The sequence below is a fragment of the Dendrobates tinctorius genome, unplaced genomic scaffold (assembly GCF_039654945.1).
Source record: "Dendrobates tinctorius isolate UK_male_01 unplaced genomic scaffold, ASM3965494v1 ptg000032l, whole genome shotgun sequence".
Lineage (NCBI taxonomy): Eukaryota > Metazoa > Chordata > Amphibia > Anura > Dendrobatidae > Dendrobates > Dendrobates tinctorius.
The window spans coordinates 40654739-40726827 of record NW_027361700.1 but is presented as its reverse complement, the minus strand read 5'-3'; the positions used below and the strand labels follow the sequence as shown (position 1 = coordinate 40726827).

The following is a 72089-nucleotide window of genomic DNA, read 5'->3' as shown; positions in this document are numbered from 1 at the left end:
TATCTCTTCAAGAGCCTCAGGGTCTTCTCCTGCATCTGGTAGGTTAGGCATCCTGGACAGCGCATCAGCATTGGCATTCTTGTGCCCTGCCCAGTACTTGATGGTAAACTCATAATTAGATAGCCGAGCCATCCATCGCTGTTCCAGTGCACCTAGTTTTGCAGTGTCCAAGTGAGTCAACGGATTGTTGTCTGTGAAGATAGTAAACTTGGCGGAGGCTAGGTAATGTTTGAATCTTTCGGTGACAGCCCAGACTATGGCAAGGAACTCCAGCTTGAAAGAACTATACTTAGGGTTCCTTTCAGTGGGGCGCAGCTTCCTGCTGGCGTAGGAGATCACTCTTTCTTTCCCATTCTGTACCTGCGACAGTACTGCTCCTAGTCCCACGTTGCTGGCATCACTGTACACCACAAAGGGTTTGTCATAATCTGGGTAGGCCAGAACTTCATCTCCTGTGAGAGTCATCTTCAATCTGGTGAAGGACCTTTCCAACTCTTCAGTCCATTCAAAGGTGGAATTTTTCTGTTTGGTCTTCTTGGACTGCCCCACCAGAAGGTTTTGCATAGGGGTGGCTATTTCGGTAAAGCCTTTGATGAATCTTCGGTAGTAGCCTACCAGTCCAAGGAATTGGCGTACTTCCTGAAGGTTGCTGGGCTTCGGCCAGTCTCGGATGACTGTGACCTTGTCAGGATCTGTTGCCACACCTTCTGCACTGACCACATGACCGAGGTACTGTACCTTGGGCTTCAGGAGGTGGCATTTGGAAGGCTTCACCTTCAGGCCGAAATTGGACAAAGCTTCAAACACTTCAGCCAGGTGTTCCAGATGATCTTCATAGGTTTTGGAGAAAACAATGACATCATCCAGGTACAACAGGACCGTCTCAAAGTTCATGTGTCCCAGGCAGCACTCCATCAGCCGTTGAAATGTTCCTGGAGCAGTGGAGAGCCCAAATGGCATATAATTGAACTCACAGAGACCCATTGGAGTGGTAAATGCTGCTTTCTCCTTGTCTGCCTCTGCCACGGGAACCTGCCAATACCCACTATTGAGATCCAAGGTGGAAAAGTAGTTAGCAGTTTTAAGTGCAGCTAATGCTTCCTCAATTCTAGGTAGTGGGTAGGCGTCCTTATGTGTAATGCTGTTAATTTTCCTGTAATCAACACACATTCTCATGGTACCATCCTTTTTCTTTACAAACACTATTGGAGCTGCCCAGGGGCTACAACTGTCTCTGATCACCCCTGCCTCCTTCATCTCCCTCAACATACTCTTAGCACATTGGTATTGTGTTCGGGGTATAGGTCTGTACCTCTCCTTTATGGGTGGATGGTCTCCCATGGGGATATGATGTTGAACCCCTTTTGCCTGCCCAAAATCTAGTGGGTGTTTGCTGAAAGCCCGCTCATACTCTTGTGTCACTCTGTAAACCCCATTTTTCTGGTATGAAGGTGTAGAGGCAGTCCCCACCTGCAGTTGCTGGCACGACTCCTCCGGCTGCTTCACAGAGCCATTGTCCTCCACCTGATCGGATGAGACCAAGGGCTCTGCTGCCTGCAAAGAGTTGTTATTGACAGTGAGCAGCTTGGCAACTGTGGCGTACCTAGGTATCGTGGCCTCCTCTTCCCCACAATTCAAAAGGCGTACAGGTACTCTCCCCTTTCGTACATCAACCACCCCTCTGGCTGCCAGGACAGTGGGCCTGCTATCGGAGTATACTGGTTCTACCAATGCCTGGTAATTTCTCCCTCTAAGACCTCTAGCTGCCCGACACCAAACCAACATTCCACATCGGGGGGGTATTGCAGTGGGGAAGGGATCACTCACTCTGACACTGCCAATTTCTCCGCCAGAGAGTTCTACCTGTTGTCTTTGCATCAGGGCTCTGATCTCCTTCTGCAGGACTCGTTGTTCACTGGAACCAGCAGTCTCAACCACCTGTTGCAACAAGACAATAACCTCGGACAGACAGTTTTCAATTTCATTTATACCAAGAGTCATCATGGGATTACATTCACGTCGATCAATATCAACAACTATTAGACCTTGAGACTTTAGCTCTACCCGCCCCACTTTAACAGTAATCTCTTTACATCCAATCTGCGGCAAAGACTGACCATTACTGACAACTACTGTCAGTTCATCAGTTGGGCCACGGGTAAGTTCTGAATCAGCCCAATACCGCTTGTACAGAATGTACGGCATAGTGGTCACCTGGGAGCCAGTGTCCAGCAAAGCGTTCATGGGGATGCCGTCAATCACCATTGGAAGGATCGGTCTCCCTCCAACATACTTGGCTCGCCAGTTCCTTGGGCCTGGGGATCCTGTTCCTGGGGGTTGGCCCTCTGCCCCAGGGGTTGCTCGTTTAAAGGACAAAATCTTGCAAGATGATCTGCCTTGTAGCAGCGACGACAGATGGGACGTCCGTCCTGGTCATAGCGATCGTTGTTCCTTCCTCGAAGTGGCGGGGTTCTCCTCCTCCGGAGCCACGGGACATCCTCTGGACTAGAAGCAAGCTGGATCTTTTCTTTGGAGGACACTTGCAGGGACTGCACGGTTTTCGTAAGTGCAGCCATCCCTTTGGTCAACTCCTGGACCCGAAGACGCAGCTCCTCAGTTGGATCTTTATCCAGAGTCTGTGCATCAGCCTCCACAGGGATGGAATGAAAAGATGTTGCTTCCTGATGGTAGGTGATCGCTGGGCGCCTAGGGGGCGCTGGACAGCTGTCAGTGGATTCCTGCAGTACCCGAATAGCCCTGTCCTTAAAATCAGCAAAGTCCAGATCAGGGTTTTGCAGGGTTATGATACGCAACTGTCCTCTGTGGGTACTAGATAGGAGTCCTTCAATGAACTGCTCCTTTAACAGTTTATCTTCCTCCTTCACACTGTCAGGATCAACTTGCTTAACTGCTCGCAGCGCCTCCTGCAGGTTGAGAGCATAGTCCCTGATACTGTCCTGCGCCTTCTGTTTACAGCCAAAGAACCTCATCTTGATTTCAGTGGCAGTGCAGGTGTCAAAGGTGCTTCTCAGCTTGGCCAGGATCTTTGCAACAGTCTCTTTATCAGTATCCTGCCAGGCCTTCACTTCTCTCTGCGCTGCACCCGTTAGCTGTCCAATCAGGATATTCACTTTCTGGCTTTCAGACAGAGGGTATACTTTAAACAAACTGAACAGTCTCTCTTTAAATTCACTCAGGGTATGCGACTCACCCTAGTATTGTGATAGCCAGGCCACTCCCGGTATGTAGGGTATGGACAGTGGCATTATGGAGACCGCTGCGGCGGGCGCTCCTCCTTGCGGTGCTGCGGGGTTGGCAACGGCGCCTGCCGCTGCATTGCCGTCTGGCGCGGACATCCTCTTCCCCCCCTACTTAACGTTAGCCAGGGCCGGGGGTTATGTGAGCTCACCGGCGGCCGCTTCACAGGCCCGACGCTCCGGGCTGTAGGCCTCAGCTCCTCCTCTCGCGCTGTCCTCTCTTCCCGCGCGGCACTTCACTTCTTCGCGCTCTGTGGCAGGCTCTGCCCACGAAGGCCTGCCCCTTCTTCCCGCGTGCGCCAATCAGCGCGGTAATGGCGGCTATTGGCGCCAATTTCACAAACACAGTCTATGGCACACAGGACCCGGGGGGTACCGGGCTCCGTAATCCTGTTCGTGACGCCAAGTTGGGTCGCCCTCCCAGGGCTGTGGGGTACTCGGTACTGGGCCGGTGTCAGGGGAATGTGTCACAGCAGCGGTGACCCGGTCCGTGGCCCTGGGCGCCCAAGTAATGGGGGAATGTAGTTAATGGAATGGAATAGTTCGTGACGCCACCTGTGGTGCTCGGCAAGGGAGGTGTTAAGCCGACGCTGCATGCAGATCCGCTGGGACTGATGGTAGGGTGCAGCAAGGATGTAAAAGCTCCCCACAGGTGAAGCTATAGTCCCAGGGCAGTGTAGAGGTGGTTGGCACGGGGATGTAGCAGTGCCGTAAGGGTAGGAAGCAGACAAGACACAGCGGGGTGCAATTTCTGTACCGTTACTTGATAACTGCAGTCCAGGGTCCTGACTACAGATGGTAACGGAGCAGGCCAGCCTGGAAGCAACTCAGGGATTCTCTCTCAGCAGATGGGCTGTGCAGTCTCCTTCCTAGTGCTCGTTTGAATGAAGTACTCCAAGTACTGAGTTACTCTGGAGTTCCTCCTGTCAGATGTTCCCAAGAACCTTACTTGCACGGCAGACAGCTGTAGCCTATCTCGGGGGCTCCTTTCTCCTGAGTCCCAGCTCTCTATCCAAGCTGCTGTTGTGCCTCAAGTCTTAGATGGGAGTAGGGCATTTACAGCCTCCTACTCCTCTGGTATCTGCTGTAGGACCGTTAGTATCCGTACAACCGTGGAGACCAGGCTCCAGTTCATGCGCTCACTGTGAGGGAGCTCTCCTTTCCCAGCTCAACCTCCAGCTTCTCTCTACACATCTGCACACTTCACCCTCCGCAGACTAACTAACCACTCCTTCCTCTTGGCCCTCAGAGAGCATTCCTCCCCTTAATCCTGGTTCAGAGTTCCCCCTGCTGGCCTGTGTTGCATGCATGGATTGACTGCGAGAGAGACCCATCATTGCCTCCAAGACTGGCATTACCCTCCCCTGGAGGAAGGCAAAGCCACTGTGGCGGCTATGCTCCTGGGGGCGCCACACGTACGCAAAGCAATCTTGCTTCGCGCACGCGCTGTATGCTTTACCCGACTGCGGGCAAAGCCGAAAATCATTACTGCGCATGCGCCGGTACACTATGTCCCGGAAGTATTTTGCTGTGTTCCGGGACATAGTGTACCAGCACATGCGCAGTAATGATTTTCGGCTTTGCCCGCAGTTGGGCAAAGCATACTGCGCGTGCGCGAAGCAAGATTATTTTGCGCACGCGCAAACTATGGAGTTGAACTTCTCTAATTCAGGCAAAGATCACGGACGGGGGCCACGGATGGGGTGGAGAAAGAAGAAGAAACACCGCCCATCGGACCAGACACAGGCCCTTTACATAGGCCTCCAACTTCTTCCAGTGACAGATTCCCTTTAAAAGAAGTGACATAAGACATAACATGTGCTTGGCAATGTGATTTTTACCTTGCTATGCATTATGCCCACCTAGGCCTCTTTTTCGGAATCCCTCTGAAAATGATGCTGTCTTCTCTTAAAATACCCTAAAAGATAGAGCATGTCTGCTTTTTTTCTGCAGTTTTCAAAGCCTCGTTGTTAATAAAAAAGATTTTGGCGAAGGATGTGGATTTTGGAGCATATCAGCTTTAAAATTTTCATAAAAAAGCTCATTGTGAACACAGCAAAACTAAACTAAAGGAGCGCATGCAGGTAAGAGTTAACTTGGGAGCCGGCGCAGACGTGACATTGCAGGTACTGCGGCCGTGTTTCTATGGGAAGCTGAGCCAGACACAGATCATGAGGTTGTATTACAATTTCAATTGAATCTTTGCTCCCAGAGGCCCCTATGTACACGGCAAACTCATTCTGCATTCAAAAGAGTGGTCTCAAAGCACAGCAGACGCCCCCTGGGTATTTTTGGAACTAATTAAGAGAGAAAGAGAAATTAAAAAAACAAACCAGAAGCAGAAACGCTTTCTCAGCCATCAAACTACACTGCCAAATATTAGAGAACCGGCGAGAGAAAAAGGAGGTAATAGGTACGAGGCGACTCACCTTAATGACTCCTTCTCAGATAAGCTGAATTGACACAACAAGGTGCATTTCTAAAATAAAGTGTCATTTCGACAATATTTTTTTCTTGTTGGCTGCTTGGTGCAATTTGTATGTGACATAAGGACAAATTCACCCAAAATATTGCACAATTGTAGCGTCCTTCATGGGCAAATGTCAGGGACTGGTAGGGCCATGGTGTCCTGGGTAGACACTGCACAAGTTAGGAGGTGTTCACACGAGTGTATGTGTAAGCGAAACACACGGAGAGCTGGGGGATACGGATATCCCCCGCCGTCACCAATCTGTGATGGAGCTTACACAGTCACTGCGCCCCCCTTACCATCAGGTCAGTCAGGGAACTGCACCTAGGATAATTAGTCGCCGGAGAGGCTGCCCTGTCACGTTCTGGTTATTGGGGCACTCTGCAGTGAGGGTGGCATATATATCACCAATCCTAGGCTGGGAATATATATATATAAACCTCCGACCCTTCACTGCCAGGATCCCCCAATAACACCAGAACGGTAAGCTGCCACCAGTTCCTCGTTAGATGTAAGCCCGGTCCATTAACAAGCTTATATTGGGTCAGACACCAACCCCAGGCAGCGTATAAGTACTAGCCGAACTCACAGACGTGGGAAATCGGGTTTCGAGATGAAAGAGCAGCCCAAAATTAATTGATATTTTAATTGCCGAAAGGCGCACTAAATACTACAAATACATACAGAGTAATATACAGAGGTTACAGCCAGAAGTACAGATAAAAGTAGGGTACAGGTTGGGGATAGCAGTTAGCTGGATGTGTCACGTTACCATTCCATATAACTTGTGGATGAAGGGAAGCTCTCATATCCACAGGCACCTTCTTAGTTTCTGGTCCATCCATGTTTGTTTTTTATGTCGGCATGCCATCCGCGTGTCCGTTTTTTATGTCCTCATGCCATCTGCGTGTCCATTTTTCATGTCCGCATGCTATCCGCATGTCCGTTTTTTATATCCGCATGCCATCCGTGTGTTCGTTTTTATGTCCGGATGCCATCTGCATGTCAGTTTTTTATGTCCACATGTCATCCGTGTGTTCGTTTTTATGTCCGGATGCCATCTGCATGTCAGTTTTTTATGTCCGCGTGTTTTTTATGTCCGCATGCCATCTGCGAGTCCATTTTTTATGTCTTCATGCCATTCACATGTCCTTTTTTTATGTCCTTATGCCATCTGCGTGTCCGTTTTTTTTTTACTTCAATAAATTTTTATTGCATATTTTCGAAAAAGAAAACATATAAGCAACAACACCCACAACGTAGGTGTTTAAACAAGGGAAACATAAGCATAAATGCGCGTACTCATAGATTGACCTAATGTATAAAACAGAAAACATCGACACTTGCATAAAAAATCATATGAAAAGACATATCTTCAATGCAAAGGGGCAGACCTCAGACTAAGTAACCATGGTTCTCATATTCGATCAACCTTTTTCTTGGTAACTGACAAGTGCGCCAGAGTTTGTTCATATTGACAATGTATATTAAGTTTGTCCACCACTTCTCTCATGGTGGGAAGAGACATCCCCTTCCATTTAGCAACAAAGGTGAGCCTAGCCGCAATCAGAATATGTGACACTATACCCATGATATCTAAAGGAAAATCAGTTGTCCCTATATGCAACAGTCCCATTGATCAGGGCCGGCGTCAGCACCCGGCGTACCCGGGCAAGTGTCGGGGCCCTGGCGAGACGGGGGAGCCCACTCGGCACCTGAGCAAGTTTTTTTTTTATTTATAAGTCCGGGGTCGGTCCCCTGCTCGCCGCCCTCTGCCCTCCGCTCTCCATCCTCCTCTCTCTGCCCTCCGCCCAACATCATACTGGCCACCATCTTTTTTCTTGTGAGCGCGCGGTCCACATGTTATCGCTCCTTAAGGTCATGAATATGGATACCACTCCTCTCCCATAGGCGTAACGCCCATATTCATGACCTTAATGAGCGGTACCACGTGACCGCGCGCTCTCACAGGAAAAAGTTACCGGCACCTGGACTCAGGTGAGCGGCGTTGAGAATGAGCGGTGGCAGGCCTGGGGGGAGAATGAGCCCAGCCCCCGGGGAGATGAAAGTGAGCCGGGGGGGGGAAATGAGCTCAGCGGGGGAGATGAGGCCATTATTCTCTATGGGGCATTATATGGGGCCCATTATCCAGTACGGAGCATTATATGGGGCCCATTATCCAGTATGGAGCATTATATGGGGCCCATTATCCTGTTTGGAGCATTACTTGGTGTCCATTATTCTGTATTGTGAGGTAGCGCTGTTATGCGGGCTTGGCAGCCACAAAATCAGATCCGGCACAGGTTTTCCATAAAGCAAGCATAGTCCATGCAGTTTATTCAACATCATAAACCCACAGCAGCAACAAAACTTCATATAAACAGCAGAGCGTCCATGGCAGAGTTTCACTCTGTAAACCCTGTGTTCACACATGTTGTACAATGTCCAATACGCAGGCTTTTCAGCCTCACAGTTATATCTCACCCCATTAGGGTTCTCTCATGGCTGCTTCTCCATACTGCAGACATTCATTCCCTCCAGGGAACTCTCAGGCACTTGCAGCCATTACTCACAGCGTCCACACGTGCTGTCAGGCAGGAAGCCCCATCTCAGTGGGACCTTCCACACTGAACCAACCGGGTCCAATCATTCACCACATGTGACCTACCCTGGCCACATTATATGGTTCATAGCCACGCCCACTGGGTCACATGACTCTGACCTCATCACAGGTCCTTCAAGCATTTACACACTCTTTCCAACAGTGCTTTAAACACACCCCCTGGGTGGGTTTGTAGGTAGCCAGGCCCGCCCATCTCTCTAGTTATCTGGAGACTTCTCCCTTACACATTGAAACAACACCTCAGCAATATCATTGCTGAACAACACATAAGTCTCCATCCCAAAGCCACCCACTTTGGGATACATAACGGCCATTCCGTATTCTGCCATTCATCCTTTCTCCTGGGACAGCCACACAGCGCCCCCTAGCGGACTCAGTGGTTACTACACCACAGTATGGAGCATTATATGGGGCCCATTATCCAGTATGGAGCATTATATGGTGCCCATTATCCTGTATGGAGCATTATATGGGGCCCATTTTCCAGTAAGGAGCATTATATGGAGGCCCATTATCCTGTATGGAGCATTATATGGGGCCCATTTTCCAGTATGGAGCATTATATGGGGCCCATTATTCTGTATGAAGCATTATATGGGGCCCATTATCCTGTATGGAGCATTATATTGGGCCTGTTATTCTGTATGGAGCATTATATGGTTTCCATTATTCTGTATGGAGCATTATATGAGGCCCATTTTCTGTATGGAGCTCTGTATGGAGCATTGTATGGGGCCCATTATTCTGTATAGACCATTATATGATGCCCATTATTATGTACGGAGCATTATATGAGGACCCTTTTTCTGTATGAAGCAATATATGGGGCTCATTATACTGTATGAAGCAATATATAGGGCCCATTATTCTGTATGGAGAATTATATGAGGCCTATTATTCTGTATGAAGCAATATTTGGGGCTCATTATATTGTATGGAGCATTATATAAGGCCCATTATTCTGTATGAAGCAATATTTGGGGCTCATAATTCTGTATGGAGCATTATATGAAGCTCATTATTCTGTATGAAGCAATATGTGGTGCCCAATAAACTGTATGGAAGACTATGTGATGCCCAGAATACTGTATGGAGTTCTATACTGTCCTGTCTTAAATGAAAACTTTTGAATCCCCACTGTGCTCTGCAATGATTTGCTGGTTTTTGAGCTATTGTAGAATTTACAATAGATATCACTCATGTAATGTAAGAAGTAAGTGATATCTTTGGCATTGTACTATACCTATATTTCTTTGCCGTATCTGTGCACCATGAATTGTGGTACGTGTTAAAGGGGCCCACTGAGACGCTTTCGCCCCGGGGCCCACAAAAACCTGGAGCCGGCCCTGTCATTGATGGTGTCAAGTTAACCTGAATCCCAGTTACCTCTCTTAACAACATATTTATAGTATTCCAAAAACCGATCACCACCAGACATGACCACCACATATGGCTCAACGATCCCAAACTTCTGCATCCTCTCCAGCAAGCTGAAGTGTTGTTTGGCTCATTTTGAGGCAAGGCTCCCTCTGGCGGATACTGCTGGTAGTGGTGCTGGTCAACATGATGTTAACCCAACAGCTGCAGAAGATAATTGGAGGAGTGGTGGTAGTGACTGGGACTACATAAGCGAGCACACTTCTCTCAGTGACTGCCGGTGATACTCCTTTCTTTGCTTACTGAGGATTTCTGTCTGCTGCCTGATCCTGCATTTTTTCAGCTAACACCCACAAAAATGTCCAAAAACATACTAATGCGGTAGGGGAACCTTCACCATAAAGGACTTCCCAGCATGCATAAAGTACAGGGGAGTGTGAAATGCATAAACCAAAAAGTGGATACAAAGTATCCTGAGCACACCACTCACAAAGAGAGATATATCATAAAAAAAATTAAGTAAATTCATATCATAGATAAGTAGACAAACAAAATACAAGTAAGAGGAAGGAATGTGTACCCAAGTGAAATACACACAAATACAGGAATAAAGGAATTGATACAGGTAATGGTAAAGTGCAAAAATATATCAGCATATAAGCATATATCCACCTAGATCCATAGTGGTCTGTAAAGTGCAATGTGCCATATAGAGGAAAAAATCACCATGCTGGTAATCACATATAACATGAGCACATACCCATTTAATCGCCTGTTCACAGAATTCCTGGAGTCCGATGCACGTTTCGCCTTTTTAGCTTTTTCAAGGAAATTGTGTGAAAAAGCTTGCGCTCTCCTCCTCAGTGACCCATTCATAACACAGGGCCGTATTTGTCATTAGGTACTCGTGGGCACGTGCCTAGGGCGGGACTCTGCGGGAGGGCGGCAACTGAGCAAGGTTTTTTTTCTTTTTTAGTCCAGGCGGTCATCCCTCCCCCTCGTCCCGCCCCCTCCATCATACCTCCTCCAGCAGTGCCTGTGCTGCAACTCCGATGGTCTTGAGCTGTGCCGGTATCTGCTCTTCCTGTGTCAGCGCATGGTCACGTGGTACCGCTCATTAAAGTAATAAATATGGATGCCACTCCACTCTCATAGGCGTAGCGCCCATATTCATGACCTTAATGAGTGGTACCACGTGACCACGCGCTCAAACAAACAGAAAGAACAGACACCGGCGTCTGGCTAGACGAGACATGCAGCAGCAGGTGGGCCAGATGGAGAGTGAGTGGCGTGGGGGATGGAGAGTGAGCGGCGTGGGGGGGGATGGAAAGTGAGCAGCGTGGGGGGGAAGAGTGAGCGGGGGGGGAAGAGTGAGCCAGGTGGAGAATGAGCGGAGGCTGCACTCAGTGCACTGGGGAGATGGCTGCACTAGGGAGATTGGTGCACTGAGGAGACGGCTGCATTGAGGAGACGGCTGCACTGAGGAGATGGTTGCACTGAGGAGATGGTTGCACTGAGGAGATGGCTGCACTGAGGAGATGGGTGCACTGGGGAGATGGCTGCACTGGGGAGACGGGTGCACTGGGGAGACGGGTGCACTGGGGAGACGGCTGCATTGGGGAGACGGCTGGCTGCACTGGAGAGACGGGTGCACTGGGGAAACGGGTGCACTGGGGAAACGGGTGCACTGGGGAGACGGCTGCACTGAGGAGACGCGTGCACTGAGGAGATGACTGCACTGGGGAGATGGCTGCACTGGGGAAATGGCTGCACTGAGAAGATGGCTGCACCGAGGAGACGGCTGCACTGAGACGGCTGCACTAGGGAGATGGCTGCACTGAGGAGATGGGTGCACTGAGGAGATGGGTGCACTGGGGAGATGGCTGCACTGAGGAGAAGGGTGCACTGTGGAGACGGGTGTACTGAGGAGATGGCTGCACTGGGGAGATGGCTGCACTAGGGAGATCGTTGCACTGAGGAGATGGGTGCACTGGGGAGATGGCTGCACTGGGGAGATGGCTGCACTGGGGAGATGGCTACACTGAGGAGATGACTGCACTAGGGAGATGGCTGCACTGAGGAGACGGGTGCACTAGGGAGATGGGTGTACTGGGGAGATGGCTGCACTGGGGAGATGGCAGCACTGGGGAGATGGCTTCACTGAGGAGATGGCTGCACTGGGAAAATGGCTGCACTGAGCAGATGGGTGCACTGAGGAGATGGCTGCACTGGGGAGATGGCTGCACTAGGGAGATGGATGCACTGGGGATATGGCTGCACTGAGGAGATGGCTGCACTAGGGAGATGGGTGCACTGAGGAGATGGCTGCACTGAGGAGATGGCTGCACTGGGGATATGGCTGCACTGGGGAGATGGCTAAACTAGGGAGATGGGTGCACTGAGGAGATGGGTGCACTAGGGAGATGGCTGCACTGGGGAGATGGCTGCACTGAGGAGATGGGTGCACTGAGGAGATGGGTGCACTGAGGAGATGGCTGCACTGGGGAGATGGGTGCACTGAGGAGATGGATGCACTGGGGAGATGGGTGCACTGAGGAGATGGGTGCACTGGGGAGATGGGTGCACTGGGGAGATGGGTGCACTGGGGAGATGGGTGCACTGAGGAGATGGCTGCACTGAGGAGATGGGTGCACTGGGGAGATGGGTGCACTGGGGAGATGGGTGCACTGAGGAGATGGCTGCACTGAGGAGATGGGTGCACTGAGGAGATGGGTCCACTGAGGAGATGGCTGCACTGGGGAGATGGCTACACTGAGGAGATTGGTGCACTGAGGAGACGGCTGCACTGAGGAGACGGCTGCACTGAGGAGATGGTTGCACTGAGGAGATGGCTGCACTGAGGAGATGGGTGCACTGGGGAGATGGCTGCACTGGGGAGACGGGTGCACTGGGGAGACTGCTGCACTGGGGAGACGGCTGGCTGCACTGGAGAGACGGGTGCACTGGGGAAACGGGTGCACTGGGGAAACGGGTGCACTGGGGAGACGGCTGCACTGAGGAGACGCGTGCACTGAGGAGATGACTGCACTGGGGAGATGGCTGCACTGGGGAGATGGCTGCACCGAGGAGACGGCTGCACTGAGACGGCTGCACTGAGACGGCTGCACTAGGGAGATGGCTGCACTGAGGAGATGGGTGCACTGAGGAGATGGCTGCACTAGGGAGATGGGTGCACTGAGGAGATGGCTGCACTGGGGAGATGGCTACACTGAGGAGATGGCTGCACTAGGGAGATGGCTGCACTGAGGAGACGGGTGCACTGGGGAGATGGCTGCACTGGGGAGATGGCTGCACTGGGGAGATGGCTGCACTGAGGAGATGGCTGCACTGGGAAGATGGCTGCACTGAGGAGATGGCTGCACTGAGGAGATGGCTGCACTAGGGAGATGGATGCACTGGGGATATGGCTGCACTGGGGAGATGGCTGTACTAGGGAGATGGGTGCACTGAGGAGATGGGTGCACTAGGGAGATGGCTGCACTGGGGAGATGGGTGCACTGAGGAGATGGATGCACTGGGGAGATGGGTGCACTGAGGAGATGGGTGCACTGGGGAGATGGGTGCACTGGGAAGATGGGTGCACTGAGGAGATGGCTGCACTGGGGAGATGGCTGCACTGGGGAGATGGCTGCACTGGGGAGATGGCTGCACTGGGGGGGATGGCTGCACTGGGGAGATGGCTGCACTGGGGAGATGGCTGCACTGAGGGAATGGCTGCACTGGGGAGATGGCTGCACTGAGGAATGGCTGCACTAGGGAGATGGCTGCACTGAGGAGATGGCTGCACTGGGGAGATGGCTGCACTTGGGAGATGGCTGCACTGGGGAGATGGCTGCACTGGGGAGATGGGCTATTTTCACATCAGCGATTTTTGCCAAAGTGTCTGCATTAGTCATACTCACCAATAAGGGAGGCAGAACTAAAAGTGCCTAGGGCAGTATAACTCTAAATACGGCCCTGCCTATACCACCTAAGATGCATCTTTTTTAACTGTTCTAGGTGACCAATACAAGATGATACTCTACATATTTCTCTTAAACTATCCCTCCATTCCTCTGGATCCAACTTTGTCCCCAATTCCTCCTCCCATTTTAGCATCTATATATATTAACGCCTTATCATGTCTGTCTGTAACCGAAATCGCGGCCCGCTGATTGGTCGCGGCCGCCAGGCCCCCGCTGTTAGGAGTCAGATTTCTGCGGTTACTATGCAGGAATCCAGACCCTCACATTCTGCAGTCTCCTGCGGTTTATCTACTGCAGAAGAGATTACAGAGGAGATTGCCTTGCAGCATTTCTCTCCAACGGCTAAGTTCTTCCATCTGCCTTCTGAGCATGCTCATGAGACGATCTCCCATTGGAAATCGGGAGTCATGTGCTCAGGTCCCGCTCCAGATCTCACTGGTCCATCTCGGAGGTCTGGAAGCTCCTGGAAGGTCCCGGCTGCTATAAAAGGTGCGCATGGCTGTTCCGCCATGCGCTAGTATAGTCATACTTGCTGCTGTGTGAATGAGGATGGATGCATGATCTGGTGAATGAGTTATTTGAAACCCCTACCCTTTGATAATACGCTTGTGTGAGGGATTGAGTTATTGCCAGTACCAGCGCCAGCGCGCTATAGCTCCATAGCCTCAGCTGCTAGCGTCCGACATTGCGCTTGCGCCATAGCGGTGTCGTTGAGCGGCAGTATCCACCCCGCGCTGCAGTAGCAGCCCTCTTGAGCGTTCGCGGCTGCGGCGCTAAACATACGGACACACACGGTAGGTCTAGAAGGACTTAGTGCCGCCATCTTGGGCTACTCCTGTGACCATATACCGTGAGTGTTATTTCTCTAACAGGCTCAGCACTTTATGTTCTTTAGCATCTCTGTGACTAAACAGTGACTGCTCTGCGCAACTGGGTGAAGGTCAACCCCGTGCGCACCTCCGCCATATTGCTCTGCCACCAGCTAGCAGTTTAGCAGCGGTTATACCGTCTACCGCACGGTGGACACCGAGCGGCGAACGCACTTTATATTTTTATTTAGTGCGTTCCGCTGTTCCTAACGGGGGACCATGCATACCAGGAAAGGGGGGTGAGGGAACCATGAATACCAGGATTGGGGGGTGAGGGGACCATGCATACCAGGATTGGGGGGTGAGGGGACCATGCATACCAGGATTGGGGGGGTGAGGGGACCATGCATACCAGGATAGGGGGTTGAGGGGACCATGCATACCAGGAAAGGGGGGTGAGGGAACCATGCATACCAGGATTGGGGGGTGAGGGGACCATGCATACCAGGATAGGGGGTTGAGGGGACCATGCATACCAGGATAGGGGGTTGAGGGGACCATGCATACCAGGATAGGGGGTTGAGGGGACCATGCATACCAGGATAGGGGGTTGAGGGGACCATGCATACCAGGATAGGGGGTTGAGGGGACCATGCATACCAGGATTGGGAGGTGAGGGGACCATGCATACCAGGATAGGGGGTTGAGGGGACCATGCATACCAGGATAGGGGGTTGAGGGGACCATGCATACCAGGATTGGGAGGTGAGGGGACCATGCATACCAAGAAAGGGGGGTGAGGGGACCATGCATACCAGGAAAGGGGGCTGAGGGGACCATGCATACCAGGAAAGGGGGGTGAGGGGACCATGCATATCAGGATTGGGGGTGAGGGGACCATGCTTACCAGGAAAGGGGGGTGAGGGGACCATGCATATCAGGATTTGGGGTGAGGGGACCATGCATACCAGGATTGGGGGGTGAGAGGACCATGCATACCAGGACTGGGGGGTAAGGGGACCATGCATACCCCAAAAGGGGGGTAAGAGGATCATGCATACCAGGATTGGGGGGTGAGGGGACCATGCATATCAGGAAAGGGGGGTGAGGGGACCATGCATACCAGGAAAGGGGGGGTGAGGATACCATGCATACCAGGATTGGGGGGTGAGGGGACCATACATACCAGGAAAGGGGGGTGACGGTGAGCATACATACCAGGATTGGGGTGTGAGAGGACCATGCATACCAGCAAAGGGGGGTGAGAGGACTATGCATACCAAGAAAGGGGGGTGAGGGGACCATGCATACCAGGATTGGGGGGTGAGATGACCATGCATACCAGGACTGGGGGGTGAGGGGACCATGCATACCCCAAAAAGAGGGTAAGAGGACCATGCATACCAGGATTGGGGGGTGAAGGGACCATGCATATCAGGAAAGGGGGGTGAGGGGACCATGCATACCAGGATAGGGGGGTGAGGGGACCATGCATACCAGGAAAGGGGGGTGAGGATACCATGCATACCAGGATTGGGGGGTGAGGGGACCATACATACCAGGAAAGGGGGTGACGGTGAGCATACATACCAGGACTGGGGTGTGAGAAGACCATGCATACCAAGAAAGGGGGGTGAGGGGACCATGCATACCAGGATTGGGGGGTGAGAGGACCATGCATACCAGGATTGGGGGGTGAGGGGACCATACATACCAGGAAACGGGGGTGACGGTGAGCATACATACCAGGATTGGGGTGTGAGAGGACCATGCATACCAGCAAAGGGGGGTGAGGGGACCATGCATACCAAGAAAAGGGGGGTGAGGGGACCATGCATACCAGGATTGGGGGGTGAGAGGACCATGCATACCAGGATTGAGGGGGGGAGGGGACCATGCATACCCCGAAAGGGGGGTAAGAGGACCATGCATACCAGGATTGGGGAGTGAGAGGACCATGGATTCCAGGATTGGGGGGTCAGGGGACCATGCATACCAGGATAGGGGGTTGAGGGGTATCATGCATATCAGGATTGGGGGTGAAAGAACCATACATATCAGGATTGGGGGGTGCATTATTGCATTATTATTAAATCTTCAAAAATAAACTGCATATATATTCTTGAATACCCAATGCATTAGAATCGGGCCACCATCTAGTATATGATAATTTAGCATCCACCTCTGCGTGTCCGTTTTTTATGGCCGCATGCCATCTGTGTTTGTTTTCTATGTCCGCTTGCCATCCGTGTGTCTGTATTTTTATGTCCGCTTGCCATCCGCATGTCCATTTTTTATGTCCGCATGCCATCCGTGTTTGTTTTTTATGTCCGCATGCCATCCGCGAGCCCGTATTTTATGTCCACATGCCATCCGCGTGTCCTTTTTTTATGTCCGTATGCCATCTGCATGTCCGTTTTTTATGTCCGTATACCAGCTGCCTGTCCATTTTTTATGTCCGTATACCAGCTGCCTGTCCATTTTTTATGTCCGTATACCAGCTGCCTGTTCGTTTATGTCTGCATGCCATCTGTTTTTTTTGTCTGCATGCCATCCGTGTGTCTGTTTTTTTTTGTCTGCATGCCATCCATGTGTCTGTTTTTTTTATGTCTGCATGCCATCCGTGTGTCTGTTTTTTTTTGTCTGCATGCCATCCATGTGTCTGTTTTTTTTATGTCTGCATGCCATCCATGTGTCTGTTTTTTTTATGTCTGCATGCCATCCATGTGTCTGTTTTTTTTTGTCTGCATGCCATCCATGTGTCTGTTTTTTTTTGTCTGCATGCCATCCATGTGTCTGTTTTTTTTATGTCTGCATGCCATCCATGTGTCTGTTTTTTTTTATGTCTGCATGCCATCCATGTGTCTGTTTTTTTTTATGTCTGCATGCCATCCGTGTGTCTGTTTTTTTTATGTCTGCATGCCATCCGTGTGTCTGTTTTTTTTTATGTCTGCATGCCATCCGTGTGTCTGTTTTTTTTATGTCTGCATGCCATTCATGTGTCTGTTTTTTTTTGTCTGCATGCCATCCGTGTGTCTGCTTTTTTTATGTCTGCATGCCATCCGTGTGTCTGTTTTTTTTATGTCTGCATGCCATCCGTGTGTCTGTTTTTTTTTGTCTGCATGCCATCCGTGTGTCTGCTTTTTTTTGTCTGCATGCCATCCATGTGTCTGTTTTTTTTATGTCTGCATGCCATCCGTGTGTCTGCTTTTTTTTGTCTGCATGCCATCCATGTGTCTGGTTTTTTTTTGTCTGCATGCCATCCATGTGTCTGTTTTTTTTATGTCTGCATGCCATCCGTGTGTCTGTTTTTTTTTATGTCTGCATGCCATCCGTGTGTCTGTTTTTTTTTATGTCTGCATGCCATCCGTGTGTCTGTTTTTTTTTATGTCTGCATGCCATCCGTGTGTCTGTTTTTTTTATGTCTGCATGCCATCCGTGTGTCTGTTTTTTTTTGTCTGCATGCCATCCGTGTGTCTGTTTTTTTTTGTCTGCATGCCATTCATGTGTCTGTTTTTTTTTGTCTGCATGCCATCCGTGTGTCTGCTTTTTTTATGTCTGCATGCCATCCGTGTGTCTGTTTTTTTTATGTCTGCATGCCATCCGTGTGTCTGTTTTTTTTTGTCTGCATGCCATCCGTGTGTCTGCTTTTTTTTGTCTGCATGCCATCCATGTGTCTGTTTTTTTTATGTCTGCATGCCATCCGTGTGTCTGCTTTTTTTTGTCTGCATGCCATCCATGTGTCTGGTTTTTTTTTGTCTGCATGCCATCCATGTGTCTGTTTTTTTTATGTCTGCATGCCATCCGTGTGTCTGTTTTTTTTTATGTCTGCATGCCATCCGTGTGTCTGTTTTTTTTTATGTCTGCATGCCATCCGTGTGTCTGTTTTTTTTTATGTCTGCATGCCATCCGTGTGTCTGTTTTTTTTATGTCTGCATGCCATCCGTGTGTCTGTTTTTTTTTGTCTGCATGCCATCCGTGTGTCTGTTTTTTTTTGTCTGCATGCCATCCATGTGTCTGTTTTTTTTTGTCTGCATGCCATCCGTGTGTCTGCTTTTTTTTGTCTGCATGCCATCCGTGTGTCTGCTTTTTTATGTCTGCATGCCATCCGTGTGTCTGTTTTTTTTATGTCTGCATGCCATCCGTGTGTCTGTTTTTTTTATGTCTGCATGCCATCCATGTGTCTGTTTTTTTTTGTCTGCATGCCATCCGTGTGTCTGCTTTTTTTTGTCTGCATGCCATCCATGTGTCTGTTTTTTTTTGTCTGCATGCCATCCGTGTGTCTGCTTTTTTTTGTCTGCATGCCATCCGTGTGTCTGCTTTTTTATGTCTGCATGCCATCCGTGTGTCTGTTTTTTTTATGTCTGCATGCCATCCATGTGTGTTTTTTTTTGTCTGCATGCCATCCATGTGTCTGTTTTTTTTTTGTCTGCATGCCATCCATGTGTCTTTTTTTTTTTTATGTCTGCATGCCATCCGTGTGTCTGTTTTTTTTCATGTCCGCATGCCATCCGTGTGTCCGTTTTCTATGTCTGGATGAAATCCGTCTGTCTTTTATGTCCGCATAACATCCGTGCGTCTTTTTATGTCCGTATGCACAAAACTGATAGGACCAATGCAAGTCAGTGGGGTAATTCACATGCACGTTTCTATACACGGATCGATAGCCTGCATGCAAAAAATCTCAGCAGGCACTACTATGATCCGTATTCTGCATCAGACTCGCTGACTATAAGTCAATGGGTGTGTAAAGAAAAGCATCATATAGGGGTTACCATCCATATATCATGTGTTTTACACAGATACATAACAATGATAAAGATATGAAACTGTATCTGTCCTTTATTATCTATTAAATTGTTCATATAAACAAAAACCCGGATGCCGTACAGATGTACAGAACAGGCACACGGATGAAGACTTGTCAGTTTTTTCTGGAAGTGAAAAGAATCATTTCCATACACATGTGTGAACCTGGCCTTATAATAGGTGAGTCTGATCCAGAATCAAAGTAGTAAATGCTGCAATTTTTTTGTTACACAGGCCATCAGTGAACTACCACATTGATTTGCATTGGTTACCGTGCTGTCCGAATGCTATCAGTTTTGCATGTGGCACACTGAAGTTTAATATGTTTATCTGGACAAGCTCATACAAATATTTTTTTATTAAATGTGAGTATATGTGCATGTAATGTAGTGTGAGTGTATAGTCCTTCATATAGTATAATGCACTCTCCATAGGCTTCCATATGGTATAATGCACTGCCTTTAGGCCCCTGTATAGTATAATGCACTCTCCATAGGCTTCTACATGGTATCATTCACTGCCCATAGTCCTTGATATAGTATAATGAACTCTCAATAGGCCTCTATATAGTATAATGCACTCCTCATAGGATCCCATGTGGTATAATGCACTGCCCATAGGCCTCCATATAGTATATTATGCACTCCCCATAGGCCCCCCACTCCTCTGCTCGCGAGCCCCAGAGCGGCCCAGTGGCAGTGCAGGGAGATTGAGTCTCTCTGCTCTGCCGTAGAGTTTAACTGTATGTGCATGCCGATACAGTTAACAGTAGCGTAGATCTGGGCCCCTCATAGCACGGGGTCTGGGGCGACTGCTCCTAATTGCCTTGTGATAACTGCGCTGCTAATTCTAACCTACTGCTGCATTCTCCAGTGTCCATCCCCGTTCTGCTCTTCTCAGTGACGTCACAGAGATTCCAACTAGCCGGCTCACTCTATCTTTATGCGTGAGCCAGATGTCTCTTTTACAATGAAAGCCTATGGAGCCCAGTTTTGTTCTGTGGTTCTCTGTACATGGCCTGTGCAGACTCTTCTCAGAGAGGGATTCTGTCCCGCCTCTGTTCAGCTTCAAGACACATCCAGTCTGGTGTGCACAGTCTGTGCATTCACAAGCTAGCACATCTGGCTCTGCTATATCCAGCAGACAGACACTTGCTCAGGAGACTGTCAGTCCATGAAGCTACTTCCTGGTTCTTAGCAAAACCCTACAGGCACATCTAATTAAGACCCTGCAGAGCTGGGATGTAACCCTGTACTTCCCAGCTATGCTACAATGAATATTTACCCACATTTAATGAAATATATATACGAGGGAGGGCTTCTTCATCCATACGTCATGTGCTTTTCATGGATCCACTACAATTCTACAATTATAAAGATATTAAACTATATTTGACCTTTATTATTTATTAACTTGTTTATGCAAAAAACAGGTGCCTTACGGATATAAAAAACAGACACACAGATTGCATATGGATGAAAATTAGGGGGGTAAACAGATGATTTTGCATATGCTAGTGTGAAACCAGTCTTAAAGCAGGGGTAGGTGGGCTGGCATGCCATGCTAGTTAGAAGCTCCCTCCCTGCTTGCCAGTATCTTCCCTCCCCTGTAACCTAAAGACCTGCCCCCTTGGAAACACCATAAAAATTAGGATTACATAAAAAGACCAATATCTCTGGAATCGTATTCTGTATTAAAGAAAAAATCATTCAGGGAAGTATACACTGATTTCTACAGCGTTGCAGTATGTTGCTCTTTTCTTTGACACAATGATTTATTTTTGCCACAGCCTGAAATGTAAGAGCTGTATGGTACTTCCCCAACAATATGTCATATGATAAAATATAGTTCAAAAGTGGAGTTTTTGGAACGCCAGAAAAACCCTTATAGCTGTTGGTGTCCGATGTCTGACAGATAAGGCAAGCAGCCATTTTCAGTTTTCTGTTTGTATGATGAACTAGAAGGCTGGAATTATTTGGAAAAAAATATAACTGAAACAATTCTGAAATGAAATAAAGGTTTTAGGCTGTGTTCACACTTCTAGTGGAGGCCCTGTTGCAAATTCCAGCAGAATCGGGGCCAGATGTACCGTATGTGCCAATGATGGGACCTGTTATAAGCATACCAGATGGTTACAAAGAGGGAAAGCAAAAATGGCCAACAAAACACTTGGTCTTTGGGTGATGAGATCGTCTTTGATGGTAGAAAACCCCCGCTATAAGTAGCACAAAGCACTGTACAAGTAGGGGATGCACTGCCAATAACATGAGGCAAGAATATGATACATAACACAATAATCATAGTATTGTTCTGCTTCCATCCACACATTTAAACCAGTGTAAGCAAGCACCGATCCACTTGCATATAGTCAATGAGCGCTCGATAATGGGCCAATTCAGACCATACAGTAGACTCGTAAACAGATACATACATACACCAGTCCCTGCATCTATATAGGAGGGCATAATACAGAAGCTCCAGACAGAAATAAATACGGACTTGTTCTAAGGGAACATTCCAAACACCTGTTTACAGACTCCAAACCACATCACCCCAGTTTAAAGATCCCGGACCTATGTAGAGTCCTCAGACCAGAATCTTCTGGATACAGCCCTCAGCCTCCTCCATGTACTGATCTGAGATGAGACCAGCTTGGACATCTCAAAGCCTATTTACCCCCATTCTAAAAGCGTTGGTTTCCCTGACAGTTGGGGGGTAGGATTTTATATCAATGGAGATCACTATGGGGAAGTATCGCCTGTATGACAGATTCGGCACTGTGTTGTAATAGCTTCTATGATAAACAGACTTGAGCCTCCCTTGTTTACCAAGTATTTTTCTCGCACATTTTTTAAAAATGATATACTGTCTCTATAGTGAGCTTCCAAATCCATGGTTGCTTTAATTTTCATTCTTTTTAGCTCCCTTCAGCCATACTTGTGTTTTTTCATTGTATCCAACCAGACCTGCCTGCCAGCTCCCTATCAGTGCCTCTAGAGGCAGAGCTCACACACTCCGACCCTCTGTACCTAAAAAAGCACCATCCTGAGACTCCTATACAGTCTCAAGATGGGTAAATTGCTGTTCACAGTTTTTCCTTCCTAAAATACCTCCCACTTCACCTAGAACGTACTCGGGATTCCCTGCGGTTACTAATGCTAGAGTTGCTGGCTCATTGTACTGTAGGGAGTCATATAATGTACATAGTTCCCCCAATAGTGGGACAGTCAGGAATTTGAGGAAACCGTCTTGCTGTCATTGGAAAGTCAGGACTATGTCCCTCAGTACAGTATATATTACTGCGTGCCAGTTTCTCCTGCTCTTCTCTGTCTCTTGAGGAGGATCAGGCATCTATGTTCTCTGCCCTTTCTTGCATTAATGAATTCATTCTCTTTTCCTGACGTCTGGTCTTCCCCAAGATTTGAACACCCATCTTGTAGCATTGGAGGCAGCAGCTACAGTGCTAAGTATGTGAGAACCTTCTGTACCTGAATGTGCAGACTGTTCTTCTTCCGTACAGGCACATTGTACTGGTACGTGGTGCTATAGCTCTCTATACAAGTGCATTTCTTCATACAAGACTTACGTTCCATGAATATAATATATACATACTATATTATCACTATTATCTAATCCTTCCTGTGTGCCAGGAAAACCCCTTTCCAATAGACCTTAGAAAAAAAAAAACGAGAACTTTTATGTTTTACTTATTTCTGCCCATTTTTCCTCAGAATAAAATATAAAAAGTAATCGGCTAAAATGGTAAATAACTTAAACGCCCGTATTTTGCTTTGAGAAATTAGCCCCGAAACCAGTCATGATAGGGTTAATCTGCCCCTCGTCATTCCTGGCACTATGCCTAAGCCGCCACTAGGAGGCGACCGTTCCTTTCAGCTCAGGGCGGAGTCGCAGTTGCCGCTCTCTAAACACTGATCCCGTGGGCGGAGTTGTGTGCAAATAGGTGGGCGTTAACGCGCATGCGCGCCACTCTCCCGTTACCCGGAGACGGCGCCGAACGGATTCTTGTGCTGAGGTAACCGCAGAAAACGGGAGCCCAGTGTCGCAGCGAAAGGGAGGGCCGAGCTATGCCCCGGAGGAAGGTAAGGGCAAGGTGACGTAAGAAACAGGCTTGGCTGTAGGCGGCAGCATGGAAAATGCGAGAAGAGCAGCACTCCCTATGGCCGGCAGGCTCAGAGCTGTGAGCGAGCACCCGAACTCTGGGCCGTTATAGTAAGCCTGCAGGTTTGTCAGCCTCGGCTTAGACGTGAAGGCCTCAGTGTGAGAAATGCAGTCACAACAAGGCCTGTGTCGGGTTCTCATGTTCTTTGCTAATTGGGTGTTGGGCAGTGAAGACGCACGCTGATTGGGAGACAGGCTACTGACTCGGCTCCCCATTGGCTGAACCCATTGTCAGTCATGGCTGGCGCCTCGCGTGTGGTTTTGAGCTCATTGATACGCTGTGGCGCCAGTCACATGAAATCCCGTCGCTTCTGTTTTCTGATTGGCCCTTGTGTTGGGTCTCGCTCTATAGCATTGGCTGTTTGTGGTGCCTATCAACTGTATGGCGTGCCCTCCTGTGCCGTGATTGGTCCTTAGCCGCCTCTATGATTCTTTAGCCAGTAGCGTGTGTTGTGGGCGTGGTAATAACAAACCGTGTTCAGTTGGTCACATGCTGAGGCTGGAGCTCTGGGGTGAGAGCACAGTGCTGTGGGACCAAGCATCCCCCTGTGGCTATACCTGGCCTCCTAGTGATCAGCCGGATGTGCCCCCCTACTCCTCACTGTGGGGGCAGAGCACATTGCTGTGGTCCATGTTTGCAGGGGCCCAGCATCCCCCTGTGGCTATACCTGGACTCCCTAGTGATCAGCCGGATGTGCCCCCCCTACTCCTCATTGTGGGGGAAGAGCACATTGCTGTGGTACATGTGTGCAGGGGCCAAGCATTCCGCTGTGGCTATACCTGGACTCCTAGTGATCGGCCGGATGTGCCTCCCTGCTCCTCACTGTGGGGGCAGAGCACATTGCTGTGGTCCATGTTTGCAGGGACCCAGCATCCCCCTGTGGCTATACCTGGACTCCCTAGTGATCAGCCGGATGTGCCCCCCTACTCCTCACTGTGGGGGCAGAGTACATTGCTGTGGTCCATGTTTGCAGGGGCCAAGCATTCCGTTGTGGCTATACCTGGACTCCTAGTGATCAGCCGGATGTGCCCCCCTGCTCCTCACACTGGGGGCAGAGCACATTGCTGTGGTACATGTGTGCAGGGGCCCAGCGTTCCCCTGTGGCTATACCTGGCCTTCTAGTGATCAGCTACATGTGCCCACTGCTCCTCTCTCTGGGGGCAGAGCACATTGCTGTGGTCCATGTTTGCAGGGACCCAGCATCCCCCTGTGGCTATACCTGGACTCCCTAGTGATCAGCCGGATGTGCCCCCCCTACTCCTCATTGTGGGGGAAGAGCACAGTGCTGTGTTACATGTGTGCAGGGACCCAGCATCCCCCTGTGGCTATACCTGGACTCCCTAGTGATCAGCCGGATGTGCCTCCCTGCTCCTCTCTCTGGGGGCAGAGCACATTGCTGTGGTCCATGTTTGCAGGGACCCAGCATCCCCCTGTGGCTATACCTGGACTCCCTAGTGATCAGCCGGATGTGCCCCCCTACTCCTCACTGTGGGGGCAGAGTACATTGCTGTGGTCCATGTTTGCAGGGGCCAAGCATTCCATTGTGGCTATACCTGGACTCCTAGTGATCAGCCGGATGTGCCCCCCTGCTCCTCACACTGGGGGCAGAGCACATTGCTGTGGTACATGTGTGCAGGGGCCCAGCGTTCCCCTGTGGCTATACCTGGCCTTCTAGTGATCAGCTACATGTGCCCACTGCTCCTCTCTCTGGGGGCAGAGCACATTGCTGTGGTCCATGTTTGCAGGGGCCCAGCATCCCCCTGTGGCTATACCTGGACTACTAGTGATCAGCCGGATGTGCTCCCCTACTCCTCACTGTGGGGGCAGAGCACATTTCTGTGGTCCATGTGTGCAGGGGCCAAGCATCCCGCTGTGGCTATACCTGGCCTTCTAGTGATCAGCTACATGTGCCCACTGCTCCTCTCTCTGGGGGCAGAGCACATTGCTGTGGTCCATGTTTGCAGGGGCCCAGCATCCCCCTGTGGCTATACCTGGACTACTAGTGATCAGCCGGATGTGCTCCCCTACTCCTCACTGTGGGGGCAGAGCACATTTCTGTGGTCCATGTGTGCAGGGGCCAAGCATCCCGCTGTGGCTATACCTGGCCTTCTAGTGATCAGCTACATGTGCCCACTGCTCCTCTCTCTGGGGGCAGAGCACATTGCTGTGGTCCATGTTTGCAGGGGCCCAGCATCCCCCTGTGGCTATACCTGGCCTTCTAGTGATCAGCTAGATGTGCCCCCTGCTCCTCTCTGAGAGCAGAGCACATTGCTGTGGTACATGTGTGCAGGGGCCAAGCATCCTGCTGAGGCTATACCTGGACTACTAGTGATCAGCTGGATGTGCCCCCCTACTCCTCACTGTGGGGGCAGAGCACATTGCTGTGGTCCATGTTTGCAGGGGCCCAGCATCCCCCTGTGACTATACCTGGACTCCCTAGTGATCAGCCGGATGTGCCCCCCTACTCCTCACTGTGGGGGCAGAGCACATTGCTGTGGTACATGTGTGCAGGGGCCAAGCATCCCGCTGTGGCTATACCTGGCCTTCTAGCGATCATCCGGATGTGCCCCCTGCTCCTCTCTCTGGGGGTAGAGCACAGTGCTGTGTTACATGTGTGCAGGGGCCAAGCATCCCGCTGTGGCTTTACCTGGACTCCCTAGTGATCAGCCGGATGTGCCCCCTGCTCCTCTATTCAGAGGGATTGCCTGGTTACACAGTAGAGTGGCTGAAGGCTTGATCTGTTAGGCTATATACCACAGTCGCCTTACTCCTCCAGCGTCTGTTCTCTGTTGACAGGGCTGCTGCCAATCACTTGTACTGATCACCTCGGCATGACCACCGGATCCGGTGACCTGTAAAAGCCCGGAGAGGAGGCGCTGGAGCAGTTATAGGTATGTGATACTGACTGTGGTGTGTACTTGCACCTAAAGCTTTTGGGCTATTTCACTGTCACACAAGACAATCCCTTTAAAGCACCCCCAGCGTTTTTTTATATATATATATATATATATATATATATATATATATATATATATATATTGCTCTGCTGCAGTGCTGTCGTTGCTCTAAGTTCCCTGTCTCCTAGCCTCACCAGCTGCCATCTTGGTCTTTCATTGGTGCCGCTCCGCTGTTGTGTCTTGTCAGATCGTTCCAGTGTTTCCTGGATGAGCAGGAAGTCACCACTCCATGTAGGTCTGTGAGCCAGAACAAGGTTCTCATAGACTAACCCTGAGAGCTTGAGACTTATGACATCTGGTCAGTCAGGAGTTGCAGTCACAAGATGGCGGACTGGAGGGGTTGTCGGGATGAGCAGAAGGCGGCACGCAGCTGGTAAGTATAATTTAGCGCTGAAATAAAGAAAACGCTGCACTGGTGCATTGTCTATGGTCAAGCATTCACCCTTCATTCATGTTTACGAGGTGCTGCGGTTCTGTAGGCCACAGTACAGCATAGCTCAGTGCTGTTCATATGAATCAGTCTAAGCTGCTATGCTAGATGTGGTCATTACATAAAGTGCTGCCAGAATTAGGACGGATATTTTACCAGATCGGTTTATCCAAAACACTGTACACCGCGTTCTTTTGCTTACTTACACTCACCATGCTCAGATTCTTGCGCAGAGGACGTGTGCACGCCCGTGATGCTGTGTCCCGGTGCATCGACGCTTGTGGGTCACGGTCGCTAGTGGAACGGCTCCTTCACCCAGATGGTCACATGGAAAGCCTGACGGTGATGCAACTTCCGGCGCTTGCGTCACGTGCACATGCGCCGTGCTGAGTGTTCCTCATTTGAGACAGTTGGTCCTAGGCATATATATTTCCACGGACACATGTTGCCACGGCCCCTTGAAGAAGCCTACGTGAAACGCGCGTAGGGGTGGCTGGCAGTCTGGTGACAACACTGTGACCGATATGGGTGAGGGTCAATCTTGAACTATCCACTATACTGTTTGCCTCTTAAAGGCCTATGCACACTGTTAATCGTGGTTTAGTTTTCTCAAGAACTTGATCCTACGGTCATGCACTGTACATTGTAGTGTTGTCTTCCAGACCTTTTTTTTTCTTGTCTTGTCCTTTGCATCAAATTCTACCCATACATTAAGTATTTTAGTGATCTTAGTGCTGTCTATACTCTATGTATGAATAAATTAATTTTGCATATACCTTGAAGATGGATTTCATGACTCCAATTGTTCTAATGTTATATTTCTATGGGAGTTCTTCTGTCGTGCTGGCAGATTAGAGAAAGCCATTTCTGACGTGGCCACATATTGTTCACTTTGAATATTGCTCTGATTTAACAGTCCACAGAGTTGTATATAACAGACAGAATAAGTGGACTTTGCATTTGCTGCCAATACAGGAATGAATCATAAACGGTTTGATTGAAGATGGTTTTTGTCTATGCGTTTTAGAGTCAAATCTGACTCCTTCCTCAGGACAACCACATAAGTCAAACTCTAAAACGCGTTGACAAATAGGCAATCTTCAATTACACTGATTCATTCCTGAATCGGCAGCACACTCAAAGTCCACTTATTCTGACTCTTATATGTCTCTTGGGAGAAAGAGAGGGAAAAACAGTGAAACAATGACAATGGGCTGCGTCCTAAAAAGGTAAAGTTGGGGCGAACCAACTTAGCTGGCCTGGTGCAGTGTCATCTTTGCGTTGATGCAAATATGATGTTGTGCCAGGCTGGGTAATCAGAAGAAGAAGAATCACGCCCGGCGCCAGGTAAAATGCAGTATTTTCTCTCCTGTCCAGCAGCCACAGACCCCTGTCATAGCTGATGGAATGGGATATGAAAATTCACACCAACTCTAGTTAAAGGGACACTGTCAGTCTCTTCAGGTGGCCCCATCATGAAAGGCTGATGGGTTCCCTTTAAAGTATATAGCTGTTCTGGAAGTAATACAGTGCGTTAGTCTTGATGGTGATTATTGCACCCTTGAGAGGTGGGTTTCTCGGGGATAGCGTCAGCTTTTTATTCATTGACCTATCTTAAATCTGCTCACACCTGACCTCTCCATTCTCCCGCCTCTGTGTCACTGGCCATTGGGAAGGAGAGATATTAGTCTTGCTGCTGTTGGTACCTTGTATGGGCTGCTTACATCTCTATGAGCAGTATGACTGGCAATCCTAATCACAGCCTGTTCCATAGAGGAATGCTGGAAGCAGTTCGGATGGGACAGAAGATTCCGATTTCTCTACAGACATGGAGCACACCGACAGTTCTGAAAGCGACGCCAACTCCCGAGGGCCTGCACGCATCACCCGATCCACAGCAAGGCTCAGCCAGAGCTCACAAGGTACGTCAGCCGTATTTTGGGTGGTCTGATTGAGCAAACGATCAGGTAGAGGGAAATTCCTTTAATCTGTCAACAATGAGACCCAGTTGGTGCTGGATTAAAGGAACTCATTGAGCTGGTAACTGATCAAGAATGCTTTTTGTGCTTTGTCACCTTGTGTCTCTGTTCAGATCCAAAGTTTATTACTTCGATCACATTTTATGTTCTGATTTCTAAACTTTTTAAATTTTTTTTTTTTTTTAATTTCTTGCTTACAGAGCAGAGGTGCATTGGCAGCTTACAAGCCACCTAACGAGTTAGCTTGGGGGGGGGGGGGGGGTTCATGATTTGTGCTTCTGATCCTGCAGATTGGATTGGATCCTATGAGTTCACTTGAGCAGATAGGAATTGCAGCTGAATATGTCTTATAAGTGCACCCAGGGTATTAACACCGTTCATTAGTAGTTTTGCTGAGTGCCAGCGATAGTAGCTGCTCCATTGATTTTAATTAGTTCTGTCCTAAATGAGGAACCTAAGTTATAAAAGTGCATTTGGTAGCTTTAATTCTGCTGTTTTCATTTTATCAGCCTCTCACTTCTGCTAAATTGTGGTATTGCTTGTTTTTGCTTGGGGCAAGGAAACGCACGAAAAAATGCTGCTGGGTCTCATGCGGTGAAAGTGCTATTCTGGTATAACATATCAATATGATGTTCTGTGTCTCTGACCAAGACTCATTCACTGACTGCAAGCACAAACCAATTTTACCTTACACCCATAAAAGCTGATTTGATCATTACCAACAAAAAGGACGGATTGTTGTCTGCTAAACAAGCCACTCCAAACTCCCCTTAAACGAGTATTCTTGGATTGGTAGAGCATACACGGCTCCCTGGAAAGGAACTGATTTTTCTTGGCAGCAAGCCGAGATCTTGAAAATTAATAAGTTGAAACCCAAATAACGTGAAAAAAATTGCAGCATGTTCCAGAACATGATGAATAAGTGTTATTTATATACAGACCAATGATCCCAGGTAAACTACGGTCTGTAAATTATCTGGGACAGCTAAAGCATAAACTAGGGCACAGCTTGGCCTTTCCCAGGCTTTATCCTGGCTTCAAGCAAATATTGCTACTCATGTAGACGTATTGGGTCCATATAGGGTTAGAGCGCTATATATGCTTTGATGTTGTAGCACTGTATGGGTCTGAATCATAACGTTTCAGATTGTTACCATATTGAGAGATTCTCAATACTAGTGGGGACCCATGTCAGTATGTTATATATCATTTGATCTGTGAAACAGACAGTGCATCTAAGCGCAGAGCGCATTTGTCAGAAGCTGCATTTTATGTGGTGATATAATGGTCTAAGTCAGACACTGCAGGACCTAGTGTTAGTGACCAGCTTTGAAAAATGAAATTTTTTTTTGCATCAGGAAACTGAGGGATGTGGGATGTTTGCCATGGCAACTGGTCGGATCCCATTTTTCATTTTTCAAATCCACTTTGGAAAATGATATCTGCATTCTGAGTGCATGCTATTGACTATTCTGCACTTTTAGGCCTCATGGACACATCCCATTTTCCCATGTACACTGACTAGTCTGATCACTCATCGGTCTGTTTTTCCTTTTATACTGAAAAATCGAATGTGCAAATGAGGCCTTATAGGAGCAATGCCTTTGCATATGGTCTATAATACTAAGATATGGGTCTCCTTTGTTATGTAGAACTGAGAGGGTGTGCATCGAGCTGTCACCCATTCAGATAAAATACGTAGGTACGGACAACTGGGCTACATTATAGGCTCCTGGGACAGTTGGACCCGATAGTGCACACACGTGTATCAAAGCAACTTTCTTAACCTATAAAAAGACACTTAACCAAAGAGTATCTTAGAATCTTGTGATTAACCTTTATTAAGTATTAAAACAGTACAAGGGGATGTTTCGCAAAGAACCGAATAAAATTGTTTAAGTGTCAAAAAAATGGTGTGAGGAGTACTTATAAAATGTAAATTATTACATCATGCACATATACTATTGTGCCAAAGTACACAAAGAATAAGATTATATTTATAATCTCAGTAAAATGCTATTAGAAATGTATGTGCACGAAATCTACTATATTATCCCAAGAGATGTAACATATACAAGATAGAGATATATATATATAAAATTTGAAGGCACAAGGGTAAATTATATCATATAAATATAGATAAGGTACCCACCATGATGGTATAGCCAGACTATAGATGGGTATAGAGAGGAGTCAGTACACATCTTGCAAAAGAAACTGCAAGTGCATCTATCTAGTGCCAGATGTAATATTTTTTATAGATTTAGATACCTCAGACCAAATGCTAATTCCGTTGTGGAGAAAGAGAAAAAGCAGGATGGCACTCACCGTTCATGTGAATCAAATCACTTTATTTCACATACACAAGGCATCGGCATAGGCACAGGAGCAATGTGCTGGAAGACGGACAACAGCCGTTTCGCGCTCAATACGCTTCAACAGGTCCCACAGGTGCCTATGCCGATGCCTTGTGTATGTGAAATAAAGTGATTTGATTCACATGAACGGTGAGTGCCATCCTGCTTTTTCTCTTTCTCCACAACGAAATGTTCTGTTTTTTCAATATGAGATTGAGCACCCGTTCCAAGTGGGATTAAGGTGTTTTTTATTAATGTGAAAAATATATGTGCAGACATTCAGGGTATTTTTCCACACAACGGTGCCAGATATCTATTTTCTCAAATTGTGGACAGCCAAATGCTAATTCCGACTTGCGTTTCGCCGGTGGCTTTCTGTGTTTCTGTGGACATAAGCTGTGGTGAGATGCTCCTTGTATTGGTGTCGGATCAGTCTGCGAGGAGGTTAACACTTTAATGTTACACTAGTGAATGTACGACCTTTCCCTATTGTGCATGTCACAATCTTTGCTTGCTGCGCTTCTTGTACTCAGCTTTTACTCTTACATGGTGCAGGCCTGTATACTGAGGTCAGGTAGGGGGGCTGTGTATTAGATTTACAGACCAGATCAGAATCAGTCAGTGAATCTGTGATATCTGTATATCAAAGGTGACGCTGCTAAATGTGTGGAGAGTTTGTACACTTCCCTTGATTGTCTTGTGATATTGAAATGGTGTATGATCATGGAAACCGAACCCTGGCTATATTTATTAAAGGAATTGGCTCAAACACTTGTCTATCCACAGGTTAAATGTACAATACGGAGCCTCCCACCCCCCAATGGTGCAGCTTCCATGTGAATGGAGCAGTAATAAGCCTGTGCGATCAGTAGTGGTCACAAGCTGACTTCTGCTTTATTCACACACTGGAGTTTCGATTCAGTCCTCAGGTTCAGTGGGTTTCCCAGCAGCCAGACCCTTAAGGATTACACATTTATCATCCACCTGTGGCTAAGTGATACTGTTCATGGGCAAACCCTTGAAAAACCTCCAGTTACTGGTTCAGTATAAATGTGCATGGGCACAACTTTCTCCTTTGGAGTGATTAAGAGGAGGGTGTTTCCACCAACCCCACTGAATACATTAGACATTTATGGCACCCTAATATTCCACCACCCTGGTCTACACATGACCATAGGTATAGGCAATTGGGGGCAGCTGCATGTGCTTCACTGTGTGTGACTTGCCATGACACTGCATGGTTTGAGTCTTAAAGGGGTTGTTCACTACTTGGACACGCCCTCTCAAACTTTCCTCCTTGTAAAATAATAACCCTTATACTCTCCTCCATTGCCGTGTCGGCATCAGCTCTCCTGAGCTGCTGATGTATGTGTTTTATCCAAAGAAGGGGAGTGTGAAGTGCTGATTGGCTGCAGGGATCACATGACTTAACAATGTCTCGCAAACCCCGGGAGAGCCAGTGCCAACAAGCCTGGAACAGCACTGGATGTGAGTATAGGTGTTATTATTTTACAAGGGGGGAAACATGGGGATTGAGAAGGGGTGTGTTGTCCAAGTAGTGGTCAATGCGTTTACGTTATTTTTCATGTCTGATCCATTTCAATCATCATTGTTACAGTGCCGGGGCTTGGGCTGGACGATGACTTGTTACTCGACCTCTGCCAGAAATTGTGTGACTAAAGGCTGCTGCCCATGAGAAGACTAATCATCTAGCCCTTGGGCGAAATTTAGCAAAACTGGTGCAGAAGGGAATATGGAGCAGTTGAATGCAGCTACCTGGGTCATTGCTACAGACAATTTTCCACTATGCTCCATTGTTCTGGTCCTGTGTTGATTTCCCACAGTATGCCCATGTTTAGTGGCATCATCTTCTCCAGTGTTACTAGAGCTAGTCCTGTGTAACTCTTGTGGCATTGCTGTCGATTTTTGCTACATAGGCAATATTTAGCTTGAAGGCCTCCTTACTGTCTGCTTTCGCTTGTGGCTAGAAGTTGCCCATCTCTGGATATAGCCCTATTCTTCCTTCTGTTTTACTCAGGGGGCAGATTGTGTTTTGTTTCCTTTTGCCATGTACCCATGGTTGGGAAGCTGTAATCACAGGGCAGGTCACGTAACTGTTGACCGTGTCGGGTAGTTAAATTGTGGTTTGTATTAAACCAGATTCCAGTCCGGTCGGCAATCTGCAATCGTTTGGTGCAGAGGAGCCGGCCTACTCCACTCGGAGGGTGACCCGCAGCCAGCAGCAGCCCACCCCCGTGACTCCGAAAAAATACCCGCTCCGACAGACCCGCTCATCGGGATCGGAAACCGAGCAGGCGGTGGACTTTTGTGACAGAGGTACGGGGGTGCAGCTGAGCTTCCACTATTGACGGATGCGCTCTCTTATGTCATAGTAGATGCACGCTGGCTGTCTGTTTTAGCTGTGACCCTGTAGAGTAGACTCCTCTTTGTGTGCTTTCTGCCAAATACAATCTTTTGGAGGGGTGCTAAACCATTTATTCTGTCTGCCACAGATGCTAAAAACACTGGGGATCATGACGAGTCCCCACCTCGCACACCTACTGGAAATGCACCCTCATCTGAATCTGATATAGACATTTCGAGCCCCAACGTATCTCACGATGAGAGCATTGCAAAAGACTTGTCCATGAAGGATTCTGGCAGTGACCTCTCGCACAGACCCAAGCGAAGACGGTTTCATGAAAGCTACAACTTCAATATGAAGTGTCCGACCCCTGGTTGCAACTCACTAGGTAAGCTGCCATATTTGTCCATTTACAGTGAAGCATATATGTAAATGCATCCGTAGAGCCCATGATCACCCAATTGAGGTCAATTTGGCCTCTGTTCCAGTGGAATGCGTTGGACGGAATAGTGCCATTCTATATTATCACATCTAGAAAAAGTATACTAAGTAATGTGTGTATGATGGCTTTTTTTGTCGGAAAAGAGCCTAAAAGTTAATGCAATTGGGCAGACCAGCTTCAGGTGACCATGACATGCACTCCACATGGAAGCCTGTCTATTGTGGCTGCAGTTTTTAGTCTATATTACAGCCATCTGTTGTCAGTCTTTTGTCTTGAAAGCTGACTGCATATATTTCAGTATGAGACTAAAACTCTGTGCAGACCTATAGCTTGACTAAAGCCTGCCATACAGGAGAGCTGTCCGCCAAACGATGTCTTTCCTGACCCGACTTGGCCAAGCATTCATATGTCTTCATTGGGGAGCGAGGAGAAAATGAGATCCCAGATGTGTCTGGCTGTGGCTATCTTCCCTCAAAGGGGAGAAAAAAAAGATTGGACGCTTAAGTTTTAATTGCTCTATCCTTCTCTCCAATTTGAGACGCCCTCATACATATCAAATGGACACCTAATTTCTTTAGATGAAAGTTGGCTGAACCCACTGACTAATGTGTAATAGGGCCTTTAACTATGGGGCTCCAAACAGACTGCACACGAGGCTTATACATTGTGTATCTTTTGTCTGATTTGTGTTTTAGGACACCTCACTGGAAAACACGAGAGGCACTTCTCAATCTCCGGCTGCCCGTTGTACCACAACCTCTCTGCGGACGAGTGCAAGGTAACCTTCTAGTTTGTTAAACACCCCATTACTCACAGCACTTAGTGCAATGTGAAGGGGTTAGTGTCTTTCTGTGTGTGTATTCCTGAAGAACGCTGACCTGACCCATCCATGATTGCTTACATTCACAGACTTGTGATGAATTTCAGGTAAGAGGACAGAGTCGTGACAAACAGGTGGAAGACAGAATGCTGTCCCACAGGCAGGATGAGAACAACAGGCATGCCACACGGCACCAGGTAGGACGGATTTTGTTAATTTTATAGAATTTCTGGACACAGTAATACTGAGCCTTTATACTGATGCTGTTTGCTATAGTCTAGGCAATATGCCAAAGTTATTATTATCCCAAGTGCCAACCTAAGGGCACTTAACCCCTTCACCCCCAAGGGTGGTTTGCACGTTCATGACCGGGCCAACTTTTACAATTCTGACCACTGTACCTTTATGAGGTCATAACTCTGGAACGCTTCCATTGATCCCGGTGATTCTGACATTGTTTTCTCGTGACATATTGTACTTCATGTTAGTGGTAAAATTTCATTCAAATAACTTGAGTTTATTTGTGAAAAAAAAGGAAATTTGGCAAAAATTTTGAAAATTTCGCAATTTTCCAACTTTGAATTTTTATGCCCTTAAATCACATAGATACGGCACACAAAAAACTTGATAAGTAACATTTCCCACATGTTTACTTTACATCAGCACAATTTTGGAACCAAAATTTTTTTTTGTTAGGAAGTTATAAGGGTTAAAAGTTGACCAGCGATTTCTCATTTTTACAACACCATTTTATTTTTAGGACCACATCACATTTGAAGCCACTTTGTGGGGTCTATATGATAGAAAATACCCAAAAGTGACACCATTCTAAAAACTGAACCCCTTAAGGTGCTCAAAACCACATTCAAGAAGTTTATTAACCCATTAGGTGCGTCACAGGAATTTCTTTGAATATTTAAAAAGAAATGAACATCTAACTTTTTTTCACAAAAAAAATACTTCAGGTTCAATTTTTTTATTTTACCAAGGGTAACAGGAGAAATTGGACTGCAAAAGTTATTGTGCAATTTGTCCTGAGTACGCTGATACCTGATTTGTGGGGGGGAACGACTGTTTCGGCGCATGGCAGAGCTCAGAATGGAAGGAGCGCCGTTTGACTTTTTCAATGCAAAATTGGCTGGAATTCAGATTGGACGCCATGTCACGTTTGGAGAGTCCCTGATGTACCTAAACAGTGGAAACCCCCTACAAGTGACCCCATTTTGGAAACTAGACCCCCCAAGGAACTTATCTAGATATGTGGTGAGAACTTTGAACCCACAAGGGCTTTACAGAAGTTTATAACGTACAGTGGTACAATTAAAAAATCATATTTTTTCCACAAAAATGATCTTTCACCCTCAATTCTTATTTCTCCAAGGGTAACATCACCCTAAAAGTTATTGTGCAATTTGTCCTGAGTACGCTGATACCCCACATGTGGGGGGTAAACCACTATTTGGGCGCATGGCAGAGCTCGGAAGGGAAGCAGCGCCATTTGACGTTTTTGGCTGGAATTGAGATCGGACACCATGTCGCGTTTGGAAAACCCCTGATGTACCAAAACAGTGGAAATCCCCCACAAATGACACCATTTTGGAAACTAGACCCCCTAAGGAACTTATCTAGATGTGTGGTGAGAACTTTGAACCCCCATGGGCTTCACAGAAGTTTATAACATAAAGCCATACAATTAAAAAATCATATTTCTTTATCGCCTTATTGGGGGACACAGAATACCATGGGTGTATGCTGCTGCTGCTAGGAGGCTGACACTATGCAAAAACAATAAAATTAGCTCCTCCCCGGCAGTATACACCCACCGACAGGCACCAAGCACCTCAGTTTGTGCTTAGTGTCTGTAGGAGGCGGACCGGGATCTCCCCAGATCCGCATTTTTCTTTTCAGATTTAGTCTGAACTTTTAATTTTTCCCTCTTTTGTCTTTTAGGTTATTTTCCATCGGGAAACAGGGTGTAGTTGTCACCCTGATTTCCCATATCATGCGGCTGAGCGAGCAGTGTGGTGTCATCCACATCGCAACTCTCAGTACCGCAGGCAGGACTTTTCCCTTTCGCCTTCCGGTGATAAGGGTTGTGGACAGGTGGCTAGTCCTTGCCGAATCCCCCTCCTCACCCCTCTCTCGGGACAGGGCTGAGAGGAAGACGGCGATCGCAGGTGTTTCAAGCCGTCTTCTGCAGGATGCGGGTACAGAGGACTCCCTTCCCCCCCCCCCCCCCCCCCCCCAGCGGCCTGCCGTTTCCCCGTGGGCCCCTGTGGTCATCCTCTTCAGGGACGTCAGGTAAGTGCCTGTACGTTCCCTCCGGCCCCGCATAAGCTCCGTGAATGGCAGAAGTTGTACCTTTGTGATTTCAGGTCCACAAGTTTTGAATTTCCCGCCCTCTCTGCCTGCCGCGCGCTCACGCCGCTTGTTTCTCACTCCCAGGGAGACACTGGGGATTCCTCCACTCACCACACAGCGTCACAAGCAGGGGAGGCAGACTTCCCAAGGCCACTGTCAGATCAGCTCCGTTATGTCGGCGCTGGCATGGGGCTGCGGCGTCTTCACTTTCACTTTCACTTTCCCTCACAGTCTCCTCATCGCTGTGCTCCCTCCTCCCTTCCTGAGCGCGCTCTTTTCAGCGCGCCTTTACTAGCCCATCACAGGGCTCCTTTTCGTTTCATATGCCAGCCTCCTCCTTCGGCCATGCCCTCTCCTTCGCTGTTAACCAGTCATGGAGCGGCCGCTAAGCTCCGCCCCCAGCCTCCAGCACAAGGATTTCCTGGTTGTTTCACTCCTTCCTGCGCTGTTTGGGGGACACTTCAGCGTTTTCTGCTGCTCACAGAATCTCGGTAGCCTCTGCTCTGAGGCAAAGATTAGCTCTCCTCGGCAGTTATTCCTTAAATCCTGCGGCCATTCAGTGCAGTCTACTTATGCCCAACCCTTCAGGGGATCTCTGCTTCAGGCCCACCGCTATCTATTACGCCTGTGCGCGCTGTAAAAAGAAGTGGGCATCGGGTCAGTCGTCCCCATTCTGCCCCCCCTGCAGTCCTTCCAATATGTCAGCATCTCAGGAGCGCACAGAGTCCCGGGCGGAGGGCGCTCTTCCCTCCTCTCTCCCCCCGGAGTGGGCCGTTACAATGTCACAGTCTGTTTCTGACTTGACAAAAGTATCACAGTCGCTGGTCCAGGTTTTAGAACGATTACCTCAGCTATCCTCAGCCACCTCTGCCCCGACCACCTCTCGGGGTGAGTCGTCCGCACCTGACCGCGACCTTCAGAGAGACAGACGGGGAAGGTCTTCTAGGAAGCGGGCTCTGTCCACTTCGTCCTCGAGCTCGCAGGGCCCTTCCGCTCCCAGGCCTCCTTCTCCTTCCTCAGATGACAGCCTTCAGTCAGGCGATGATTCTCATTCGGAAGCTAGCTCTGAGGGGAACAGCGTTTCTAAAACGCGGGACATGGTCGATAGTCTTCTTGCAGCTATCTTCCAAACACTAAAACTTAAACAGGATGAGGCTCCAGCTCAGGAAAGCTCGGTTGTCCTTAGACGAGCCAGACCTCCGTCCCGAACCTTTCCCAATCACAACGATTTCAATACTACCTTAGCCAAACACTGGGAGCGCCCTGAACAACGTTTCTCAGGCCGCAAGTATTTGGACGTTCTGTACCCCTTTGACGCAGAACTGCTCTCAAAGTGGTCCAAGGCTCCAGAGGTAGATCCTCCAGTATCCCGGATAGCCTCTAAAACGGTGCTCTCTCTGCCAGACGGGGCGTCGCTCAAAGATCCTACTGACAGGCAGATTGAATCTCTGGCTAAGTCTATCTTTGAGGCATCTGGCGCCTCTCTGCCCTATTTTCGCATCCGCCTGGGTGGCGAAGGTCATTTCCGCTTGGGCAAAAATCCTTCGCAGAGGCATCTTAGCGTCAGCTCCTCAAGACGAATTGGCAGATCTTGCAGATCAGATTAACCAGGCGGGAAAATACCTTTTGGCCGCCTCCTTGGACGCGGCCGGCTGCGTAGCAAGGGCTAACAGCAACATAGTAGCTGTACGCCGAGTCCTTTGGCTAAAGTCATGGAATGCGGACACTACTTCGAAAAAGTCGCTTACCAATCTGCCATTCCATGGCTCTAGGCTCTTTGGAGCAAAGCTGGATCAGATAATTTCCGATGCCACTGGAGGCAAAAGTACTTCGCTTCCCCAGTCTCGACCAAAACGTCCCTTCAACAGAAGGGGGTTTCGACCATTCAGGCCTTTTCGTCCCTTCTCTGCCACGGAGAGAGCCACTCAACAGGATCGGCCGCCTGCCACCAGGGAGCGGGATCAGAGGAAACCTTCCTACAAACCCGCTCCTCGCTGGAGAGCTAGAGGACAATATTCCAGATCTGCAGGAGCCAATTCCGGCAGATTTTCGTCTAAGTGACGGGTCACCCCCACCTGGAATTTCTTCCAGGGTGGGCGGCAGACTTTCCTTTTTCGCGGATGCTTGGCTGTCCGTTGTAGACGACGCTTGGGTCAGAGAACTCGTCGCATCCGGTTACAAAATCGAATTTGCTTCACTCCCGAACAGACGGTTTTTCCGGTCTCGGCCTCCGCGACAGCGGGCCCAGATTCCGGGTTTTCTGCAGGCCATTTCCTCCCTTCTTTCCGCCGGAGTCATTGTTCCCGTTCCCTCAGACGAACGGTTTTCCGGGTTCTACTCCAATCTCTTTGTAGTCCCGAAGAAAGACGGCTCTCTTCGTCCTATTCTGGACCTCAAATTGCTCAATCGCCACATGAAGATTCTTCATTTCAGGATGGAGTCTCTTCGGTCGGTGATTGCTTCCATGGAGCCCGGGGAATTTCTCTGCTCGGTGGACATTCGGGATGCCTATCTCCACATTCCAATATGTGTGCAACATCAGAAGTATCTTCGATTTGCGTTTCAGGGAGACCACTTTCAGTTCACAGCTCTTCCTTTCGGCCTGGCTTCAGCGCCCCGGGTTTTCACGAAGGTGATGGCGACTGTGATGGCCATCCTTCGCTCCAGAGGGATCCTCATCATCCCTTATCTGGACGATCTTTTGATCAAGGGTTCGTCTCGCCAGGACTGTCTTCGGAGCCTTCAGATAACCCTGGACACTCTCAGCCGCCTAGGTTGGCTAGTCAACAAGGAGAAGTCCATTCTGGTCCCCACCCAGCGTCTGACCTTTCTGGGTATGGAATTCGACACAGAGCTAGCCCGTGTTTTTCTTCCAAAGGAAAAATTTACAACTCTGTCCAAGTGCATCAAAACTCTCAAGAGGCCTGCTCCCATTCCCATTCGGTTCGGCATGAAGGTCCTGGGGAAGATGGTGGCCTCCATGGAGGCAGTGCCCTTTGCGCAGTATCACCTTCGCCCTCTCCAGCTGTCTCTGCTTTCAGCCTGGGACAAGACCACGATGTCCTTGGACCGTCCTATTCGGCTTCCTCTCAGAGTGAGGCAGTCTCTCACTTGGTGGCTACGGCCAGCGTCAGTTCTCCAAGGGAGGTCCTTCCTTCCGCCTCAGTGGCAAATCATCACCACCGATGCGAGCCTTCTAGGATGGGGAGCCGTGTTCCATCAGAAAGCGGCCCAAGGACGCTGGAAGCCACAGGAGTCTCTCCTTCCAATCAATCTTTTGGAGATCAGGGCGATTTTCCTGGCCCTTCTTCACTGGCAGCCCTTCCTTTCCGGCAAGCCGGTCCGCATTCAGTCAGACAACGCCACGGCCGTGGCGTACATAAACCATCAGGGGGGTACGCGCAGCAAACAGGTAATGTCAGAAGTGGCCAAGATATTCCGCTGGGCAGAACGTTACGTTCCGACAATCTCCGCCGTCCATATTCCAGGGGTGGAAAATTGGGCAGCCGACTTTCTGAGTCGCCAGGGCCTAGCGTCCGGCGAATGGTCCCTGCACCCCGCGGTTTTCTCTCAGATATGCGACCGTTGGGGCACCCCGGATGTCGATCTCATGGCATCTCGGATGAACCACAAGGTGCCGCAGTTCGTAGCCAGGTCCAGGGACCCTCTAGCCGTCGCATGCGACGCACTGGTGACTCCGTGGTCCCAGTTTCAACTTCCGTATCTGTTCCCGCCTCTGGCATTGATCCCTCGGGTGGTCAAAAAGATAAAATCGGAAGGTGTACCAGTGATTCTAGTTGCTCCAGATTGGCCAAGACGGCCTTGGTACGCGGAACAGGTCAACATGCTCGCGGACGTTCCCTGGAGGCTTCCGGACCGTCCAGACCTTCTCTCGCAAGGCCCCCTTTACCACGAGAATTCTCAGTCTCTGAGTTTGACGGCATGGCCATTGAGACCGCAATTCTAAAGGAATCAGGTCTGTCCAGTCAGGTTATTCAAACTATGATCAGAGCCAGGAAACCAGCCTCTTCCCGCATTTACTATAGGTACTGGAAGGCTTTTTTCCGTTGGTGCGATGATAGAAGAGTCTTCCCAATGTCGTTTTCTATCCCGTCTATCCTAGGGTTTCTTCAAGCTGGGTTAGACGCGGGTCTGTCCCTCAGTACGCTCAAGGGCCAGGTTTCCGCTCTCTCTATCCTCTTCCAAAGAGAGCTAGCTTCTCTACCACAGGTCAAGACCTTTCTACAAGGGGTTTCCCACGTGGCTCCCCCTCATCATTCGCCAATAGACCCGTGGGATCTCAACCTCGTTCTTAGCGCGCTCCAGAAGGCGCCGTTCGAGCCTCTCCAGGACATTCCTTTGTCCCTTCTCTCTTGGAAAGTCACCTTTTTGATCGCCATTTCCTCCATCAGAAGAGTTTCTGAATTGGCGGCCTTGTCATGTCGTTCCCCTTACCTCATTCTCCATCAGGACAAAGCCGTCCTCAGGCCCGTTCCTTCTTTTCTTCCAAAGGTGGTTTCCGCTTTCCATATCAATGAGGATATCGTCCTTCCTTCTTTTTGTCCGGCTCCATCTCATCCTCTTGAGAAGTCTCTCCACAAACTGGACGTAGTTAGAGCCCTGCGTGTCTATCTTGCCAGGACCTCTTCCTTCCGTCTGTCCGATTCCTTGCTAATCATCTCTGAAGGTCGCCAGAAGGGCCTTCCGGCTTCCAAATCCACGATCGCTCGCTGGATTCGTTCTACCATTCTGGAAGCGTATCGTCTTCAGGAAAAGCGGCCCCCTCCGGGAGTAAGAGCTCATTCCACCCGGGCTGTGGCGGCTTCGTGGGCTGCTCGTCACCAGGCCTCGGCCATGCAAATTTGCAAGGCTGCAACCTGGTCATCTTTGCACACCTTCACGAGGTTCTACAGGGTTCATACCCAGGCCTCGTCTGATGCTGTGGTTGGTAGGAAGGTTCTGCAGGCGGCGGTGGCTCACCGGCCGACCTGAGCCTTTCGGTTACTTTCGTTCCTTTTTGCTGTTCCCACCCTTGGGACTGCTTTGGGACGTCCCATGGTATTCTGTGTCCGCCAATAAGGCGATAAAGAAAGATGGATTTTTGGTTCTTACCGTAAAATCTCTTTCTTGGAGCCTTCATTGGGGGACACAGCACCCTCCCTGTCTCAGTTGTACCGTGTTGGGTCTTAGAGTCCCCTGTTGGGTTGGTACATATTTTTCGAGTTTTTTCTCGTTGCTTCTCCTACTGCTTTTTCACCAACTGAGGTGCTTGGTGCCTGTCGGTGGGTGTATACTGCCGGGGAGGAGCTAATTTTATTGTTTTTGCATAGTGTCAGCCTCCTAGCAGCAGCAGCATACACCCATGGTATTCTGTGTCCCCCAATGAAGGCTCCAAGAAAGAGATTTTACGGTAAGAACCAAAAATCCATCTTTTTTCCACAAAAATGATCTTTTCACCCTCAATTCTTATTTTTCCAAGGGTAACAGGACCGTAAAAGTTATTGTGCAATTTGTTCTGAGTACGCTGATACCCCACATGTGGGGGTAAACCACTATTTGGGCGCATGGCAGAGCTCGGAAGGGAAGCAGCGCCATTTGACGTTTTTGGCTGGAATTGAGATCGGACACCATGTCGCGTTTGGAAAACTCCTGATGTACCAAAACAGTGGAAACCCCCCACAAATGACACCATTTTGGAAACTAGACCCCCTAAGGAACTTATCTAGATGTGTGGTGAGCACTTTGACCCCCCCAGTGCTTCACAGAAGTTTATAATGCCCGGGCGTGAAAATAAATAATTCGTATTTTTTCCACAAACATGATCTTTTAGTCACCATTTTTTTATTTTCCCAAGGGTACCAGGAGAAATTGGACCCCAAAAGTTGTTGTCCAATTTGTCCTGAGTATGCTGATACCCCATATGTGGGAGAAAACTACTGTATGGGCACACGTCGGGGCTCGGAAGGGAAGTAGTGACGTTTTGGAATGCAGACTTTGATGGAATGGTCTGCGGGTGTCATGTGCGTTTGGAGAGCCCCTGATGTACCTAAACTATTGAAACTCCCCACAAGTGACCCCATTTTGGACACTAGACCCCCCACGGAACTTATCTAGATGTGTGGTGAGCACTTTGAACCCCCAAGTGTTTCACAGAAGTTTATAACACTCGGACGTGAAAATAAAAAAAATCATTTTTTTCCACAAAAATGATATTTTTGCCCCCAATTTTGTATTTTCCTAAGGGTAACAGGAGAAATTGGACCCCAAAAATTGTTTTGCAATTTGTCCTGAGTAGGCTGATACCCTACATGTGGGGGTAAAACACTGTTTGGGCGCATGGCAGAGCTTGGAAGGGAAGGAGCACCATTTGACTTTTTCAACTCAGAATTGGCTGGAATTGAGATCAGACGCCATGTTGCATTTGGAGAGCCCCTGATGTGCCCAAACAGTGGAAACCCCCAATTATAACTCCAACCCTAACCCCAACACACCCCTAACCCTAATCTGAGCCCTAACCCTAACCCTAACCCTAGCCCTAACCCTAAGGCTGTGTGCACACGCTGCGGATTTTGCTGCGGTTCCGCAGCGGTTTTGGCTGCTGCGGACCCGCAGCAGATGCTGCTGCGGACCCGCAGCAGATGCTGCTGCGGTGTACAGTACCATGCTTCCCTATGGGAATCAAAAACCGCAGTGCAGACGGTGCGGAATTTTCCGCGTGGATTATCTGCGGTTTTCAATCCGCAGAAAGAATTGACATGTCAATTCTTTCTGCGGATTCTCCTGCGGTTTGCCATCTCCTCTATTGAGGAGATGAAAAACCGCAGGACAAAACCGCAGAGCAATCCGCAGGTAAAACCGCAGGTCTTTTGACCTGCGGTTTCACCTGTGGATTTTACAAAATCCGCGCGGATGAATCCGCACTTAATCCGCAGCGTGTGCACACAGCCTTACCCTAACGGGAAAATGGAGATAAATACTTTTTTTTTAGTTTTATTATTTTTCCCTAACTAAGGGGGTGATAACGGGGGGTTTGACTTACTATTTATGGCGGTTTTTATGTTTGGCGGCTGTCCCACGCTAAATGACGCTTTTTATTGTAAAATAGTTTTTGCATCACCACATATTGAGAGCTATAATTTTTCCGTATTTTGACCCACTGAGTCATGTGAGGTCTTATTTTTTGCGGGACGAGTTGACGTTTTTATTGGTACCATTTTCGGGCACGTGACATTTTTTGATCGCTTTTTATTCCTATTTTTGGGACGCAGAATGAACAAAAACCAGCGTTTCATGAATTTCTTTTGGGGGGGTGCGTTTACACCGTTCCGCGTGCGGTAAAATTGATAAAGCGGTTTTATTCTTCGGGTCAGTACGGTTACAGCGATACCTCATTTAGGTCGTTTTTTTATGTCTTTGTCGGTTTTATGCAATGAAAACTATTTTATATAAAAAATAATTATTTTTGCATCGCTTTATTCTGTGAGCTATAACTTTTTTATTTTTTCGCTGATGATGCTGTGTGGCGGCTCGTTTTTTGCGGGACAAGATGACGTTTTCAGCGGTACCATGGATATTTATATGCGTCTTTTTGATCGCGCGTTATTACACTTTTTGTTTGGCGGTATGATAATAAATCATTATTTTTTGCTTCGTTTTTTATTTTTATTTTTTAAGGGGTTCGCTAAAAGGGTTAACTAATGGGACAGTTTTATAGGGCGGGTCATTACGGACGCGGCGATACCTAATATGTGTACTTTTATTGTTTTTTTTTTTTTTTTATTATTTCCAAAAAATGGATTTATTGAGGGAATATTTTTTTTTTTTTTTTTTTTCTAATTTATTTGGCGATTTTTATTTTTTTTTAAATTTATTTTTACGTTTTTTTTTTACTTTATTACATAGTCCCAGGTGGGACATCACTGTCCTGTGATAGATCGCTGATCTGTCACATCACAGATCACTGTGACAGATCAGCAATCTGTCACAGGCATTGAAGAAGACTTCCTCTTGCCTGCGCTTTGCAGGCACTGAGGAAGCCAGCTTCCTCAGGTCCCCGAAGGCCCCCGTCGCCATCTTAGATTCGGGGGCCTGGAGGATAGGAGCCCACGGCAGCAGCGCTGCACATTGCGCTGCCGTGGGGGGCTCAGGGAAGCACGGAGGGAGCCCCCTCCCTCCCGATGCTTCCCTTTAACTCCCGGTACACCGCGATCATGTTTGATCGTGGTGTGCAAGGGGTTAACGTGTCGGGGGCGGTCCGTGACCGCCCCTGACACATAGTGCCGGGTGTCAGCTGTGATAATCAGCTGACACCCGGCCGCGATCAGCGACGCTCACCACGTGGGCGCCGCTGATCGCGGTAGACGTACTATCCCGTCCACGGTCATACGGGCCCGGGTACCGTGGACGGGATAGTACGTCGGATGTCAGGAAGGGGTTAAGGGATGTAGAACTCCATCTCCTCCTAAAGGACAATGTAAAAGCTTTAAAGTCCATCTATCCTTACTCGCACACTTCTAGACTATTCTGTTTGGTTTTGTTAGTTGATGCTTATCTGTCTTTACAGGCTCCCACTGAACGTCAGCTTCGTTATAAAGAAAAAGTCACCGAAATGAGGAAGAAACGCAATTCTGGCTTAACCAAAGAACAGAAGGAGAAGTATATGGTAATGCTAGAAAACTGTAAATGTATGTAATGTATAAGAAAAAAAATCTTGCAATTTAGTCTAAACAAGTGCCTCTATACTCACAGGAACATAGGCAGACGTATGGCAACACCAGGGAGCCGCTGTTGGAGAACCTTACCAGCGAGTATGACCTTGAGCTTTTTCGAAGGGCTCAGGCCAGAGCCTCAGAGGACTTGGTAAGAATTTGAGGCAAAATGGCTGTAACCTTAAGGCCACGTGTGCACGCATTGAGTACTTGATGGTTGTTGTTTTTTTTTTTGTTTTTTTTTACATCAGTACTTATAAGCAAAAATCAGGAGTGGAACAGTCAGGGGAAAAGTGTAATAGAAATATGTCACCACTGCTGTATTTATCACCCACTCCTGGTATTGGCTTACACATACTGATGTGAAAAAAACTCACCAAATGCTCAATGTGTGCATGTGGCCTAACACGCTGTGTGTCTTTTTAAGGCAGAAGCCACCTGCAAGTGCTCAATAAACTAAAAAAATAATGCACATATGTATGCACAGTAATGACACCACTACTTTCTTTCCATACAATCCATCTTTTTTATCTTCTCTTAACCGCTTCAGCCTTCAAAAGTCATAAAGCTGCTAAAGTGACCTGGCTATCCTTCAAGCGGGCTTTTATATGTTAAAGCGAACCTGTCATCAGGACTTTTAGTAAACTACAGGCATTGTCAGGTTGGCGCTGTTACACTGATTAAAATGATACCTCGGTTGAAGAAATCAGTTTTGTGGTTTTAATCTTTTTCATTTAATGAGATTCTCGCGCTTCAGGGCAGGCTTGTGGACGGGTCTTTATTTGGTGCTCTCTGGACTCCTCTTCATTGTGGCTTAACTGACAGGTCGCTGATCCTTCAGTAACCTGCCTTCTATTTTAAATATTGTAGTTTATAAAAAAAAAAAAAAAATCCTGCCTGCGGTTTGTGGAAGTATCTCCTGTTTCAAAAACTGTGCGGCAACACTGGCTACTAGTAAAAAAACATACTCACAAGCCATAAGGCCTCTCCTTAACACACTTGTTTTCTTGTTCTGCAATTTTCAGTGCTTATTTAAAAAGAAATCATGCATTTTCTAGCACTTTTTTTTTTTTTTTTTTTACTTAAAGGCTTTTTGTTCGTTTTTTTAACCCCTTACTGCCATCGGACTGAATAGTACGTCCGATGGCAGTACCCCCGCTTTGATGTGGGCTTCGGCGGTGAGCCCACCTCAAAGCCGGGACATGTAAGCTATTTTGGACAGCTGACGTGCCCGCCATAGCCATGGGCGGAATCGCGATCTGCTGCGGCTATTAACTACGGTAGTTAAATGCCGCTGTCAAACTCTGACAGTGGCATTTAACAAGCGCTTCTGGACATCACGTGATCGATCGGGGGTCATCGGTTCGTCGGCATAACAACCAGAGGTCTCCTTGAGACCTCTATGGTTGTTGATGCTGGATTGCAGTAAATCTGCTACATAGAGGCGATCTGAGCATCGCCTCTTTGTAGCAGAGGAGATCGAGTTGTGGCAGCTTCTAGCCTTCCATGGAGGCTATTGAAGCATGCCAAAAGTGGGCAAAAAAAAAATTGGTTTTAAAAATATGAAAAAAATTAAAACATAAGTTCAAATCACCCCCCCTTCGCCCCATTCAAAAATAAAACAATAAAAATAAAATCAAACAGACATATTTGGCATCGCCGCGTTCAGAATCGCCCGATCTATCAATAAAAAAAAATTAACCTGATCGCTAAACGGCGTAGCAAGAAAAAAATCAAACGCCAGAATTACGTTTTTTGGTCGCTGCGACATTGCATTAAAATGCAATATTGTGCGATCAAAAGAACGTGTATGCACAAAAGTCAAAAGTGGTATCCTTAAAAACGTCAGCTCGGCACGCAAAAAATAAGCAATCGCCCAACCCCAGATCACGAAAAATGGAGACGCTATGGGTCTCGGAAAATGGCACAATTTTTTTTTTTTTTTTTTAGCTAAGTTTGGAAATTTTTTTCACCACTTAGATAAAAAAAGAACCCTGACATGTTTGGTGTCTATGAACTCATAATGACCTCCAGAATCATAATGGCAGATCAGTTTTAGCATTTGGTAAACCTAACAAAAAAGCCAAACAAAAAACAAGTGTGGGATTGCATTTTTTTTTTTTTTTCTTTGCAATTTCAACGCACTTGTAATTTTTATCTCATTTTCTTGTACATGACATAGTAAAAACCAATGGTGTCGTTCAAAAGTACAACTTGCCCCGCAAAAAATAAGTCCTCACACGGCCATTTTGACGGAAAAATAAAAGTTATGGCTCTGGGAAGAAGGGGAGCAAAAAATGAAAACGCAAAACAAAAAAACAACAAAAAAAAGCCCCGGTCATGAAGGGGTTAATATGAGCTTGAAGAGGTTAGATGTGTCCATAACAGGTTTCCTTTTATGGTTTAGGTGTGTGTTTTATACATATTCAGTAACATGGAGTCTAACATTTTATTTTGGGCAGGGATTTATATGGCACCCATAGTTTAATGGACCAACTATTATCTTTGTAGGAGAAACTTCGGTTGCAGGGTCAGATCACAGAAGGAAGCAACATGATAAAGACAATCGTGTTTGGTAGATATGAGCTGGACACCTGGTACCACTCGCCATACCCTGAGGAGTATGCCCGGCTAGGGCGGCTGTACATGTGCGAGTTTTGTCTCAAGTATATGAAGAGTCAAACTATCCTGCGCAGGCACATGGTGAGTGGGGATCCAGCATCACATGTGTCTCACTCGTCCCTTGAGTGTAACTACTTGGCTCTTATTCATCTAATGATGTACTGTAATAATGTTCGACTGGTGGCTTTTCATCCAGGTGCCCTGTACACATGTATTAAACATGACCTCCCCAGTGTACATGAGTTTTGAGGAGCAAGATTGGGGGAATGAGCTGCTGTTTGACACCTCTGAAGATTAAGGATCAGTCATTGCAATCCAACATTCCCAATGCAAATCCAACTCTCCCCACCACATTTGTGGAGGAGCACGACATATCTGTAGTCTGAACTTGGTAACAAATTTTCCTTAATGGAGTTGTCTCACCTTTTTAAAGGGGGTTATCAGGTTTGGGGATGAAGGTCTACAGTCACTCTGAATCCTCACTCAGTGAATTATCTGGTGTCTGCAGCTAGAGCTGTTGTCTGTGACCAAAAGTATGTACGTATGTACTGTGCATACGTGCTTTCACTTGCCATCTAGACCTGCTCTGTCTCTCTCAATTCACTTTTATTGAGTGAGGCCATGCAGGTTTAGTGCAGATCGCAAACTTGCTGTCACGTGACCGCCCATTCTTGTTGTCAGAACCAAAGAATTCTGACTATGTATGGCAGTGACTGCAGACTTTAATTCCGCACCTGGACAACCCCCTTTTTAACACATCTCTGACCTGCCCCCCACCTTATTGCTGTAAGATATTCATGCATCTCTTATGAAGGGTGCTAAGAGCTAACCATGCATGCATTGATGGGTGAGATCCATAAGTACCCCAAGTAGATGATGATCCAGAGGGTCCATACACCATATTAGGATAATTTTAAAAATTAGTTTGCAGTGTGTAAAACTAAAGATGGAGGTCTTACGCTCAATTGTAATAAACTTGGGGCCGGTGGATTCCTCCTGATGTATCGGTCAGGTTTTCCAAGTCTTGTTTTCCATCTCCTGGCCACCTCTTCCTTTTCTGTGCAGGCGAAGTGCGTGTGGAAGCATCCACCTGGAGACGAGATCTACCGTAAGGTATCCATCTCTGTTTTTGAAGTAGACGGCAAGAAAAACAAGGTTGGCATTAGAGCTTTAATGGCTTTCTGTCTTGTAGCCATCACATTAAACAGTTGCTGCCTCTAATCAACTGCACTGGGCAAATCTCATTACTGATGGGTGATTATTAATGTCGCTGTAACCATTCTGATTTCAGATTTACTGCCAGAACCTGTGCCTACTTGCCAAGCTTTTCCTAGACCATAAAACGCTTTATTACGACGTCGAGCCTTTTCTCTTTTATGTCATGACTGAGGCAGACAACACCGGCTGCCATCTCATAGGCTATTTCTCAAAGGTAGGATCTCTCAGATGTTTCCTTGGTTGTCTGTACCAAGGACTAGATATACCTGGAAATCTATCACATGGCCAAACAGACCATGCCCTCAGTGAGTGGATGAGAAAAGTCACGATTGTTGCGACTGTGCCAAGGATGAGCTTAGACTAAAAATATATATAATGTGTCTACTGCTGGGCAACTCCCTGTGTGTAAATGGTTGGAGAATAAAGAGTAGATAGAAAAAAAATTTAACATGAAAAAGACCCCCCACTAGTAAAAAGATGTATACTGTATTTTTCGTATTATAAGACGCACCTTTTTCCCCCAAATGAGGGGAAAATGGGAGTGCGTCTTATAATACATACATACCTTACCGATACCGTTGCTACATGCCACAGGCTTGGATGAGGGGGGTGTCCGGCTGTACTGATGCGGGGTCTCTTGTGAAAGGTCAGAGCCCCGGCAGTTCCATGGTTTCCTGTGCAGTGGACTCCGGGGAAAATGGCTGCCGGGGGATGCGCATGCGGAGATCTCGGCACCAAGATCTTTCACAAAATGTCGGCAGAGCTCTGGCAGCATCGGAGACCCCCCCACAGCAGCGCCGGACACCACAGCGGCACGCCGCACATCTGAACACCTCATCCCAGCCTGTGGCCTGCAGCATCACCCCCCCACTCCTGCCTCCTCCAGCAGTGACCCTGGGACCCCACAGCCTCCACCCCCGGTAGGTAATAAAGCACATGGATTATAAGAAACACCACCATTTTATTTAAAAAATATTTTTTTTTCTCCTCAATATTTGGGGTGCGTCTTATAATCCGGAGCGTCTTGTAATCCGAAAAATACGGTACTTTATTAATATCGATTAAAAGTACACCACAAATAAATATTGCACTTAATACACCAAAAAACAACTGATACAAAGGTCACATGTCAGTAACCTATACAGTGTACAAAACCAAGGGGGTAAAGGCCTACCAAGAAACAAGTACAACTACAGGATATGCTTCCCTGAAGAAGAAAAAAAAAAAATTCCCTACTTATCCATGGCACCCTAATGACACCTCGCAAACGGGTGCCCCCTCTCGTTAACGACTATCCCTGGAAAGCCCTAACAATCACACTATATGAAAGACAGATCTTGTATATGGATAAACATCCCATTAAAATAAGTGTAAATTTGCTACAAAATACCTCAATCCTATAGTGTTTCTTCTGACCCAAATATAAATACACACCTCTGACCTAATCATGATTCCTTAAGTCACATTAGACACAATAAATGCATAACCTAGAGTAAGATGCCCCACACATAACGATACCAATAGGTATAAACAGGATAATTAACCCCTTCACGGCCTTGGGATTTTGAGTCTGTTTTTTGCTCTCCTTCCTAGAGCCATAACTTTTTTTTTTTTTTCTTCTGTTGATATGACCAAGTGAGGGCTTGTTTTTTGCCAGGCGAGTTGTACTTCTGAACAACACCATTAGTTTTACCATATCGTGTACTTGAAAACGGGGAAAAAAAAATCCCAAGTGTAAATTTCTGGCATATTGATTTTTCTTTTTTTCTTGTTAAGCCGTTTTTTTCCTACTCTTTGCTTGCTTCAATAGTCTCTTTAGGAGACTTGAAGCCGCGATAGCATAATTGATCAACTGGTATGAACTGTCCACTCGGTGGTGCTCATAGCAGAACGGCAGTGACAACCACAGGGGTCTGTTTCCTGCAGACCCCAGGTTGTCATGCCAACCCATCGGTGCTCCGTTACCATGTGACTGGCACCGATGGGCGGGATTAGTGAAGTGCTTCCAGCACGATCATGTTAAATGCCGCTGTTTGAGATTGACAGCGGCATTTAACATGCAGAGACACAACCTATGACTTACATATACATCGTAGGTTGTGAAGGGGTTAAAAAGTGACTGCTTAAATTACCCAGCGTTATCAAAAGTGCTGTCATTACTCCCACATACATGTGTAAACCCCATATAGCTAGCAATCCGTAGTCCTTTCCACAGTTCCCCATTCATGGTCCATCAGGGAAGAACACTTGAGGTTGCAGTAAAGTGACGCATTGATACCAGCATGTAGAATGGAAGTCAGTCTACCTATAACTAGGCACTTGTCTATGAGCTCATTATGGTGTCCAGACCATAGAAGTTTCATCAGGAAGTGAAATTAGTCTGGTCCGGGGAACCACTGATATTCACAATGGCTACGGCTCCACAGCTAGACCTACCACTTATAAAACATGTCCCCATTTCCGGCACATACGCTGAAAGAGGGAGAAGGAAGATGTCTCCGGGGTGTGCGTTATAGCTGACCACCATCTCCACGCCCCATTTAAATGAATATACCTGGTTCCATTATAATTGTTTTTATAGGCAGGGCTGTGGAGTCGGTATAAAATGGACCGACTCCTAAAATATGTAATAAATTGGGTACAGTAGTTCAATGCAGAATGCGCTGAATATTTTTTCATAGGAATTTGGGAAAGTTATGAAATGTCCTATAAATGGCTGTTCTATTCCTGATCTAAGGCTACATTCACACACAGCGTTTTTCCTGCGTTTTTTGAGGATACGTTTTTCAGCTGCAAAAGCAGATCAGCTTTTTAAAAATCCGCATCACCTGAAAGGTTTTTGAGCTCATAGATAATGTTTTCAATAGCAAAAGCAGATTAGAAATCTGCTCTATCTATCCATTTATCCATATCTGTCTATCCATATCTTATCTGCACCAAAAAGAATGAAAGCCGGGTAGCACACAGACTAACACTCCTTTTTTTTTTTTTTTTTTTTTTTTTTCGCACCAGTCAGGTACACCTCATAGCTGCCCAAAAGGACGCCCAGGACAGGCATTGCTCGTCTTCAGTAACACATCAACATCAACTGATAGCTGGAATAAATAGACTGCATTCATCACCACATGTTCTTAAGGTGCAGGCTTTATTTTCAAGTGTAGGGGTGTGCAGTATGAGGTTCTGCAGCAGCTGGGGTGTGCAGTATGAGGTTCTGCCCCCTCCTAGGTTTGATTGATCCCGGCTTCGCCCATGGTGTGAATGTATCCTGAGGATCTAGGCTTTGTCTTAGCTGAGATAAGTCAGTGTGTTTTATATATATATATATATATATATATATATATATATATATATGTATATGTGTGTGTGTATATATATATATGTATATATACATGCACAGTATTTTCCGCTTTGTAAGACGCACTTTTTTCCCCCAAACTTGGGGAAATGGGGGTGCGTCTTACAAAGAGGATATACATTACCGGGTGCAGGCCGCAGGGGTGTCCGGCTGTCCGTCTGCGCTGTGGGTGTCTCTGGGTGCCCGGCCGTGTCTCCGGTTCCAATCCCGGGGCTCTGGCGACATTTTGCGACAGGCCAGAGCCCCGGGGCTCCCTCTCGGTTCCCTCTGTTTTGGGCTCCGGCAATATTGCGGCCGCCGCCGGGGGCGGTGCATGCGCTGATGGTGATCTCGGGACAGATCTCGCTGAAATCTCATCTCTCGAGATCAGTCCCGAGGTCACCATCAGCGCATGCGCTGCCATATTGCCGGAGCCCAAAACAGGAAGCCTCAGGGCTCTGGCATGTCGCCAGAGCCCCGGGATTGGAACCGGAGACACGGCTGGGCACCCGGAGACACCCACAGCGCCGACGGACACCCGGTAAATGTGGGCAGAGCCCCGGGCTGCTGCACAGACCCCCCCCCCCCTAGCAGCAGCAGCACAGCCCCCCTGGTAGCAGCACGAGCTCCCTGGCAGCGCGCTGCACATCGGAGCACCCTTTCAACCCTTCCTGTGGCCTGCAGTATCACCCCACTCCTGCCTCCAGCAGCGACCCTGGGACCCCACTTCACCGCAGCCACCACCCCCGGTAAGCAATAAGACACCTGGATTATGAGAGGCACCACCATTTTATTAAAAAAAACGTTTTTTCCTATTTTTCTCCTCAAAATTTGTGGTGCGTCTTATAATCCGGAGCGCCTTATAAAGCGAAAAATACGGTGTGTATATATATATATATAGTACAGACCAAAAGTCTGGACACGCCTCATTCAAAGAGCTTTCTTTATTTTCATGAATGTGAAAATTGTAGATTCACTCTGGAGGCATCGTAACTATGAATTTACACATGTGGAATTATATAATTACTGTATGTCTTATATTCTAGGTTCTTCAAAGTAGCCACCTTTTGCTTTGATTACTGCTTTGCGCACTCTTGGCATTGTCTTGATGAGCTTCAAGAGGTCACCGGAAATGGTTTTCACTTCACAGGTGTGCCCTGTCAGGTTTAATAAGTGGGATATCTTGCCTTATAAATGGGGTTGGGACCATCAGTTATGTTGTGCAGAAGTCTGGTGGATACACTGCTGATAGTCCTACTGAATAGACAGTTAGAATTTGTATTATGGTAAGAAAAAAGCAGCTAAGTAAAGAAAAACGAGTGGCCATCATTACTTTAAGAAATGAAGGTCAGTCAGTCCGAAAATTTGGGAAAACTTTGAAAGTGTCCCCAAGTGCAGTGGCAGAAACCAAGCGCTACAAAGAAACTGGCTCACATGAGGATCACCCCAGGAAAGGAAGACCGAGAGTCACCTCTGCTGTGGAGGATAAGTTCATCCGAATCACCAGCCTCAGAAATTGCAGGTTAAAAAGCAGCTCAGATTAGAGACCAGGTCAATGCCACACAGCGTTCTAGCAGCAGACACATCTCTACAACTGTTAAGAGGAGACTTTGTGCAGCAGGCCTTCATGGTAAAATAGCTGCTAGTAAACCACTGCTAAGGACAGGCAACAGGCAGAAGAGACTTGTTTGGGCTAAAGAACACAAGGAATGGACATTAGACCAGTGGAAATCTGTGCTTTGGTCTGATGAGTCCAAATTTGAGATCTTTGGTTCCAATCACCATGTCTTTGTGTGACACAGAAAAGGTGAACGAATGGACTCTACATGCCTGGTTCCCACCGTGAAGCATGGAGGAGGAGGTGTGATGGTGTGGGGGTGCTTTGCTGGTGACACTGTTGGGGATTTATTCAAAATTGAAGGCATACTGAACCAGCATGGCTACCACAGCATCTTGCAGCGGCATGCTATTTCATCCGGTTTGTGTTTAGTTGGACCATCATTTATTTTTCAACAGGACAATGACCCCAAACACACCTCCAGGCTGTGTAAGGGCTATTTGACTAAGGAGAGTGATGGGGTGCTACGCCAGATGACCTGGCCTCCACAGTCACCAGACCTGAACCCAATCAAGATGGTTTGGGGTGAGCTGGACCGCAGAGTGAAGGCAAAAGGGCCAACATTGCTAAGCATCTCTGGGAACTCCTTCAAGACTGTTGGAAGACCATTTCCGGTGACTTCCTCTTGAAGCTCATCAAGAGAATGCCAAGAGTGTGCAAAGCAGTAATCAAAGCAAAAGGTGGCTACTTTGAAGGACCTAGAATATAAGACATATTTTCAGTTGTTTCACTTTTTTGTTAATTATATAATTCCACATGTGTAAATTCATAGTTTTGATGCCTTCAGCGTGAATCTACAATTTTCATAGTCATGAAAATAAAGAAAACTCTTTGAATGAGAAGGTGTGTCCAAACTTTTGGTCTGTACTATATATATGTAATTGATATTACATAGTGTATTACATATTTACAATTTATTACAGTTTTTTGTGTTCTAAAGTTGTATTCCAATAAATATATATTATGTTCTATCTAAATATCTTGATTATTGTATCATAAAAATGATTAAATGTCTGATGTTCACATTGTACTACAATAATTTTTTCACTTAAATATAAGCAATATATGTGGAAGTTGTAGAGTCTGAGTCGGTCTAAGGGAAATTGAGGAATCGGAGTCGCAGGTTTGGCTTACCGACTCCACAGCCCTGTTTATAGGGCTCCTTTGAGCATAAGACTTATTGATTCAAATCCTAAATATCTGATGTGGACGGCCGCCTCATATTTGCCAATTATTTTGCAGGAGAAGAATTCTTTCCTGAACTATAACGTGTCCTGTATCCTGACTATGCCGCAGTACATGAGACAGGGCTACGGGAAGATGCTCATAGATTTTAGTAAGTGTCTGATCTGCATATACCACTAATGGCCTGCAGAATGGAGACCGAGAACTAACAGTCTTCTGTCTTCCAGGTTATTTACTATCCAAGGTGGAGGAGAAGGTGGGATCTCCGGAGCGGCCTCTCTCTGACCTTGGCCTAATAAGCTACCGTAGTTACTGGAAGGAGGTTCTGCTACGATACCTCCACACCTTCCAGGGCAAGGAGATCTCTATTAAAGGTATGGTTCTGTCTGACCTTGTAAGGGTTCTTTACCCTGCATTTCAGTAGCAACATATTTAACGCCTGTGGTCCTGCCTATAGAGTGCATTTACACCCATGAGATGCAATTTATGGGCTTTTTTCGAAGGCTAATGTAATAAATGCAAATCATACTTATTGGGCAAATGCTTGTCTTTTTTTTATTTTTTTTTTTATTTTTCTTTAGAAATCAGCCAAGAGACTGCTGTAAATCCTGTCGATATTGTGAGCACCCTGCAGGCCTTACAGATGTTGAAATACTGGAAGGGGAAGCATCTTGTGCTGAAGAGACAGGTAACATGAACCTGTTACTCCAGCCCACCTGGACAGAATGATCTGTAAATGTCCTGCATGTTGATACCTTAGAGATCGAGTCTTTGCGCTAATCCCATTTTGCTGGACCTCAAGCGTATGTTCACATGATGCTCTTTTTAGGTGGTTTGGAGCAAGTCAGCTACGAAAGCCTCCTGTAAAGGCCTTCTGCAAAGGCTGAAAAGACTGAACATCTAGTGTTTTATGTAGAAAACTAATTACTGTTCAACTTTTTACCTGCTCCAGGTTTCTAAAGACGCCTGGCAGTTCTTCAGGCGGCCCTGTACTTTACAATACAAGTCAATGGGAAAGCTCAAAAAGATGCCTGTTCCTTTTTGTGCGTTTGCTTCAAAAAACGATAGTGGTTTCTTCATTATTGAATGAAGTTTTAAAAAAATAAATATTAAAACCGCTGGAAAGCTGGTAAAAAAGGCAATCATGAAATGACCAAAAAATGCTAAATAAATTTAGCTTCAGGTTTACAAAATGTCATAGAATAGAGTTTAGCTTCCACTTGCAAATCAGATGTGTTTTTTTTTTTTTTCTTGGCCGTCTGAAGTCATGTGACCAATACTGTTCAGGGGGTGATATGACATCTTTAGTTTTTGTATGTGGGGGCTGCCTGACAATGACTTCGTCTAATTGCCTGTCATTATTTTGGGCTCCTTGGTTACAGCATTGTAAGCTTCCAGGATCCCTATCTGAATAAGGTTTTGGATGTTCAAGAGGGAGATGAGTAAACATGAATCTGCCAATGCTACGTTTCATGAAAGGCTGACCAGTGACCCATATGGGCACCATTACTATTTATAACTTGCACCTTTATGAGAAATCTGCCCAGTTGTTAGAGTATCCCTCTGCCACATCTACTGGCCTGTCACAGGGTACTGCTAATGGTTTGGGAAAGCACTGGGACCCCTGTGGGTGCTACAAAAGGCGCCATGTTGGTTGTCATCCAGATACACTAATATGACCAATCTGTCAACAGAGGGTGTCTTCACATGTATTTACGGCACCTTTTTTTTTTTTTTTTTTTTTTTTTTTGTCCCTTATCCTAGACAGTCCTTTATCATAAATCCTTAATTCCTGAAAATGAATGGCTGGCAGCCCTGTGGTGACAACTATAACATGGCCCCATAGGAGTAACTGAGTGGTCATGAGGGCAAATATGCAGAGATGTAAGGGGATGCAACACTAGACCAGTGCTGTGGCCCCTCAATTCTTGGGGATTGTCAGGGCCTAAGGTTGATTAGAATACACCTTTTTATCCATGAATGTAATTCTCAATTCATTCTTTTCCTACAAAGGATTTGATTGATGAATGGGCAGCAAAAGAAGCCAAGAGAAGCAACAGCAATAAGGCAATGGACCCGACGTGCCTGAAATGGACACCTCCCAAAGGAACATGAACACTTATTTTAATATTCCAGCTCCACAGTCTGCAGTCTCCTGTCATATTTCTGTATTTTTAATATAAAATGACAAACTGGTTTCTTCCACCAAACTAAAGTTCTTATGGTAAACCACACTCCGCCCTGGAGTCTCCGCATTCACTCGTCAGACCAGGTTCTGCTTTCACCTTGTGGTTGTATGATGGGACAAGCAAGATCATCCTGAATTTGGTCATTTCCACTTACAATAAGTGTCCTAATGCCATCTTGGAGCCAACAAGTTTCATTATAACGTCTACATAAACTGAATGAGTGTAATGGTAATGAAGAGGCTGAGTTGTTAGCGATGTCTGTGCAATGATTTCACAGTTCGGTACAGTGTATACCAGCACAGTGGGAGCTCGAAAGATGTTGCTATTCATAACTATAGAGCCCCAGTGCAGGGATGGCTGACGGGTGCTAAGCACATGCCAAAAATATTTTTGGTTACAGAAACTGTCAGCATTAATGGGCATCACTTTTATTATAATTCATCTCAAAGTCCCATCTGGGTGATCGATGACCACAGAATACATAATAGGGTCACATCAGAAACTATACTTGCAGTAACTCTGTTTTTAACTATGTTGGACATAGCTCCAAATCTGCTGCATACATATAGATGTTAACGGATCTCATCTAATGCCACAGCAGGTACCTGGAACAAAGTGCGTCTTTCTATTTGGAGGAATTTTTTTTTTTTTATTTTTTTTTTAATATTCAACATGGACAGGTTACCAATTTCGGTGAGAACTGTGGTGACTCTTTGGAGTAATAAACAGATGGCTGCATTCCCTCAGTTTGCAGCTGACAACAGGGGGCAACCTCTGAGCTTATATTTCACTGTAAATAAATTTTAGGCGGGTGTGGAAAAAAGCTGTAAAGTAAGTGTTAATTTTTTTTCTCGGTTACCAAAATTGTAAACTGAATGAACAAAAGAGAAATCGAAGTTGAATCAGTTTTGTTGTGACCGCCTTCAAGTCTGCATGAAAGCCTCTAGGTACTTACACACATGGTGAAGGAACTCGGCAGGCAGGATGTTCCAGACATCTTGGAGAACTAACTACAGATCTTCTGTGGCTGTAGGCTTGTGCAAAGCCGCCTGCCTCATGTTGTAATCACAGACTGATGCTGAGATCTGGGCTCTGTGGGGGCCGTATCCTCACTTCCAGGACTCCTTGCTCGTTGTCCTGCTACAGAATAAATTTGGAGCCAATCAGACTCCTTGATCTGCATGCCTATAGCCTCAGGAGATCTGTGATTAGTTCTCCAAGATATTTCGAACAACCTGATGAGTTTCTTCAAAAAACTGTGAATGTGTACCTAGGAGAATTGGTGTGGTTTTGGAGGCAAAGGCTGATGAAACAGTTATTGATTTAATTTACATTTCTTTTTGTTCTCTTTGCATTTAGCTAAATGCTAAAAATAATCTAACACTTCAAATTTTGGAAACATTCTAACTTTGCAGCATGTTTTTCACACCTGCCTTAAACATTGTTCACAGTTTTGTATATATTGTGTGTATGAATACATATGTGTATATATAAAATACTGTACATGTATACAATAACATGCTTTTTAAGGGGTCCTGCCCAAATCTACTTGCACCCACCCAAACTACAAGAGACAAGCCTGCCTTGGCACTTCTCTGCATGGACCTGTTGACTCCGGGGTCTGTTTTTACATCTGTATAAGTCTAGGGTCAGACAGCTGTAGATTGTAATCTGAGTGAATCGGGCCAATTATGCAATGACACATGAGTGTCAGCATACAGTGATGCCATTCTCTAGGATGAGGAGAAGATGAACAAAATTTCTCCATTCTGTCAGTGTACGGAAATCAGACTGCACTCAGATGGTTTCCATGCACTCATTGACTTGCATGGCCGAGTGCGATTTGATAATTGGGTCAAACTCTCAAATGCTGTGATTTTATTTTTTAATTTGGACCGGCACAGTCCAAGCAAAAAAAAAAAATCTGACGTGCGCAGCCCCATTGACTAACGTGCTAATGCGCTCTAATGTTTTGGCCTAACCTAAAACTGTTTTTCTCTTGTCACATGGTTTTCCTCCGTGTTGCGTTTTATAGCTGATGTCTGTTTTGACCCCATAATTTGCTGTTTGACGAAGAAAACAGCATGCTGAATAGTACAATCGATGTTTGAATGCAGCCAAAGACCTTTTTATTGAAGGAGGGTTAGGAATGCGTCTTCTAGTTCCTCGTATTGCAGTAAAAATAGAACAAATCAGACCACTGGGGTGAGGGATCCCAAATTCCCTTTTAAGATCCCCTTTTTCTTGCACCGTGACTGAGGCTGTAAGTGGCAGAAAGACTTGATGATAAATTGTGATGTATGAAACTTGTTGCTGGTGGCTTACACTTCTGTAACCGAGATTTACTTGCCACAAAGTCATTTATTTTTTTACAAGATATTGATGGAAAAATATTTTTGGCATTTTAACCTTAAATTGCAGTCTGTGGCTACCAAATCCTGATTGTCAATCTGTGCTTTTTTTTTTTTTTTTGTTATTATAAATGGGGATTGGCTGAATCATTCCCATAGGATGCAGTAGGGTAAATCTTTTGCTAGAGAGCCATGTGAGAAGAACCTTAGATATACGTGGCCAATGGTCACCCATACAGGAGGCAGAGAAACATACTGGAGGGAGGATTTCAGGAGAAAACGTACAGCGGGGCAGTGTATATTTATGCAAATTTGTATGGGCTTGGTTTTGGGCCAGGAGTCCTGGTCTACCAAAGTTGGTGCAGTTGTGATGTGCTTATGTATGTTTTGTCTTCCCCATAAATGGCACCTTGCTTTTTCAGGCTGTTTACGGTTTCTGGTACTGCCAGACCACATTCTCTTGATTGGCTGGAGGCAAGCTGTGATATCCTATTTTTTTTTTTTTTTTTTTTTCTTTTTCTTCTAACCTTTTGACTTTTTTTTTTTTTTTATTATTGAAGTGTCAGTGTGAAACATAAACAGGCACATGTATGAAGCCAGGTTAAATCTTTTGTTTGCCGAGTTGTCTTTTCCCTTATTTCTACATGGTGTCCTCCGTAGGAGGGTTTTACTATTTTTCCTAGTCAGTCATCAGCCTGGCCCACTTTGAGATAAACTGAGTGGTGTTACCGATGAATGCTCAATTGTGCCACCGTAGGTTATCGGTATGACATCGCCTCTTTGACAGCTGATACTTCCTGTTGTGAAAAGCAAGGATTCAACTTGATGGAATTTCATTTTTGCTTGCCAGTGTGATAAGCGGAGACTGGGGTGTCTGAACACTTATGCAGTGTTAGCGTTCCTGTCCTGGTAGAGTGGATTTGTCCGGACTGAGCCATGTCGTTACCAGGATGCCCACTGGATAAGAGCAGATAGTGAAGTATTGAATTGTTCTTTGTCATTGGCTCTGTATAAGATTCCAAAAGATGGAAGCCTCAAGTATCAGAGATTGTGCTATCTTGTATGTGCCTTGTTTTGAAAGACCTATAATAGTCCCTGACAGTCCCATTTGATATAATTGACTTTTTACCAGCATTACATTTTTCATGTGGAAATGCAGGGCAGTCTGTGTGCAGCATGTGACAGAGCTCATTAAAGGGAATCTGGCAGTAGGTTTTTGCTACTTCATCTGAGAGCAACCTAATGTAGGCAAAGAGAAGCTGAATCAAACAATGTATCACTTAGATTACTGGGTGCAGCTGCACTGACACAATCCGACCTTTTAGATTTAGAATAAAGCAGAGCTGAGAAAGCTAACCCCGTCCACACCAGGCTCTACATGTACAAGGTCTATAGATAGTGAGGTGCTCATCACAGGTGGAGGCGGTCCAGCAGTGTTGATCACTTAGTGATAAATCCTTCAGTTACTGAACAGCACACACGTTGTTGATAAATGACACATTTCTGCATTCAGTGTTTCAGCCTCTATCTCCAGCTGTCGTCCGATTACATGGCAAAAACCTGCTGACAGACTCCCTTTAAGCTGAAGGTTTAAGATACTCAAAATAAGCAGAGCTCTAAATATTAGTTGAGTCCAGTAGGCAAGTCTGTGGTGTGAATGAGATCTCTGTATGAAAAAAAGAAAAGGTTATCTGTTAATCCCGTATTAGGATGGTCTACTGGATTACTAAACACAGAATAAGAGGGTTTAGTGACTTATTACTTTTATTCATATTTTCCATACAAATATTGTGCCTGCAGATTAGATTATATTACTAACCTGACAAGTTTCCTTTTACCTGTGAGAAGTTTCACCTTCCACAGACACCTGTCGGCAGCGCCCCAGTGTAGCAGAACATTTAGTTAGAACTGTTAGGGTGCCTTCCTATCCCCTCACCATATCCTCCAATCCAATTTTTGGCAGTATGAGGGCTTAAAGGGAAACTCTCATTTGTAATATGAATGCTAATCTGCACATGGCATGTTATAGAGCCAGAAGGGCTGAGACCATTCATGAAATATTAAGTATAACTTGTATTTTATATTGCTTCTCTTCCAAGACTTAGGAGTCCAATGTAGTGATTGACATCTGTGTGTAAAAGTCCTACAGGAAAGGCTGCCTGCTCTAGAACATGCAGCCTACAGCTCAGACACTACCCTGGACATGCTGGCCTCCCCTTGGGTTCACATACTTGTTAGCGTGTGCACTGCTTTCTTTACTCATCTCACGCTCTGCGTCATTCGTGTTTGGGCTGTTTGGCATTGCTGCGATATTAGTCCATGAACAAGAGTGGCGCTGTTTATTTCCAGTCTTATAAGAAGAGGGAATGTCAGCGCTTTATAATTTTAGTTAAACCCTTTATCACCATGATGCTGCTCATAGCCTTCCTGTCCTTTTGCTCTGAGTTCTGGAGAATTTCACCATCCTTTGATCTGTTCTAGACCAAATGCCGATTGTGATGTATTCACACTAATGCTGTGTTCTGTGCCCACTGTTGCTTATTGCACTGGTGCCCATCGCTGTGCCTCCACACTGCAGACGATGCTATGTACTATACTGTCCTTCCAGTGATCCGTGACCAGGAGACTGCAGTCCTGCCCTCCATCTGCCAGTATGGTAGAGATCCTCTATGTGCAGCTTTGCCGATTATTTGCACTGGATAATAGACTTTATTTATGTTCTCTGCTGTAGGCCGTTACGTGAAATCTCTGTTACTATGATAGCAGTATATCGCCTACTCAATAAAGCATGTACTCTTCTTGCTGACTGACTCCTGTGCCAGTGTTTGTTTAATCTCTTGGGATCCAGTTCACACAAGCATTTATTTTAAAATTGCGTGTTACAAAACCAAACTTTCTCCTACGCCTCATTGGGGGACACAGACAGTGGGTGTTATGCTGCTGGCCACTAGGAGGACACTAAGTAAACCAGAAAAAGTAAACTCCTCCCCTGCAGTATACACCCTCTCGCTGGATGAGATATCTCCTGTTCTTTGCTTAGTGTCTGTAGGAGGCACTTGGGTCTGGTTTCAGACCCCACCGTTTTTATTTTATTTTTGAATTTTCTGTACATTTTTATTACTCTATCACCTCATTGGGGGACACAGAACCATGATGTTATGCTGCTGTTCACTAGGAGGCGACACTATGCATAATCTGAAAAAGATTAACTATGGCTCCTCCTCTGCAGTATACACCCCTGGACAGCGTCAGCCTTCACCAGTTTTTGCTTAGTGTCGCAAGGAGGCACATCTAAAAAAAAAATTTTTTTTTTTTTCCTTTTTCATGGGCTACCCAGATGTCGCAGTGTATGGCGCAGTCCATAGATAACCTAACCTCCACATTGCTCCAGGCTCTGGAGGGTCATGTCTCGGCTATGAGCGTTACCCAGCAAAGGGACAGCTCCACTCAGGAACATGTAGTTTCCGGCACTCCCAGACGTAAGCGGACCCACAGGTCGCGTTCATCTGCGTCATCCCATAGCACATGGTCAGCCCCCTCTAGGGAGAGACACCGTAGTTCCAGGTCACCTAGACCGTCCCCTAATAGAGACAGGCAACGCAGATCTCCACAGCGATCTCCGACCACAGAAGACCTCCGCCCCAGTCGCCCACCAGGGAACACCTTAGCGATACGCAGGATTCGGAAGGCATCTGTGACTCCGACTCAGACAACGAAATGGATAGGTCTCCGGTCCCTGGTCATCCTAGCAATACAGCGCTAGTTGAGGACGTAATCTCTTCCATCCATCGGGTGCTGGACATTTCTGATCCACCCCTGGAAGCCTCAGAACATAAGATTTGCTTTGAAAGTGTTCTGAAACCACCTAAGGTCTTCTCTAATCACCCGGAATTTCAGGCGATCCTTACTAAGAAGTTTTCGCAGCCTGAGAAGAAATTCGCCAACCGCAAATATTTGGAGGCAAGGTACCCCTTCCCACAGAAGGACACCAAGGTGTGGACAGATCCACCCGAAGTGGACCCCCCAGTCTCTAGACTAGCAGCACAGACCCTCCTTTCACTGCCAGATAGCTCAACCCTCAGGGACGCAGCAGACCGGCAGGTAGAACGCATGGCTTGTTCAATTTTCGCAGCGGCAGGGGCCTCTCTGGCTCTCGCGTTCGCTTCAGTCTGGGCGGACAAGGCCATTCTGGCTTGGGCCAGAAAATTGCAGACTGGCCTCCAAACTTCAAATCCTGAGCTGTCAGACCAGGCGGTCCAAATAGCAGTGGTAGCAGATTACATGCTTCATGCAGCTCTGGATTCCGCAAGAGATGTAGCGGGATAGCATCAAACGCCATCACAATCTGGCGTATCCTCTGGCTGCGGGAATGAAAAGCGTACGCGGCCGCATCTCCCGTACCTTAGTGGGCGGCTTTTCGGTGAAAAGTTGGACACTGATTTCCAACGCCACTGGGGGTAAGAGTACTTCTCTCCCTCAACTAAAGCCTAAATGCACGTTCAGAAGGCGTAACCAAACACGATTCCGATCCTTTCGGAATGCTTCAGTCTGGTCCGTCTCGCGTCCAGCACAAAATTGTAACCGCTCTCCATGTAGGGACAACCCACAGGTGGTGCAGAGGCCGGACAGGACCTGGCAGTCAAAAGCAGGCCAGGCAAAGCCCAAATGAGGAAAACCTCAAACTTTCTCATCATGACTCACGAACTCCGGAAGACACCCCACCCGTAGGCGGACGACTTCTATTCTTTCAGCAAGTCTGGCTGCCTATTACAGAAGACAGATGGGTCAAGGAAATGGTGTCTTCCGGATGCAAGATAGAGTTCACTTCCAGCCCACCGAACCGGTTCTTCATCTCTGTTCCCCCAAAATCGCCATACAAGGCTCGTGCCTTCCATCAGGCGGTTTCCTCCCTCCTTCAAGCAGGAGTCATAGTACCGGTTCCAACGGCCGACCGCTTTCGAGGGTTCTACTCCAATCTGTTCATAGTCCCCAAGAAAGGAGGCTGCGTCCGGCCCATACTGGACCTAAAACAACTCAACAAGTATGTACGGGTTCGTCATTTTCGCATGGAGTCCCTTCGGTCCATCATTGCGTCCATGGAGCAGGGAGAATATCTCGCCTCCATAGACATACAAGACGCATACCTGCATATACCAATTGCTCCCGCCCATCAAAGATTTCTCAGGTTCGCGATCAACCAGGACCACTACCAGTTCGTGGCTCTCCCGTTCGGACTCGCCATGGCTCCCAGAACGTTTACCAAGATCATGGCTGCCACCATGGACGTTCTGCACACCAGAGGCATAGTAGTCGTTCCATACCTGGACGACCTTCTCATCAAGGCTTCCACCTTCAAGGACTGCGAGGTCAGCATCTCAATCGTAATCGACACTCTCACCTGGGCTGGTTATTCAACCTACAAAAGTCATCGCCTGCCCTAGTCAGTCTATGACCTTCCTGGGGATGCTATTTGACACCTCCAGGGGTCTGGTGCTCCTTCTCAGGGACAAGGCACTGGCTCTCCATCTAGGAGTTCGCATAATGCTCCGCAATTCCCCCGATCTCCAGTTTGCCACGAGAGTCCTCGTCAGGATGGCAGCGGCAACGGAGGCGGTACAATTTGCCCAGTTTCCCCTCAGGCCTCTTCAACTAGCCATCCTCAAGTCCTGGGACAGGAATCCTTTCTCCCTCGACAGGGAGTTCCGGCTAACATCGGCAACCAGGAGGTCCCTGCACTGGTGGCTCAAGCCAACCTCCCTGGCAACGGGAAAATCCTTTCTCAGGTCAATGGAAGGTTCTGACCACTGACGTGAGCCTGACAGGTTGGGGTGCGGTGCACCTACATCACAGAGCACAGGGTAAGTGGTCACCAGTGGAAGCGAACATGCCCATCAACATCCTGGAAATTCGGGCCATCTTCCTGGCATTGAGAGCCTTTCGTCACTTACTGGCAGTCTCTCATATCAGAGTACAGTCGGACAGTGCCACGGCGGTGGCATATGTGAACCACCAAGGCGGGACCCGCAGTACCCAGGCGATGAGAGAAGTGGCACATATTCTCCACTGGGTGGAAGACACGAGGTCGGTACTCTCTGCGGTCCACATTCCGGGTGTGGACAAATAGGAAGCAAACTACCTCAGCAGACAAGGAATGGACTCCGGGGGAGTGGTCTCTCCATCCCGAAATTTTCCGCCAGATCTGCCATCGCTGGGGGACCCCGGACGTGGACCTAATGTCATCCCATCTCAATGCCAAGATCTCCAATTTCATAGCCAGGACATGTGACCCGCGGTCGCTCGGAGCAGATGCACTGGTTCAGGACTGGACTCAGTTCCAGCTTCTGTACATTTTTCCACCTCTCCCCCTGATATCCAGAGTCATGAGGAAGATCAAACAAGAGGGAGTTCCAACCATCCTAATCGTGCCAGACTAGCCCAGACGTACATGGTATGCCGACATCGTACAACTTACAGCAGACGTCTCCTGGCGTCTCCCCGACCGTCCCGATCTTCTGTTACAAGGCCCGTTCGACCACCAGAACTCAGGGGCTCTCAATTTGACGGCGTGGCCCTTGAGACCTGGGTTCTAACCCAGGCAGGGCTCTCACCGGACGTCATTACAACCATGATCAGGACACGGAAGCCAGCCTCTGCCAAGATTTATTACCGTACCTGGAAAGCTTTCTTTACCTGGTGCGAATATCGCGGCAAGATCCTGCTCCCTTATTCCCTCTCAAAAGTACTTGACTTTCTCCAATCGGGTCTGGACGCTAGGCTATCCCTGGGCTCGCTTAAGAGCCAGGTGTCAGCGCGCTCAGTACTTTTTCAGAGACGTATTGCTAACAAGCCGCAAGTAAGGACTTTTCTCCAGGGGGTTTCCCGATTGGTTCCTCCCTACAGACGTCCACTGGAAACGTGGGACCTCAACCTGGTCCTGACAGCATTGCAGGCACCATCTTTCGAACCTCTTAAGGAAGTCCCACTCTGCCTTCTATCACAGAAGGTGGTCTTTCTGGTGGCAATCACCTCGCTACGCAGGGTGTCTGAACTGTCAGCACTCTCCTGCAGACGGCCCTTCCTGGCTTTTCACCAGGACAAAGTGGTTCTCCGTATAGTCCCATCCTTCCTTCCAAAGGTTGTGTCCAACTTCCACCTCAATGAGGAAATTTCACTGCCATCCCTTTGCCCGGTTCTGGTTCATAGAGTGGAGAAGACTCTGCATACGCTTGACCTCGTCAGGGCATTGTGTATATATAAATGTCTAGGACTGCACCCTTCCGGAAGTCTGATTCCCTTTTCCTTCTTCCGGAAGGCTTTCGCAAGGGTCTGCCAGCTTCCAAAGCTACCCTTGCCAGGTGGATCAAGTCCACCATACAGGAGGCTTACCGCCTTAACAATTCTCCTCTTCTGGCCGGTATCACAGCACACTCTACGCGGGCGGTAGGGGCCTCCTGGGCTATTCAGCACCAGGCTTCGGCACAACAGGTGTGTAAGGCGGCCACTTGGACTAGCCTACACACGTTTACAAAACACTACAGAGTCCATACCCAGTCTTCAGCGGACACAAGTCTGGGCAGATGGGTTCTGCAGGCGGCAGTGCCCCAAGTTTAGGGACCTGTCGGCACAATATTCGTCCATTGCTTCCCACCCAGGGACTGCTTTGGGACATCCCATGGTTCTGTGTCCCCCAATGAGGCGACAGCGGAAAGGAGATTTTTGTCTACTCACCGTAAAATCTTTCTCTTAGCCTCTAATTGGGGGACACAGCTCCCACCCTGTTGCCCTTATGGGCCGTTGTTACGGTTGAGTTCTCATATTGTTCTTTGAGCTCGTACATAGTGGCCTTCTTACAGGCATGGTTATGTTGTTTCTGTTATGTTCCTCCTAATGCTTTTGCACAAAACTGGTGAAGGCTGACGCCGTCCAGGGGTGTATACTGCAGAGGAGGAGCCATAGTTAATCTTTTTCAGATTATACATATTGTCGCCCCTAGTGGACAACAGCATAACACCATGGTTCTGTGTCCCCTAATTAGAGGCTAAGAGAAATATTACGGTGAGTACACAAAAATCTCCTTTTTTTTTAATCAACGGAGTGAAGGGGGAGACGGTTCCTTCTACGGCCCGCTCTCCCCCAAACCAACAACAGGCAAGCACGCGGTGTATACCTCACCGTACACTTTCCTGCGACGTACGGGTCTGATTCCTCTGGCGATGATCCTTATGGTCCCGGTATTCCACGGATACGAGGGCAGGCGCATGGAGTGCAACGGAGAAGACTGGAACAGCGCTTCCGAAAGCCCCGAATCAACCCCATAGCTCTCCATCCCCCTGCCATAGAGAGGATCGATTGAGCATACCCCTTTAAGAACTCATCCAGCTCTGCTTCTTCAGCCAGGAGGATGAGAAGACCTGCACGGATGGCCCCGGACAGCACGGCCTGCCGAGCACTAGAGTGGTGGAATGGGGAGAAGCGTCAGCGGCGGTGCACCGGCTCCCCCCTCGGCGCTCGGGTAGGCCGAAAATTTAGTCCCCGGCCTACCAGGCCGCAATTTGAATGGCGCCGCCCCCTCCCCACCCTCTGCGCCTTCTGTGGGTATGCTGAAAATTTAGCCTCCGGCTTTTCCGGCCTACTAGGCCGCAATTTAAATAGCGCCGCCCATGCTAACATCGCCGCCCCCTCCTCTTGGCGCGTCGATGTGCAATCCTAATGTTGGGGGCCATCTCTTTCACCTCCGCCTGCTCTGGATTCGAGCTGTGAGGCCTGCACGCTGCTGGATACTGGGTGTCACCGCAGAGCCACCACTATTCCTTCTGGGGGACACCGCACAGGACCGTGGGTAAGCTGCATCTGCCCTCAGATTAAAGCTTAACCCCTTCCTGGCACATTCCCTGCAGCTGCAGACAGATGCTGCCGTTAACCCTTTCAGGAGCGCTATGTCTCAATTTAAGGAGGCTAAACGGGCTGCTAAGAAGCACATTGCGTTTTTAACAGTGTGTACCACTTGCAATTCTGCCTTACCCAGTGCACAGACTAATCCGTTATGCACAGAATGTGACCCGGCCTGCACCCCGACCTGCGCTCAATCGCCCCTCACCGTCACTGCTGACGGGCCTCCTGCGTTTTGTACCCCTGAGTGGGCTGCGTCCCTGTCATGGTCGGTGGAGTCTCTGACCCAGGCTATATTCTCCCTCTGGGAGGACTCTTTAAGCCAGAAAGCGTCCTTACCTCCCGAGGTGGGCTCTGGCGTTGGCTGGGAACCGTCCACCAGCAGGGGCCGTACTCATTCAAGGGATGGTCAGGTCTCTAGAAAGCGGACCCTTGACACATCTCCTAGTCTCGGTCGTGCCTCAGCATCTGCGACTCCTGTCTCTCGCTCTCCTGAGGTTCTCAGCGAGCACAACTCTGAATTCGAATCTGACACGTCAGCCCCTCAGAATCCCCCAACTGATCAAGAGTCGTTTGATTCTTTTATAGAATCAGTCAACAGGATTCTGAAGTTGGATAAGGATAATATTCCGGCTCCAGCACATCCTATCTCACTTAAGAAAACCAAGCGTGTGCGCAGGTTATTTACCAGCCATCCAGACTTTAAGGAAATTGTCCAGAAACAGGGATCGTCCTCATAAGCGGTTCACAGGGCAAAAGTCTACTCAGGCTAAATACCCTTTTGATCCAGACCTAATGAAGGATTGGTTACAGTCCCCTCTGGTGGACCCTGCTGTATTTCGTCTTGCTTCAAAAACGCTCCTATCCGTTTCTGAGGGTTCCTCAATCAGAAACCCCTCCGATCGTCAGAAGTCTTGATTACTTCCTTCCAGGGCACCAATCTTTCTCCGGAGGCAACCACTGTCGCCAGGCAGATAATTCACGCAGCGGACTTTGTAGTGGACGCCTCTTTTGATGCCGTCAATTGCGCTGCTCAAACTGCCGCTAATGCGATATCCATTAGAAGAGCCCTATGGCTCTGCGACTGGCGGGCGGCGGATGCCACATCTAAAAGATTGTTGACTTCTCTCCCCTTTCAAACGGGTCATCTTTTTGGAGAGAAACTGGATCAGCTCATTTCTGATGCTACCGGGGGAAAAAGTAAATTCCTTCCTCATCAAAAGGCTGTTCGGCCGTTTCTCAACCAACAGCCAACGCGCTTTCGATCTTTTCCCAACAATTCCGGTTGGTCCTTCTCTTCCGGATCAGGTCGGTCCCCGCGCGGAGACAGAGACTCCCAGGTCTCATACAGACCTATCCGCTCTTGGAAACCCAGGCCTAGGGCTTCTGGACCTAGGGGAGCCAGATCTCATAGAGCTACCCAATGACTTGTTGCGGTATCTGGCGGACACCGACAGAGTAGGCGGTCGCCTACTTTCCTTCAGCCACACCTGGCTCGCGGTCGTCCACGACAAGTGGGTCAGGGAGCTGGTGTCCTCTGGATACAAGATAGTTTTCCTCTCCCCCTCCAACTCGCTTTTTCCTTTTTCCTTTCCTCTCCAAGGGAAAGGCAAGAGCCTTCCTTCTGGCTGTTCAGGCTCTGCTAAGGGATGGAGTCATCATTCCGGTCCCCCATCACGAAAGGTTCAGAGGATTTTATTCAAACCTTTTTGTGGTTCCAAAGACTGACTGGACGATGCGACCCATTCTGGATCTCAAACTGTTAAATCAGTTTGGGTACGGTGGTTCCGAATGGAATATCTCCGATCAGTTGTCGCTTCCATGGAAAAAGGAGAGCGTTCCTAGCATCCATCGACATCAAGGACGCTTACCTTCACATTCCAATCTGCCCATCCCACAAGCAGTTCCTGCGTTTTGCAATTCACGAGGAACACTTCCAGTTCGTTGCCTTGCCCTTCGGACTCGCCACCGCCCCCAGGGTCTTTACCAAGGTTATGGCAGCTGTCATGGCCATCCTCCACTCTCGGAGAGTAGTAGTGTTACCGTATCTGGGCGACCTGCTCATCAAGGGTCCGTCCCTTCCAGCCTGCGAGGAATCTGTGGATATAACAGTAAATACACTTTCGCACCTGGACTTCGAAAAGTCTTCCCCGAAACCGGCTCAGCAGATTTCCCTTTTAGGAATGATCTTGGACACTTCCCGCGGGTTGGTCATTCTCCATCCAGAAAAGACCCAAGCCTTACAACAGGCAGTGCGGACTTTTTCCCGATCAGCTTCTCACTCCATTCGTTTCAGCATGAGAGTTCTCGGAAAGATGGTGGCTGCGATGGAAGCAGTTCCATTTTCACAGTTCCATCTCCGTCTCTTACAACATGCGTTGCTGTTAGCTTGGGACAAGAACCCATTCTCCCTGGACTGTCAGATCCTTCTGTCCCTGCGGGTCAGGCAAGCCCTCAGGTGGTGGACACTGAGGTCCTCCCTGAATCAAGGGAGGTCTTCCAGTAAGATGGTTGGTAGTAACCACCGACGCAAGTCTTCCCGGCTGGAGTGCGGTCTTTCGTCACCACAGGGTCATTGGTCGACCCGAGAGTCACATCTCCCCATCAACATTTTGGAGATATGAGCGATCAGATTAGCTCTACGGCGTTTCCACCATCTCCTCCCAGGTCACCCAATCAAGATCCAATCCGACAATGCCACGGCTGTAGCGTATATCAACCGCCAGGGAGGTACCCGGTGCAGGATGGCCATG

At 47.6% G+C, this 72089-nt stretch overlaps 1 protein-coding gene across 7 annotated transcripts; it reads left to right on the top strand.

Annotated features, from left to right (window-relative positions):
- The first annotated feature begins 23273 nt into the window (after window positions 1-23273).
- Window positions 23274-63257, top strand: KAT7 (lysine acetyltransferase 7). 7 transcript variants are annotated; one of them, XM_073572819.1, is made up of 17 exons: window positions 23279-23431; window positions 26308-26402; window positions 26656-26841; window positions 28673-28820; window positions 33395-33571; window positions 33748-33987; window positions 34737-34819; window positions 34951-35058; window positions 45786-45884; window positions 45971-46081; window positions 48442-48633; window positions 49618-49707; window positions 49844-49984; window positions 55965-56058; window positions 56135-56281; window positions 56489-56595; window positions 57921-63257. In XM_073572819.1, exons 4-17 carry the CDS (start codon window positions 28727-28729, stop codon window positions 58020-58022), a joined length of 1785 nt encoding a protein of 594 aa, XP_073428920.1. In that variant the 5' UTR covers window positions 23279-23431; window positions 26308-26402; window positions 26656-26841; window positions 28673-28726; the 3' UTR covers window positions 58023-63257. The 7 variants fall into 7 exon arrangements, with proteins under 7 accessions (XP_073428919.1, XP_073428918.1, XP_073428924.1 ...); XM_073572820.1 differs by lacking the exon at window positions 26656-26841; XM_073572818.1 differs by lacking the exons at window positions 26308-26402; window positions 26656-26841 and having other exon boundaries at window positions 23274-23431; window positions 34969-35058.
- Window positions 63258-72089: the final 8832 nt, after the last annotated feature.

What these genes read in the sequence shown, in the direction of transcription:
- KAT7 (XM_073572817.1), top strand. An exon ending in TCATAGGCTATTTCTCAAAG is followed by an intron (nt 49,985 to 55,964) that starts GTAGGATCTCTC and finishes ATTATTTTGCAG; the next exon opens with GAGAAGAATTCTTTCCTGAA. An exon ending in CAAGGAGATCTCTATTAAAG is followed by an intron (nt 56,282 to 56,488) that starts GTATGGTTCTGT and finishes ATTTTTCTTTAG; the next exon opens with AAATCAGCCAAGAGACTGCT.